The sequence below is a fragment of the Solanum dulcamara genome, chromosome 8 (assembly GCF_947179165.1).
Source record: "Solanum dulcamara chromosome 8, daSolDulc1.2, whole genome shotgun sequence".
Taxonomy (NCBI): Eukaryota; Viridiplantae; Streptophyta; class Magnoliopsida; order Solanales; family Solanaceae; genus Solanum; species Solanum dulcamara.
Genome location: NC_077244.1, coordinates 6,415,236 through 6,487,324, shown reverse-complemented (window position 1 = coordinate 6,487,324; position 72,089 = coordinate 6,415,236). Strand labels below are relative to the sequence as shown.

The following is a 72,089-nucleotide window of genomic DNA, read 5'->3' as shown; positions in this document are numbered from 1 at the left end:
CTCACTAAGAGTCTGGGAAAGGTGCAACACAACTCACTACTCAGCAAGCTTGGAATGGAGAATGTGTTTCAACCATCAGCTTTAGGGGAAGTGTTGAACATATAAGTGATTAACAAGCTAATGATGTAGTTAGTTAGTTACACAATTGTCAAGTAGTTAGTTAGAGGATGCCTAGCTGGCACTAGTCAGAGATGTAAAGGCAGTGGCGGACCTACATGATGTCCAGGGGGTTCATCCGAATCCCCTTTGCCAAAAAATTATACTATTTATACATGATTGAAATATTTTTTTATGTATAAATAGTAGATGTCGAACCCCCTTCAGCTAGTTCGTGTGTCTATTTTTTTAGATTTTGAACCCCCTTATTAAAAATCTTGATTCCGCCACTGTATAAAAGGTGTTAATGAGCTGTATATATAGGTGGTTAGAGGTGTAGCCCATGAGCAAGTTGAGTACAATGTAACAGTGATTCAGTTTCTCAAAATATCTAGCTTTTCTTCTCTCTTTTCCTTTCCTCTTCTTCTTCTCATTCTCATCTATAAATGTTTATCTTCATTAATGGAGTTATCAATTGTCATGTGTTAATACTACATTAAAAATGAAGTTAATTTTTAGTGTTTAAGGACATTGTTGTTTAATATTTAAAATATATGTAACTGTTTGATCAAGCTTTTGGGAATTCAAAAGTAGTTTTTTTTTCTTCAAAAATTACCTAATTTTTTATTTAAAAAATGTGATGTTTGACCAAGTTTTTAGGAGAAAATAAGTGTTTTTGAGTAGTAGAAATTGTTTTTCATAAAAATATTTTTTTTCCACAAAAGTACTTTTTAGAAAAAACATTTTTGAGAAAATACACTTTAAAATGCTTTTTAAAAGATTTGGTCAAACACTAATTGTTGTTCAAAAGTGTTTTTCAAGTTGATTAGTCAAACATAAACTCCTTCTTTGAATCAAGAATATTTTTTAAAATAAGTTAATTTTAAAAGTTTATGCTATTAATTTCTAAATCAAAATTTAAGGAAGGGAAACAAAAAAAAAATAAGTTAGAAGATGTTTGTTGATCTACTTTAACTAACAAGATAGGTGGCCCAAATTTTAGGCGTTATTAGCGGTTCTATTATTTGAGAATAACTATATAATTTGATTTTTAATGTAATTTTAAATATAATGTAAAATAAAATTTGCACTACAATTTACATTATTATAGATTACATAAAATATTTTTCAAAGATATTTACACATGTAAAAATAATTTTAAATATAGTGTAAAAAGTTTTTTCGAAAATATTATAGATAGTTTTAGAGTTTCATTCTTTCTTCTTTCTTTTTTTTGTTCAGTAGAAGTTTTATACATAAAATTGGACTTTTTTAATTTTTCTTTTTTTTGTAATTTTTCTTTGAAAAACAGACCTTTATTTTGATATCCTCACTTTTTTTTCCTTATTGAAATTATTGTTTGAGCCCTGACTTGATATAAAGTCTGATCTTTATTTGGAGAGAGAGAGAGAACATGTGAAAGTCTTATTCTGTCTGGTTTAATTGTTGACCGTAAGGAAAAGTTGAATAATTTGTGTATAATAATTATTTTTTTATCCAAAATCTTTTCATGTTTAAATTCGATTCAGTATCACTTATAAAATCTAGCTACTTTAATTAATTTTATAAGGTATATATTATATTTTTTACTTGTATAGTTATAATACTTTATCTATCAAGAAATGAAAAGAATTCATCCGATGAGAATTGAACCTGAAAAATATTCCCTCCATGTCTGATTGTCTATCACGATTTTTAAAAATAGTTATCTCAAATTATTTGTCATTTTAGAAACTTAAGATAAAATTAATTATTCTTTTTCAATTTCTATTTTAGTAGGCAAGTAATGTCATTTATGTTATCGTTAGATGTACAAATTTCCTTTCGCCCAAGGAATGCCTATCAAAAAAACAAAAATGTTAACTATTTGACTAAGAAGACTGAAGTCTACCTTCGCATTAAGAGTTTTCTCATTTCAAATTATGTAAAGTACCCAAAGGAGTCCATCCTTTTGGCTTGTTTAAGATGATGAGAAAGAAAAATCCATTTTAAGCACTAGTATGTTAGATTCGAAATCCAAAATAAAATTTTTAATTCATTTATTCTTAATCGCCATGAAAAATAATATAAAATAAAAAAAGAAATTATTCCCTTACAGCTTGCGAACAATCACCGAGAAGGAATCAACCAGTTGGCTAAGGACATAGTCGCCGCATCAACTATTTTTCGAAATTAATAATATATAAATTGAGTAAATATTCAATGAGATAAAATTATATATGAAGACATAAAAAGGGTACGATTGTCAAAATCCTTCCTACTTAACATTTTTTTCAGAATCGTATAAAAGATAAACACGACAAATAATTTAAAATGTATGTAGTAATTCTCAACCACTATCATCAAGTCACACACTTGAGTGCAACTTTAAACTATTCATGTTATGTTATCGAGATCATATGAATATTATGACATACTTCAAAATTTAACATCAAATTAAACTATTTAAACGAGAAGATTTTTTTTCTTTTCAATATTGTAGAAAGCATTGTACTTGCTTTTTTGCCTGCAAAATAATACATGGAAGAGAAAAGCAAAGGCAGTGTGTGACACCAGCTAGATGACATTATTAACAGTAAACTAATAGCATCCAACACATTAGGTGGGCCAATTCTTAAGAAAAAAAAATCCGTGATTAACGGGCCACTGACAAATGACAATGTGGGCTTCCATTTTATGAGACCCCGGTACGTCTTCACACGTGCTATTGTATCTCGTGTTTACATCAAACTTATAAAGTTAAACATATAATTATATTTTTAAATTTGTATGGATATTCTTTTTAAACACTCAAATAAAGTCATGTTTCAGTTGAATACCTTAACTTTGAGCTCATTTTATATGAGAGATAAATGATAACTAATTTCGAAATTCATTTTAGATGAGTTTATCACATGTTTGGTTGGAATAACCTAGAATTAGTTATCTAGAGATTGTAGTGTTTGGAATAATAATCTTGAGATAACTTGTTCCACAACCAAACGAGCCAGTAACGTAGTCCATTAGACTCTTTCAATTGAAATATTGAAAAAACTTTGTGTATTTTCATTCATTTATTAGATAGTTAAGTTAATTACATAAAATATGTCATCTAATTTTAGTTATACACATCAATCATAAGTAGAAAATGTCTTGAGTTTTACAGATTATTGACACGAAAACGTATAATTAAAGAAAATGTCATATCCTATATGAATTAATAGGTTACTTTCTATATATAGCAAGTATGAATTAATAGCTTGTAAAAGATGGTAAATAATTAGGTAAAATTAAAATAATTGTGTAAGGATTTTTTTTTACTCTGTAAATATACGTAAAGTAGAATCCAAATCAAGTATAATATCGTTTCAAAATTACTCTAAGAATGTACCGGTCTTCAATATAACGTATTAGTTAGGTAAGAATATGTTATTAAGCGTAAAAATAAAAAAATGTGTGACGTAAAATAATTATGAAAAACTATGACTTTAGTGTTAACTTTACGACCAAATTATTTTTACTTTTCCCCGACCAATGATTAATAGTTGTCCCTTTTTTTCAAATTTAATTACTGTATTAATCCAAATTTAACAGTTTATGTTTGGTGTGGGATTATTAAAATTGTGTAGAAGTTTCTCGGAGAATTTACAAGAAAATCCAATGATTATGATTTATAATAATAATTCTGTTTAATAGTGAAGTAGGCATTTTAGTAGACAGTGATTTAAGGGATCACGTGGTGGAGGTTAGGAGAGTCACAATAGGATGATGTCGATTAAGGTGGTCGTTGAAGGAGGAGTTTCATTTTTGGATTTTGCAAGAGCTTTTGGGTTAGTGATAGCCAATTCGAGTTTCCCTAAGAAGGAGGACCACATGGTAACCTTCCGTATTTCGGTGGCTAAGACTCAGATAGATTTTTTACTCCTTAGGAAGAATGATAAAGATTTGTGCAAAGACTGTAAGGTCATTCCGATCGACAATCTTACGACCCGACATAAGCTTTTTTTGATGGATTTAGGGATCAGAATAACGAGGAAGAAGAGGATCGGGGATGATCGACCTAGGATTAGATGGGGTAGTTTGACCACGGCTAGTGCTCTAGAGATGAGAGAGAAATTGAAGGATATGGGAGTTTGGGATAGTAGTGGAGATGCGACCAGTATGTGGGATAAGACGGATAGTTATATTAGGGTTGTAGCAAGAGAAGTATTGGGAGTCTCGACAGATAGTGATAGTCAGCATCGAGGGGACTGGTGGTGGAATGGAGAAGTGCAAGGGAAGGTGGAAGCAAAGAAGATGGCGTATGCGAAGTTGATAGAAAGCAAGGATGATGTGGAGAAGTGGACTAATAGGGAACTTTATAAGATAGCGAGGAAGGAGGCGAAGTCAGCAGTCTCGACGGCAAAAACGGCAGTGATGTGGATCAAGTGAAGTGCATTAAGGACGAGCATCGAAAAGTATTGGTAGATGAGACTCTCATTAAACAGATATGACAGTCATACTTCCATAAACTCTTGAATGAAGAAGGGGACAGAGACATTGGGTTGGGAGATTTGGATCATACAGGGAGGCGTCCCGATTTTGGGTCTTGCAGGAGTATTAAGGTCGAGGAGGTTAAGGGTGTTGTTCGTAGGATGCGCTGGGGAAGAGCGACCGGACCTGACGAGATTCTTAGGGAATTTTGGAAGAGCGCGAGCTCGGTAGGTTTGGAGTGGCTGACTAGGCTATTTAATGTTATCTTTACGACAACAACGATGCCCAAAGAATGAAGGTCGAGCCTCATGATCCCTCTATATAAAAATAAGGGGGTTATCCAGAGTTGCAACGACTATAGAGGTATCAAGCTACTAAGTCATACTATGAAAGTGTGGGAAAGAGTGGTGGAGATGAGGGTGAGAAGAGGCGTGTCTATCTCAGAGAACCAGTTCGAATTTATGCCGGGACGCTCAACTATGGAAGCCATCCATCTTATGAGGAGGCTGGTGGAGTAGTATAGGGAGAGGAAGAAGGACTTGCATATGGTAGTCATCGACCTAGAAAAGGCTTACGATAAAGTTCCAAGAAAGATACTATGGAGATGTTTGGAGGCTAGAGGTGTACTTGTGGCGTACACTAAGGTGATCAAAGACATGTATGAGGGCGCCAAAACCAGGGTAAGGACAGTACGAAGGGATTCAGAGCACTTTCCAGTTGGGATGAGGTTGCATCAAGGATCAACTCTTAGTCCATTTTTATTTGCTTTGGTTATAAATAGATTGACACGATAAATTCAAGATGAGGTGCCATGGTGTATGCTTTTCGCCGACGACATAGTCCAGATCGATGAGACTCGTAGCGGAGTTAACGCTAAGCTGGAGGATTGGAGACATACCTTGGAGTCTAAAGGGTTTAAGTTGAGTAAGACCAAGACAGAGTATTTATAGTGCAAGTTCAGTGAGACACCTCAAGAGGTTGGCGTGGAAGTTAGGCTTGGTGACCAGGCCATCCAAAAGAAAAGTAGTTTCAAGTATCTTGGGTCTATCATGCAAGGCAATGGGGAAATTGACGATGATGTCACACATCGTATTGGGGAAGGGTGGATGAAATGGAGACTCGCTTTCGGATTTCTATGTGACAAAAAGGTGCCACCACAACTTAAGGACAAATTCTACAAAGTGGTTAGACCAGCTATGCTGTATGGGCAGAGTGTTGGCCAGTTAAGATCTCTCACGTCCAAAAGATGAAAGTTCCTGAGATGAAAATGTTGAGATGGATGCGTGGGCACACCAAGAGAGATAGGATTAGAAATGAGGCTATTCGGGACAATAAGGGAGTGGCCTCGATGGAAGATAAGATGCGGAAAATGCGACTTAGATGGTTTGGGCATGTGAAGAGGAGAGACACAGATGCTCCAATGCGGAGGTGTGAGAGGTTGGTCATGGATGGTTTCAGAAAAGGTAGGGGTAGGCCGAAGAAATATTGGGGAGAGATAATTAGACAGGACATGGCGCAGTTACAGCTTACCGAGGACATGACCTTAGATAGGAAAGTGTGGAGGACCCACATTAGGGTAGAAGACTAGTACATAGTCTCGTTATTCTTCCTTATTAGTAGGCGCATTAGCACATTATGATTTTTTGTGCTCTGATTTCTGTTATTATCTATTACTTTCTGTACTTCTATACTTTGATTACGCTATTTTATCCGTCAAACTTTCGTTATTTGCTTTCTAAATCACTTCGAATTTCTTAGCTTTATCTGACTTCTTTCTATGTTTTTATTGAGCCGAGGGTCTTTCGGAAAACAACCGTCCTACCTTGATAGGTGTAAGATCTGCGTACAATTTACACTCCCCAGACCCCACGTTGTGGGATTTCACTGGGTTGTTTTTGTTGTTATTGTTGTTTAGTTACGTAAACAAGCGTACATTTGAAAGAATAAGACCAATTCTTTTTTCGAAACCTAAAATATCATTTATTTTAGAAAAAAATAATAAAAACATTACTCATTTTGGAACGAAAAATTTTCTCAATTTTCATGATTAAAAACATAATAATGACTAATGAGAAACATCTACGTATCTAGTAGCACATGCATAGAATTAGAGAGTGAAAACGAAACTTAAGGACAAATAGTTTTGCCTCATATAATGATTATAATTATTAAAGCATGCTTTATAGCCACCTAATTTTACCTACTTCTAAACATTTTGATTCTTCATCTTAGTTCAAAATCTATATTTGCCTCCTTTTCTCTTCCTAGTTTTTGAATATAATAAATTTTTAATCTAGTAAATTTTAGATGATTTAATGAGTTATCATATAATTTTTTAATCAACTTCCTTTTGTGTCTACCCTCTCCTTTTTCAGCCTTAGATTTTGTATGACATAAAAGACCCATTAAACAAGTAGATAAAACTACCGATAGTAAAAGTTTTGGGGTTATTTATTATAGCAAAAAATGTTATCTTGAATTTTTTAAATTTTTTTATAAAAAATAGCATGTTCTCTTAGGATAAAAAAAATAAGTTAAAAAATTTTGATTTACGAGCAATTGCACAGTGAGGGGTTTACCCAGTGCGCACAAAGTGCTCACCACAGAGTGCTCACGCGAATGACAGAGGCTGTGGTAAAGATTATAGCGGCTGCGGATTTTTTTAGAATTTTCAAAAAAAATATATAAGTTAAGTGGAATTGACTTGGATTTGGAGTAGAATGAAAGCATTCCTTATGAGCTATGACCTTTACCTAGTATTCTACCTTTTGACTCTCTTTTTTTTTAATTTGATATTCGATACAACAATAATATACACAGTAAAATCTTATTAAATGGGTTGTGTGGAGGGTAGAGTGTACGTAAATCTTACTATTAATCCGAGAAAGTATAAATGTTGTTTTCGAAAGACCCTCGGCTCAAGTGCATCAAACTCAAATAAATAAAAAGAAGAAACAATGAAAAAGCATAGTCTTTAATAAGAAATACAATGTAACGTCTACAAGAAAGAAACAATCCTACCCTAATACGCGTCCTCGTCTCCTTCCTATCTAGAGTCATGTCCTCGGTAATATGAAGTTGCACCAAATCCTGTCTAATCACCTCTCCCCAATATTTCGTTGGCCTATCCCTACCCCTCCAGGCACCCCCTACAAATATACCCCATTCGACTAGTTCATGTGTCTATTTCTTCAAATTATGAATTCCCTTATTGAAAATCTTAATTCCGTCACTGACTCGTCTCATTTTGAGGCTTTGGCCAGTTTGACATTAGGTCAAATCTGTCGTCTGGGCATCGTCCCTTCTCTTGACCACGACTATCAAAACAATTGCCTGTGACAAAGACTTTACAATATACATTTTACACTAAAAAATCATCACCATGAAAATTAATTATATATAAAGCATGGTCAACAAATGATTTTATTAATGTACGTTCATATGTATATGTCTTCAATTCATTCACGTGTACGGAAATGGTTTACTTGGAATTTAGGTTACACCAAATTTAATTGGTACTTATCAACAACAGCGGTATCTCACATGCAACGGTATCATTTTCACACGTACTATCAATGTTACGGACGGAGCTAAAATTTAGCTTACGAATTAAGAAAAATTCAATAATTTTTATTCATGTTTTATATTTATCATAAAAAGATTATTGAATATGTATTCATTATTAATTTAAAACTTAATTACATAAAAGAACTAAAATTCTAAACCCTTTAATTAACTTTAAAACCTAACTCCGCCTCAAATTCCTCGTTTACATAGCTACTTTTATATTTATTATTTATGTATATGTATCACTTTTATCAATAGGAGAGACAAAAAATGAAAAGAGAAGAGGAGAACCATCGAGAGGTGTAGTAGGATAGTTTAGATTCTTTCACTCCTAACTAAAAGTTTCAGAAAGAGCGAACTTAGTTATAGCCACCTTAAATAGGTCAGTTAAACAACTATTTTTGTTGAAAAATTATGATATATAAGTCGAATATTACTTTATATATATCAAATCTTGAATACCTCTTTTATCGCAACCCTATTTCTTGCTTTCATGGAGACTAACTAACCGACCAACGACCCTTCACAATATAATTTTCTAAATTCACACGACTTTTTTTTATATTTTGCCACTTAAAATTTGAGTCTAAGAACTAGAGATCTTAACGGAAAGTGTTTTGCTTTTCATTTGACACGAATCTAAATTAATGAGAAATCATTAATCTTTCAAATATAGAATAATGTTTCACTTAATGATTGGACCAAAGAAAATTAATGGTTGTGAAGAAAGATAAGAGTAACGTTATATGGCAAACCATGTGAAACTAGAAATTGTGTGACATGCCAAATAGGACAAAGTCACAACTCACAACTAACTTTCACTAATATAAATCAATTTATTTCCTTATCCAGTGATAATTTCCCCTCCATGTGCTGAATTTCCTTTGTCCACAGACACTACAATCAAATTTATTTTTCGTCCGCATTAATAAAGAATATTAAAATATTTATTAATATTAATTAATTATCATTGAATTCAATATTATTGTAGGTTTTAGCAGTATTTATAAAGAGTGCTAAATTATAATTATTACTAATAATTGTCTCTAAAAAAGTATATTTAGAGATAATTAAAGTATTATTATTAATTAATTATCGTTAAAAATTATTTTTGGTGTAATGAGATTCTCTTCTTCCCTCAATGAGAATTAATTGATGGACGGATATGAAATAGGAATAAGGTCTGCGTATCAGTGTATGTCTCATATTTAAGCATAAAATCGAAAAACTAATATGAGTACAGAAAAGGTGAGATTTACATGCTGAAAATAATATGTAATATTATGAAATCGAATAATTGAAAAAAAAAAAAACTTCTAAATTTTCAGCTTGTAGAATTGATAGGTCAGGGTGTACACCGTGCATATGTTCATCTTTTTTGTTACAAAAAATCTGCAATATTGACTGACAGATTTTAAAGAGCAAACTTTTCAAAATTGGAATAAATAGAAAGTGACACTACAAGACATATGAGGGCATTGATGGAAGTAATTTTTGGGTTTGAGTTTTGAGTATGAAGAAAATTTTGTTGAGAGCGTTATCCTCGAATTTAGTCGGGAGCGGAGAAACGAAAAAAAAAAGAAAGACTAACTAATTTGACTGACATGGTTGGGTTGTTCTTTTGATTGACTATTGCTTGAGGAAAAAACATAATTGATAGCATTAAATGTACCCAACAAACAAACAAAGCAAATAATTGGTGCTATGGCATTATTACTATAATGAAGTGAATGTGCAAAACCAATTAAAAAATAAAGTTAATGTATATTTTAAAATAAAAAAAGTTTAAATTTATCATTGAACTTTGTGAAATAGTCTGAATATGTCGCATGTTAATAGTTGGGGATAAATAAGCATTTACTGTTATAAAATTTGGTCCAAATATATCCTTTTTCACATGGTAGCAACATCGCCTACTTCAACATTCAAAGCTCTAACAGTAAATGTCTTTACCTCTTAAACTCAAATTTAACTACCCTCAAACTTCAAATAATCTCAAATAGAACTCAATCAATGAACAATAGCACCATCAAATTTAAGTTCCACCTATCTCGAAAATTTAATCAATAACTATCTTTAGCAACAATTAATTAATGACAATTGCCATCATGTTACTTAAGTTGTAAGACCAACGACACTCAACCATACAATAACTAATAGTAAATAAAATACAAAAAGTTTTTGACTATTACACATATGTTAAGCATATATAATATGTATTTTTTTTATAATGGTGATGTTTAAATTGATTTGCACACAATTTAGTTATTTCATTAAACATTTGTTATCTTCCACCATAGCAGGTATCAAATAATTTCACTCTAAAAGTTTAAACAGATAAAAGAAATAAAGTCAATTTTAAACTTAAGCGCCGATGAAAACAACTTTTGTTATAAAGCATGTGAATGATATGTAATTCTCTAATCTCAATTAATTTGAAGTCTTTATGCTATATGTCTAGAAAGACTTTGTGTAGTGCTAATTGCTAATGATGGAATAGTAAAAGCAGGTCATAATTATGATACTAAATTATGAATTAGAAAGAGTAAGCTTAAAGGATCATTTGGTTTAATTTGTCAACAAATTTTAAGTTGACATTATGTCTCTTTGTACCTCAATTTTTGTCCCAAGTACTAATAGCATTCTAATCCCTCCTTAAAAACTATATTTTTAGGAGGGGGTATGTGTTTACTGCTACATCTTGTTCTATCTTTTGTGTATTTACTAAAAAAATCTTGTTTTATTTTAGGTAATAACATAATTTGTTGCTTTTAATTAAAACAGTAACATGATATTCATTTTGCAGATAATCTTAGTTACAGAGGAAATAAAATCTCTTACCCTCTTAGAATCTGAATACAAAAAAATAAACCCTAATTAATATATCCGGATGACTAAATTAATGTATCTAGATTATTGAATTAATGTATTAGTGCACCGAGCTGTCCCTTTTTTTTATGTGTAAAAGTAAAGATCTCTATGTGTAAAAATAAAAATTTCTTGTAAATCGAAAAATTTCTGAATAAGACAATCTTTCGAACTGCTATTAAATCCATAAACATACAAGAGTCAACCCGGAGAATATGCTCTTTTTTCAAGAGTAGAAAAATATGAGTGACACACAAGTAGGCATGCATGAAATTATCATAAACTTTAACCAAGTCATTGGCATACTCATACCAAATTGCCCTTTTTGGTTTGGAGTTGGTTTCATTGAGGACCATTTTAGTACATGCTCCCCAACTACCATGGATCCTTTCCACTCCACACACAAACTTCCACTTTAATGCCACCTCTCTCTCCTTGTTTTTCTTAGGCTTTTCACCTAATGTTCGATATTTATTTTGAAATCAGATTAATATGAATTTGTACAAAAAAATTCCGTTATAGAGGCAACACACTTTCTAGCAAAGACGCCCACTAATTTGAGACTACATACTTAAAATTTAAATTCACCATTCAAGGATTATCTACACTCTTAGAATGCGGAATTGTGATCTTTTTTTGTATTTCAAATTCACTATCCCAATTAATTTATATTTGTGTTGTATCGAGGTTCCAACTATAGGCGGGGAAATGTTATAAGAAGTTTTTTCTATTCCCAAAGTCTTGAGCACAAAACTTTTCATTTAAAATGAAAAAATCTCATTCATCCCACCATAGACATGATAATGGAATTGTTACTATTAAAAACTCCTCTTCTTTAAGCAAACCCATATTATACCCAAGTCTACTTGAGGACCCAACTACCACAACTACCAACTTAACTAACCTTGAAGAACATATTGATAACTTTGGCCCCTCAAAGATTAAAAAAAAACTCATTTTTCCTTAAAGAATTGAAATGTAGGGCTTAACTTTTATAAGCTCGTAGAATTCGAATTTTTTTACACGATCAGGTAATGACATGTACAATAACCATCCATAATTATGGAATATATACCTATTGACATGTACAATAACCATCCATAATTATGGAATATATACCTATTGATGTATATGAGTTAAATCCATAATCATGAAGTGTTGTCCTAAGGTAATTTAACTTAATATATTAATAACCCCACACATGCATGTGTAAAAAGCAACCTTCCATTCAAGGGATGTTGACGAATTACGGATCTAAATCGGAATCTTCACCAACCATATCAAAAAAGGAATTTTCATTCATAATCATTCACTTGTAATAAAATAACAACACAACAACAATAATAAGACTTTCTTCATTTCAAATTCTTTGTTTGACTTTACCTTGACACAAAGTTTAAAAAGGTAAAAGTAATTTTTTAAATCTTGTGATCAAATCAAAGATATGTATCATTATACAACACAAAAACAAAAACAACATATGAAATAGGCCAAATCCATCGCTGGCCCCTTAAAGTTGGCATCAACTTTCACTTAGACACCTAAACCAAGATATGTTCATTTTAGACACCTAATGTAAGGATCTATTGTGTCACTTTGACACTTTTTAAACAGCTGGACCCTTGCTTGTTTTGCACTTACTAGAGGTGTGTAGAAGCTATTTTTTCAGCTGATGTGGCATTAGACTTGGCCTATAACGGTCATATCCCTCTTATTTATATATTTATGCCTCTTCTTCTTAATTTTTGCCCTAATTTCTTAGATTGTTTCTCTGATTTAGGGCAAAAATCAGTTCTCTCTTGTTTTTTGTTTTTCTCTCTTTCGTGTCACTCTTCTCCTACACTTTCATGTCGAGCTTCTCCAACTCTTCCATGGCCTCTTTGGATGAATGTCGATATTGTAAATGTGGTAATGAAACACTATTAAAGACTTCTTGGACTCAACTAAATCCAGGTCGTAGATTTTTTACTTGTAAACTTTCAAAGGTAAAGTAATTCTTTATGTTGATATTTTTACTCATATATTGCAACTTTTATTCAATGTGAATCTTAAAGCTCCATTTATTTCATGTAAGTACAATAAAAGAGGAATAAGTATTTTCTATTAATTGTGGGCTTCTAATTTTTTTCTAATTGATTTTGTAGAAAATGGGCAGTTGTAATTTTTTTTATTGGTATGAAGATCGACACCCTTCTCAAGCAAATAAGGTGATCTGGAGTTTGTTGAAGAAAGTCAACGCTTTTGATGAAAAAATAACAACAACAACAAACCCAATATAGTCCCACCATGTGGGGTCTGGGGAGGGTAGAGTGTACGCAGACCTAACCCCCACCTTAAAAGGTAGGGCGGCTGTTTTCGAAAGACCCTCAGCTTAAGAGAGAAGAACAAGGGAGGAGAAACAAGAAAAATAAGACATAGGTCAGTAGAGCCAAGCATATAGAAAACAATATAAAAATATGAATAATGAGAGCGATAAAGTCAGGGTAGGAAAGATCGGGGATAAAGGAGCATTAACTACTATAGATAAAATAGAATACTCAAAGTAAACTGGGCCAACTAATATAAGCAGTAATCTCATGCAAAAATCATATGTTAATAAACAAATGAGCGCAACTACGACTACTATGGAGAAAAGATAGGCCACCTAGCCCACTATCTTAGTCTGAGTCCTCCACAGCCTCCTATCTAAGGTCATGTCCTCGGTGAGCTGCAACTGTGCCATATCATGTCTAATCACCTCTTTCCAATACTTCTTCGGCCTCCCTTTGCCCCTCCTGAAACCGTCCATAGCCAACCTCTCGCACCTCCGCACTAGACCATTTGTGTCTCTCCTCTTCAAATGCCACTCTCACCTTGTCTCGGATATCTTCATTCCTAATTCTATCCATCCTAGTGTGCCCACACATCCACCGCAGCATTCGCATTTCCGCGACTTTCATCTTCTGAACATGAAGTTTCTTGATTGGCCAACACTCCGCCCCGTACAATAAAGTCGGTCTAACCACCACTTTGTAGAACTTTCCTTTGAGTTTTGGTGGCACTTTCTTGTCACACAGCACTACGGAGGCGAGCCTCCATTTCATCCACCCTGCACCGATATGGTGTGAAACATCGTCGTCGATATCCCCATCTTCCTGTATAATAGACCCAAGGTACTTGAAGCTTCTTTTCTTTTGAATGGCCTGGGTACCAAGCCTCACTTCCCCATCAGCCTCACGCGGCAGGCCACTGAAACTGCACTCCAAGTATTCTGTCTTAGTCCTACTCAATTTAAATCCTTTAGACTCCAACGTCTGTCTCCAGCCCTATAGCTTGTCATTAACTCCGTTGTGAGTCTCGTCAATCAGGACTATGTCATCCGCAAACAACATACACCAAGGCACCTCACCTTGTATTTGTCTTATCAATTGATCCATCACCAGGGCGAATAGAAGCAGGCTAAGAGTCGATCCCTGGTGCAACCCCATCGTAACAGGAAAGTGCTTCGAGTCCCCTCCTATCGTCCTTACCCATCATACATGTCTTTAATCGCTCTAATGTACGCCACAGATATATATTTCGCCTCCAAGCATCTCCATAGGACCTCTCTTGGAACTTTGTCATAGGCCTTTTCTAGGTCAATGAATATCATGTGTAAGTCCCTTTTTCGCTCCCTATACTGCTCCACCAATCTCCTTATAATATGAATGACTTCTGTAGTCGAGCGCCCCGGCATGAATCCAAACTGGTTCTCTAAAATAGACACACTACTCCTCACCCTTATTTCCATCACCCTTTCCCACACTTTCATAGTGTGACTTAGCAGCTTAATACCTCTATAGTTGGTGCAGCTTTGAATGTCTCCCTTGTTCTTGTACACGGGAATGATTGTACTCCACCTCCATTCTTCCGGCATCTTCGATGTCCTGAAAATGGCATTAAACAGCGCAGTCAGCCACTCCAATCCTACCCTACCTGCATTCTTCCAAAATTCTCCAGGGATCTCGTCAGGTCTGATCGTTTTTTCCCTGCTCATCCTACGAACAGCTCCCTTAACCTCCTCAACCTTTATTCTCCTACAATACCCAAAGTCGCGACGCCTATCCAAGTGCTCCAAGTCTCCCAACACAAAGTCTCTGTCCCCTCCTTCATTCAAGAGTTCGTGAAAGTATGACTGCCATCTCTGTCTAATGCGGGATTCCTGTACCAATACTTGACCATCCTCGTCCTTGATATACTTCACTTGATCCAAGTCGCGTGCATTCCTATCTCTCGCCCTGGCAAGCTTAAATAGCTTCTTATCCCCGCATTTGTCCTCTAGTTCTGCATAAAGGCGTTCAAAGGCTGTCGTTTTAGCCGCCAAAACTGCCATCTTCGCCTCCTTATTCGCCATCTTATACTTTTTCCTGTTCGTTCACTTCTCTTCGTTATCCTTGCTATCTACCAACTTTACATATGTCTGCTTCTTTGCTTCTACCTTTCCCTAGACTTCTCCATTCCACCACCAATCCCCTCGGTGCCTACTAGGGCTGTACAGGACAAACCGATAAACCGCATCAAACCGACAAATCGAACCAAACCGGGAAAAAAAACCGACTAGTGGTTTGGTTTGACTTGGTTTGGTGTTTGAAAAAAAACCCGACAATTATAGGGTTGGTTTGGTTTAAACTAAAAAAAGTCAAACCGAACCCAAACCAACCCGATTATAGATATACTACTTTTAAATTATGTTATACATAAAAATATTTATTAAAATGTAATTTATAAATATTTTTTAAAATTTTTTCATAATTTTTGTTTTCTTTCTTACATTTAGATTTGGACTTGAGTAGCCCATCTAAATAATATACAAAAAAAACTTATCTTATAAAGTTATATTATAAAGTTAAAACTTCAAACAGTGTTGTGCCTCCATCTTATATGTTGATATTTTTTACTAGAACTCTTTTTAAGAAGCACTGCTCTGTGCTTTTTATTAGATACTATGAGAAACCCAAAAAAATCCGAAAAAACCCAAAAAACTCGAAAAACCCAAAAAAACCTGAAAAACCCGAGAAAAATTGATATCGAAAAACCTGACTTTTATTGGTTTGGTTTAGTTTATAGATTTAATAACCCGACACAAATGGTTTGGTTTGGTTTGTAAAAAATCTGAACCAACCCGATCTATGTACACCCCTAGTTCCCACCATGGCGGCCTCGTGAGACCCCCAACACCTCTCTAGTTGTTTCCCTAATGCAGCAGGCTGTCCTATCCCAAATACTGCTCGCATCCCCTCTACTATTCCACGCCCCCATAGCCATCAGTTTCTCCCCCATCTTTAGGGCACTAGACGGAGTCAAACGACCCCACCTAATCCTCGGTCGGTCATCCACGACCCTCTTCTTCTTCTTCCTTCTTATCTCCAAGTCCATGACCAATAGTTTATGTTGGGTCGTAAGATTCTCACTTGGTATGACCTTGCAGTCCTTACAGAGGCTTTTATCATCTTTTCTAAGGAGCCAAAAGTCTATTTGCGTCGCCGCCCTCGAGCTACGAAAGGTTACTAAGTGCTCCTTCTTCTTTGGGAAACTCGAGTTGGCCACTCTTAAACCAAAAGCTTTTGCGAAATCCAGGAGTAAGGCTCCTCCACTATTCCTGCACCCGAAGCCAAATCCTCCATGCACCTCATCATAGCCCGTCGAAACAGACCCAATGTGCCCATTGAAATCTCCTCCTATGAATAGATTCTCAGTAGGCGGTATACAGACCACTACTTCGTCCAAGTCCTCCCAAAAGCGCCTTTTTGTCTCCTCGTCCAACCCCACTTGCGACGCATAGGCACTAATAATGTTCAAGGTGAGCCCTCCAACGACTAACTTAATCGTCATCATCCTATCATTGTTGGTGTGATAGCTGTTAGGTTGGTAGTGTTTGGAATATGGAGATTGAAGCCTAATTGTTAAAATGTGTTGTGTTTTTGCCTTAAAGTAACATTATGTTTTGTTCAAAAATCTGCTGTAAAATTGCTTATGTTTTGCAGTATTATTTTGCTGTAGTTGTTGCTGTAAAGTTAATGTAAGGGTCTGATGTTGTTGTTGCTGTGAAGAAATAATCTTCATGTTATTGTTGTTGCTGCAAATTTCTAGCTAGGCCACATTTGTATGTATTTTGATATTGTTGTATACAATTCACAATTCACATCTTGTTAATGTGAATACATATTTCACTTATTAAAAGTTCAAAATCTCTGCACAATGTAACTCAAAAACAGTGGACTGATTAATACTAACAACAAAAATAGAGACTTCACAAATTTAATACCAAAAACATTTAATAATATCACAGTGTAACTACAAAAACATAATCCATAATGAACTCAAAGTTAGCATTATGCTAAATACCACTTCTCAGTGCTCCATCTAGATGCTTCACAGCTATTTTGGTGCCATTTCTCAGTGTTCCTTCATAAACAGAGCCAAATCCTCCTTCCCCGAGCTTTCTACTGAAATCTTCTGTAATTATTTTCAGCTCATTGTAAGAGAATCGAGTTAGGATTCCTGGTAAGATTGGTTCTAGATCCAGAAAATCCTCAGCCTTTATGTACTTATGTGTCTTCTTTTTGAAGATAACAAAGCAAGTAGTTATGCTTAAAATTATTCCGAACAAAACTGCAAGGGTAGATCCTATTATCACTTTGAAAGGTTTTGATCCAGGAATAATTGGAGACTGAGTCAGCACCTTTGAGGTATTCTGCACCTTAAGAAATACTGCCTTGCCTCTTCCTTCTTCGATGTCTGTGAGAGAGAAAACTTCATTCAGTAACAAACAGTTCCCTCTTCGAGCCCCATTCCAATCATATTCAAAAACAGCAGCTTTGCAAGAACAGTTACCCAAACAGACCCTTTTGCAATCTTTCATCTTTATCCCCTCAAGCCAAAATATGCTCGAATTTAGTTCCTGATTAATCTTAAATGAAAAATATGTAGTATTCTTGATCTCTACGAAACTATGATACTGCGAAGATTTGCAGTCAATGGAAGTCAGCAGTGAACATCCAAAATCTGATTTTGATCGGTGAAGAAGGAAAAGAGGGTTTCTTTGAACTGAAGAGACAATGAACTGTGTTGAATATCAAGTTGTTGAATATCAAGTTTTGGGTATTTAATTTTAAAGTTATATGAAATGTAAAGTTGGTAGTGTTGTCAGGATTTAATTGGTCAACTAATTTACGTGGAGAAAAGTGTAATACACGCTCTACACACAAACTTCAAATTGATTAAAAAGTGTCAAAATGACACAATAGACCCTTACATTAGGTGTCTAAAATGAACATATCTTGATTTAGATGTCTAAGTGAAAGCTGATGCCAACTTTAAGGGGCCAACGAAACAGAACTACTTTACCCCGACCTTAGAGAGGGTTATTTTCAATAAACCCCAACTCAAAAGAGAAGTTACTTATAAAAGAGTTGCATTCAGAAAACTTTTGAAATAGGAATATGTATTTAATAATGCATACAAAAGCTACTGAAATCCATGTATGTTCCTGCATAATTAATATGCAACAAAACGGCCCCTCACATGTTCTAATTCTGCAATCCTACCTAGTGCTGAATTTAGAACCCAGTGCAGCCTCTCTATTAGAGCAGAAAATGACGTTTTGTCCAAAAAAAATTTGGAAAAAGGATTTTTTGCAAACACCTAACAACTCTTATTTCAAATTATTATACGTAAACCTCTATAAGGCTATACTAATAATAATATCCAAAAGATATACCTCAATCGATCGACTATCTTAGAATGCTAAGCACACCCACCCAGTGGTCTTCTATAGCCTGCAACATACTTGAGTGATAGGCAAACACAACCGAAAATAAAAGAGAACTCTGTCATAAGTTATGTCTCCACTGCAAGGAAATAATAGTTTGATCAAAACACAGAAGGCATACCATCTACTCAGTCTCTTGCTTACAGCAAGAATGGAGGATTAACATCTAATACAGTTCAAACAACATAAAACAGAACCCAATGAATTCTGAGGACATTCTAGATAAGTCTGAAGTTTTAAGCTGTGCATGATTCTGATGGAAATGATAACCAGAACCGCATGTGATGGATGGTACCTTCTTGGTAACCTAATATCGATATTGAGGTTGACGAAGATACCCATACAGACGGCCCACTGCAGATGAAGGGTACTCAGTAGAGGTACCACCATGGAGGTATTCTGATCGCAAACCAACTGGAGGGGGGTTATACTCGGGCTGGGAGCGCACCGAGTTAACAGGAACATGGTATGACAGGCGCTCACGGTATGGCACATAGGGATCATTAATTCCACCAGCAACCTGGAGTCTAGTTTCCAAATTCAGAGGCTGATGATATTCACGACGCTCTGGGATTCCCTCCCGTCTGTAGTAATCACGTGGCTCTACTACCGCTTGTCTTCTGTAAACATCAGGATGTATCACTGTGTCCCGTCCATAAGGATCTCTTCCCAAAGTCCTATTATATGCATAGGATTGAACAGGAGAAGGAGGTGGTAAAGGTTGAAGCGGGGCTAATGGAGCCAAAGGAGAGGTAATCAAACTCCTTCCATGCAAATGGGGATGTTCACGGTACCCACGATCTTCAACCTGCTCACGGTAAAGACGATCTTCAGCCTGCTCACGGTAGCGACGATCTTCAACCTGCTCACGGTAGCGACGATCTTCAACCTGCTCACGGTAGCGACGATCTTCAACCTGCTCAGATTGTCGAGCACGAACAGGACGTCTTCTTTCATCCAGACCACGCCTCTTAGCTCTGTCTCGTTTCGGTACCACATTGATCTCAGGTCTCAGCCGTGTGTCTTTGGACCTTGACCTTTTGCCTGCAGTACTGAAAAGCTTGCACAGGTCCTTCACCTATCAATTAGAAACAAATACAAAGAACATGTAGGTATTGAGAATCAGAAGAAAACTGAAGAGATGACGCTTACAAATGCTTCGGATATCCATGAATGCAAATGAGATCCCCACGTACCTGTTCAGAGGATAATTGGCAATCAAACTTTCCCCTGGTGTAATAGTTTTTCTTTATCGCTTGCCTGAAAGTCTCCTCTGCTAGTGGTAAGCATTCCTCAAGAACAGTAAAACGAACCTGAAATCAATTTTCAATAAAAATTAACACTATGTTCAAATCCAAAAATAATCTCCCAACCGTTAAATCATCACATGAAGAGAAGCACCAGTAGAATTCTATTCAAAAAACAACTATGTGAGAAAGTCTTTCAAACAAACCAAGATCATAGGTTTCATACACAGGAAATCATAGACATTTACATACTTCCTCCTAAGTCAGTCACAATACCACACCCAAGGGCCACCAGCCACAAGCAGATATCTGACAAACAACCACACAAGGATGCCAGAGAAGTCACAGAAATGTTCTCCTATAATTTGCCCACAAATGGACAAATTATGAAGCAACAAGCTTTAGCTCAATAACAGTAAAAGTAACTTCAAAAGTCCCTTTTTGATGCCCTCAGAACATGATAAAATTTAGAACCTATTGAACGCTCCACATCTGTCTGATGAATTGCAACATCAATTTGAAAATGACACTGAAGATTTGCCTTTTGGGGTGGGTCAGGGGTGTGGGGGGGCTAAAGAAAAGAGGAGATCGGCCTTATGTGAACCACCAACTTATCTTGGCATGTCATTAGGATTTCCAAGAAAGAAAAACTATATTTAGGGGTATAAGATACTCAGAGACCGTAAAATCATGTAATGGTGAGTAAATATTCAATTCGGTACAATTTGTAACATTCTCATCCACTCCAGACAATGATATCTACAACCACTAGATCTTAAACTCAAGACCTTAAATCTGTGCTAGGTAATAAAGATTCTATACATGAAAAAGTCTTCTAGATCTCTAACATGCAACAACAAAAAGAAAACAAAAAGCTTAGTGATACCTCTCATTTGCATCTGGTTTATAAGAAAATAACTAAATTGAATTTAGACCATACCAACACACCTCAAACATTCTCCCATAGCAATAAATTTTGCTATTGCCTCAGGTAACAAGAGTAGACCATTTTGATTTTTAAATTGCTTAGCTGACCATGCCAAATTCCATGAGATTATAAGCTCTCATTGGAGACTATCAGGATAGGTATGCAGAGAGTTGGGATGAAGTTGAAGATCATGAAAAATGCAATGAAGGAGCTGAATAAGGAGTTCTCTGGTAGTGACAGAAGGACCTGGCTACCATTTCCCCTAAAACTTTAGTTTAGTGAAACAGATTGAGTAATATAAAACTTTTCAACTAAGTTTATTGCCTATTACTATCCTCTTCATCTTGGCGCCTCACTAATGTGCCTTGCCTCTCCCTCTTGCTCCGAGATTTAAGTGTGCATGACCGATCCCCTTATAGTGCTATATATATATATATATATATATAACAAAACTAATCACATCAAGTAACCATTTTAAATTTACAATTCAAATGAAAAGTCACAATTTTAAGCTTATACTAGATTTATGACTAGCTTTCTTACACTAAATTTCTAGTTCTCCGTCCTAGGGAATAGCGCATTCCTTCATAACTTACCTCAACAATTGATATATCTTTGTCATCTCTAGTCCCACTCTCACTTAGAGCTCCTTGATGTCTACACTAAAGTGGTGCCTTCGTGGAAACGGAGCGCCCAAATCCCATTGCACCTAGTTTCAAGGTTTAATACAAGGAGCATGTATCCTCCGATGAAAATGAATACCAAACCAAACCGAGATTTCAAGTTTTCAATTTAACTTTTGTAAATTTGATACTTAAGTTTTATTTTGATACTATATATTACCAGACAAAATGAAATACCAAGTTTATAAATTACATAAAATAATTTAATTATATCATCCTCATATACATAATTACTTGGTATGTTGCTCAAACTCTCCAAATGTGTTGCAAACCCGTGTTGGATCCTCCAAACATATGCAACTTTGGAGGATCCACACACACATCGGCATTTTTGAAGAGCATGAGCAACATAAATTACTTGTATATGTATAATATATAAAAATTAATAATTATATTATATAATAACTACATTACTTTAAGAATTATAATTGTTTAAATTTACATACAATCAACAATAACATATTCAGTGTAATTCCGCAATTGATCACAAGTGGAGTATGAGAGGATCAAATATATGCGGACCTTAACCATACCTTTGGTAGTAGAGACTATTTTCGATAGACCTTCAACACATAATTATATATAGGGGTGGCAAATGGGGTGGATTATGGATTGAGTTAAAATGGATTGGGTCACAATCCACCCATATAAAATATGGGTAAATATAGATTTAGTCAAATATGGTTTGGATAAAATGGTTGTAACTCACTTTAATCTCCTAAAACCATAAAATATTAAATCAAAGCTAAATTATTAATACCTCAACTCCTACCACCCCACCACCCCTATATTATTATTTCTTTTTTTTAAATAATATTTCATATAAAAGAAGAAATTTAATTTTTTTTACTCTGTACCTCCCACCCCCCCCACCTATACCCCCCTCCCAAAAAAAATTCAAAAACAAAACATTTTTTTTTGAGAAAACAAAAAAAAAATTCCCACCCCACCCCACCCCACCCCAATACCTCCCCCCACCAAAAAATAAAGTCAACATAAAAATATTTTTTTTTGAAAAACAAAAAAAATAATTTGCCTCCCTACCCATTTAAGAAAATATGAGTGATCCACTTAATTTAATATAGGCTAAATGGACACATTTCACTTGTATGGGCCGAAATTGACACCCCTAATCATATATAATAATTCAATTATAAAATTATATCATTTAAGAGGTCATTTGCATGAAAGGAGTTTGATTACATCTCCTTTGGTACCATTTGCATGAATTTATACATAATTATATATAATCTTTAAAAACAATGCTTTTTTTCTCAAAAAAAGTGTTTTTTCCCTCCTAATTGCTAGGCCAAAAAAGCTCAAAGCAAGGCTAGCATTCAACGGCATGACAAATTTTGTGTCGCGCTTTAGGACTCAAGCGCTCCTTTGACAACCCTGATTGTCTCCTTTGGTACCAATTGCACGAATTTATACATAATTATATATAATCTTTAAAAAACGGAAAAAAAGTGTTTTTTCCCTCCCAACTGCTAGGCCAAATAGGCTCAAAGCGAGGCAAGCACTCAATGGCATGACAAGTTTTGTGTCTCGCTTTAGGACTCGAGCGCGCCTTTGACAACACTAATTGCCAAATTAATTGGTCAAACACAAATTGTTAGTCCCCAGAAGTACTTTTTCGAAAAGTACTTTCAACAAAAACACACTTATCTAAAAGCAAATTTTGAATGCTTGGTCAAACAGGCTATAACTGAACCAAATAGGAAAAAACAAAACAAACTAGATTTGTTTTGACTTGATATTGTTCTTTAGATAACCAAAACTCAAAAAAAATGAACTAAATACCAAATTGACCCAAACTGTTGGCAAACACACTTACCTGAAACTTCAAGCTTAAATGTGCTCAATCAAACATTTATAAACTCGCAATTCCCCACAAAGGGTACTTCTCTCATACATCAACTAGAAACATTATCCCTAGCCAACAAACACGCTTACCTGAAACTTCAAGCCTAAATGTGCTCAATCAAACATTTATAAACTCGCAATTCCCCACAAAGGGTACTTCTCTCATACGTCAACTAGAAACATTGTCCCTAGCCAACAAATATTTTGAAAGGAGAAAGGCAATTGAAGGTTAAGAGGGCATTGATAGCACAACAAGCTAACCTGAGATGGAAATTGAGACTTGAACGCCTTGGGTTGAATGTTACAACCACCACGTCCTGCAGCTTTGTAGATCCCATACATCAACTTCAAATCAATGTCATAAAGAAAAAGCCGCATCCCCTTGTAAATTTTTTCCACCGTCTCTTTCTTGTTTGCCGGCAATCCTAGAACCTTGTAACGATAGCAATCCTTCTTAGTCTCAGAGTTGCACATAAAGATCATACCCATGCTATTAGCCTTCTTCTTCACAGATGAATTCTTTCTTGATGGCCCGGGCTTGTCTTTGCCTTCAAAATTGGTATCCTTAAAGGCCATCCTATCCTCGGAAGCAACTTTCTTAGAGCTTTGCTCAACAACTTTTGAGTCCAATTTTCTAGAGTCTTCCCCACCCTTGCCAATAGAGGCTACTTTCTTCTGAACTTGCTTATTTTCACCTTTCTCTTGGGGGGGTCCATTTGCCTTTCTCTTCCTATTATTCCTTTTCCTCGATCTCTTAGTTTTTTGTTTCAAACTTCCTTCCACTTCCTCCTTATTCTTTGCATTTGTTTCATCTTCATTTTTTTCAATACCATCTTCTTGGTCATCTTTGTTTATTCCAACAGAACCTCCTACCTTCTTATCATCTAGGCTTTGTTTACCACCTTCCTGTTCAATGGCAGTTTCTTGGTAATTACCTTCATCATTACCAATAGCATCTTCTGCTTTCTTATCAGCAGTACATGCTTCATCCTCTCCAACCACTTCATTTTCTTTATAATTTTTATCTTCATTCGCAGCAAGTTCTCCCTCTAAAGTTTCAGGTTCTGCTCCATCATGTTCTTCTGATGATCCATCATGTTCTTCCTCTAAGGTTTCAACTTCCACTCCATCATTTTCTTCCTCTAAAGTTTCAGCTTCTGCTCCATCATTTTCATGTTCAGCTACAACAGTGATAATTGTTTGCTCAGTAACTGCTGTTTCAACAAAACCTCCAGTTTCTATGATGTTTTCCATCTCACTGGGGTCTTTTGTCAAAGCAGCTTCAGAAGCAACATCAGCACTTCCAGATGTTTTAGTTGAAGCATTGGCTTTGCCTTTTGCACGCACCATCACGAACCTAAGTATCTCCGAATCAAAGGGTGTCAAAATGGTAAGTAAAACTCCCTAATATATAATCAGAAAACAAGCCTTGGTACGAAGCCACTATTGCACGGCATACACAACAGAAATGAGGTCACAAAATCAACATAACAAAGCTCGCAAAATCCTATATATCATACATTAGAAATGAATGAGTGAAGCAGCTAGGAAACACCCAATGAAATTAGTTAAACTCATTAAAGAATGAATCCACTTCCTCTATCCATAAAAAATATTAAATCAGACATTAAAAAACAACAACAAAATACTCTCCATAGCAAAATTCAATTAGAAAAAAGCAAGTTTCACCTCTAACCCTACCCCGCATACGTACATAAAGAGCAAACAACTGCAAGATAAATCAACATCTATAATTTCAATCCCGAACAAATCCAGACCCCCTTAACGAATATACAATGATAATCTTAAGAAAAAATCAACAAGATCGCAGAAACCAATGCTCGATTTATCAACATATACACCTAAAAAATACAAAATTCGACTGAATTATAAATAAACTGAGATTCGTACAACCTAAAAAGCGGATAAAAAGCATGCGATTCATCAAGATCGTTATCATCGAAATTTTAAAAAAAAACACCTACATATCAAAAATCAAAAATGTAATCGGAAAACTATTCCGGCATCTATGAAATCTATGAAAACACGGAAGGAAAACTCACCTGTAGACAGAGCCGATTGAACGGAGAACCAAAATTCCTCAACTAGGGTTTGAAGTGAAACCACCTTTTTATGTTTTATGATAAATTTTCTCTGTATTTATTTAGGGTTTTTATATAAAAGAGGGCGGTGATAAATATGATGATTAAATATCTGAACCGTCAATTTGTCAAATTGCAAATCTGAACCGTCAATTAGTCAAATGAAAATCTTCCAAAAAAATTATTAATCAATTTAAATTTAAATTTAGATAGTAGGAAAAGACAAAGACAAAAAAAATTGTATGCTTTTCCATTTTTAGTGTTTAAAAAACTTGGCACTTTTAAAAATTAAAATTTATTAGGTATTGAAATATTGAATGCTTTAATACTCATTTTCTCTAAAAGAGTTTTTTTTTTTCTCTTTTTTTTTCTTTTTACCAAAAATCATTCGCACAGGAGTGTTCACCTCCCTGTGACGGGGGGTTTGGCAAGACCCCTACCATATCCATTTCACTTTAAATCAAAAAAATACATAAGTTGGAGGTCTTAGAATACAACAAATATCCTGATAAAGTTTATGATCAAAAAAGGATCTTAAGACAATAACCTCTCATGTGATGCATCTAAATAGAACACCTAGAATGTAGCACACAGAAACAAGAGAAGAAACGAATTATGGAGGATCGTAATACCAGTAGGCCTTCTTTGGTCTTATCCTAAAGGAAGGCAATTGAAGCTTATTCATTCTTAAAGGGCCCCTGACCTCAGCCGGAAGTTTAGACTCCTGGAAGTAAATGATTGGTTCCTGTATAGTAGTAGTGTGCTTAGCAAGAGCATCTGCAACTTCATTTCCTTCCCTATAACAATGATTTACTATTATGTTTCTCTGAACAATTCTATTCTTGATGTCTTCAATGATGTTGTGGATTCTCCAAGGTGGTTTACAACTCCCATTAATCATTCGAACCACAATTTGAGAATCCAATTCCACCTCCAAAGCTTCAAATTGTTGATTGAGACACCAAGAGATACTAATCAAAGTTGCTTGAGCTTCACTATAATTGTTTGTGTAGAATTGAGTAGGGTGCGAGAAAGCCATAATCATGTCCCCAATTATATTTCTAACAATTCCTCCGACTCCGGCCTTATTTTGGTTTCTCATGTAACTCCCATCGGTATTGAGCTTTCAGTTATTGCCATTAGGTTTATTCCAGTGTATCATCCTGCTTGTGATGTTTGCTTTGAAGTTTTCAGCCATAAGACATACTTTGCTCCAGTTTCAGGTATAATCTATGAATTTAAACTTCTTTTCAATAGCTACTTTAACCTGAAAAAGAATTTGAAAAACATAAAACTATAGTTCATCAAACAACCCAAATATCATAAATAAAAATATCTCTGCTATTAATCAAAATTTAAAAGTGGAGTTATATCTTCTTCGTGAAAAGATGAAAACCTAATTTTCTGGTAAAGGAAGCAACTCTTATATATTATGTTTGTGGCTAACACTCTCACAGTTGCATGTTGAATTGTAGATGGAAGTATACTAAGAAAAATTGGGAACTCAATTGGTAAACTCTTAAAGATTGATGTTTATTCTAGCTTAACGTTAAGGAGAAAATATGTTAAATTGTATGTTCAGATTTCATTAGAGGATCCATGTAATACCTTAGAAGTTGAAAAGTCAGAAAGACGGAAAAAAGTTGCAGAAATGTTGTTGGGGCAGGCTTTTACAAGCCGATCTATGGGCCGTAGAAAGACCTAGAATCCGTAGGAGAGAAATCGTAGGAAGCCCAGGCACTTGAAAAAAATTTGAGTGTTGGGTTAGATTACGAGTGGAATCTATGGTCCATAGATAGGGTTTGTAAGTGAGGGTCTTGAAGTTGGCAATTTAGTAGCTTAAGTTATGTTCGACGAGAGAGTCCTACGAATCGTAGGAAGTGTTACGGGTTGTAAGATAGTTCATAGGTAAAGATTCAGAGATTTAGAAAGTTGGGTTTTTAAAGTTGTACAGGACAAATGGGTTGACTACCCGTAGGGTCCTCTATGATCCGTAGAATTGGGTCGTAGGGTGATTCCAGTAGCTTCAATTTTGAGACATGGTTTCTACGAGTGCTTCTGGTGGACCGTAGAGCGACCTACGATCCGTAGGTGAGATCCATAGTGTCACTCAGAAAGTTAATTCCCAAGGTTATTTTGGACATTTTTCATCTATTTAACACCTAAACTATGTCGTTTTGGTCTATTGTGGACGACCTATATCTACCCAAACCCTTCAAATTTCCATCATTTTCTCCCATTCTCCTAAATTTCTCTAAGGTAGTAAAGGTTTTCTCTCAAAGAGTCATCTTCTTTTCCAAGCTAGGGTTCCTAGAAGTCAAGTCTACTCTCAAGCTTCAAGGCTAGATTTCAGTGAGGTATGTGGAAATTTTATCCATGAATCCTCAACCATCCATGAAATCCCAAAGACTTCCCTATATTTCCATAAATTCAAATTCAATTTTCTAGGATTTTGATGATCTTGCATTAAGTTCATTCAATTATGATTTTATTCAATCTCAATGATCTTATTATGCATGAATTGATCTTAATTACATGTTTTTGATGAATTTCACATGAACCCATGCATTATGCCTAATTTATGATTATGAACTACGTTTGAAGAGTTATGCATGCACTATGAATTTATGAACTATGATTTTAAAGATACTTTAGATGAAGTATCGACATGAATTTTATGAATTTAAGGTTTGCTTCAAATGGAAGTAATCTCATCATGAATGTTTTTCATGATTTAGTCACTTTGACTTAAGTATGATTTTCTATGAAAAGTTTATCTTGATCTAGATGCTTTTAACTAAGTATCTCTTATGACTTTGATTGGGTTGACGTTCTTGATATGCTTTAAGGAGTTATTCTTATGATTTTCAAAGTATGCTATGATGAAGTTATGATATGATTACGATTATTCCGTTGAGAGTTTACCTACCCCCGAGTGGACTAGAAGCAATCACGTAGGTTCCATAACTACGTGTCCCAGTATGATGTCCCTAGTTGGACAATCAAAGCTTAAGATAGTGGATCCACAAATAGCCCATGTTAATGGTCCTTACCTAGCAAGTAGGACAACATCTTTTCGGTGTGGGGAAAACACTGAACTTCATGTTATAGTTCACATGGTTTATGTCGGTTAATGGTATCTATCGCTATGACTCATGATTCTCATTATGCTAAGTTCTCATTCTGACTCTCTTATGAGTTTCTTATGAATATTGCATTGACCATGTTTTACGCTTCTAAAGATGTTTTTAAAGAATTTCATTAAGTTTTAGTTTGGTTATTGCATTATCTTATTTTATGTCATGCATGGCACATTCTTCATATTCAGTACATCCTATAGTACTGACTCATACTCTTTTTCCTATATTGTTTTATAATATAGGTTCGGCGCTCCCACTCATTCTCATGGCTAGTACAGGTTCCGATCGACATTGCTTTATTTGGTGAGTCGTCATGCTTCGAGGATGCACCCACCTTATAATGTCGTTTATTTCATTGCTTTTACTCTCAGATTATTTTGGGTGAGCTAGGATTTGTCATATGCCCCCGTCTATGTTAGTTGAGTCTATGTCAGACCTAGCATGTTTTTCCCGCATTGCCGGGTGTTATGCTTAGATTCTCGTTATATTGAGATTTTCTATTTTTAGACTTATCTTATGCATTTCACTTATGATGATTTTATGTTGTCCTAAGTCATGCTATATTATGCTAAGAGGCTTGTCTAGGATCTCTCGAAATTCTATTCGTTGTATCACGTCTAAGGTCTAGCTTGGATCGTGAGAAGCCAGTAATTACTTGCATCAAAATAGGTAATCACAAAAAAAAAACATCAATTATGAATGAGAGAATTTTCTTTGCAAGAACTGCGGAAGAAAGGGGATAATAACAGTAAGACCCATACAAAATCTACAAAGTAAGAGCTGCAAGTATGGAGAACAGTTCAGTACTTAAGAGAGGAAACACTTAACATGAAAACAAATATTATGACAAAACCTATTCTTCCTATCGATAGTTGAGGCAACTCAAGGATCTAGTAAGTTCTTAAGCTCCGAAAGATTATCTTTTCACATTAATAACACTCTACAAAAGAAATATTATCCTTTTTAATCTCCAAAATTCTTTCTTAAATGAATTTAATGTCATTACACTTGTTAAAAATAAGAATGAGTTGATACAATTAGTCTCTGAAAATTCCCAAATGAATCTAGTTATTAAAAGTCAATCATATGTGTTGGACCCATTGATTTCGATAGTGAACCCAACATTTTTTACACCATGCAAGTATTGTGGAACCTTACTCAACACTTTAATCAATACCCAAACATGAACAACATGCTCCAACTACCTTTCTTTATGCATAAGGAGGCAATACTGAACAACCTCTTGTTATATTTGTTTTTGACAATCACTATGAACATATGATTTTTACCCTTCTCGAGTTTTAATAAATGAAACCTTTGATAAACAGAAAATGATATTTTTGCACTGTTATTGTTTGTTATGGGTATCTTGGTAACTTCATTTGAAAGTATACATTATTATTTTTATTTGTCTTTTAGACGTCACCTATTTTTAACGTGTCCTTCATTTAAGTATACATCATTCACTTTTTTGTGATCTTTTGCAAGAAAAATTTATCGTGTGTTCATTTCTCACTCTCTCTACATTTTTTGGCTTTTTTGAGAGGCGTGTTTCCTTCTTCCTCTTTTCACGTTGTTTATTGTTTTCTTTTTCTTGATTTTTATGTTATTAATTTTTGATATTTTTCTTGAGATTTCATTGGCAATTTTTCAGTGTTCTTGATATAGAGAAACAGTAAATTGAATAACGCTTATGTGTTTATTCATTCATGCATATACTAATTAGCAATAATAAAAACTTGTTAAATAGTAGATTTCACTATTTGAACGTAGATACTATTAAATTTATATCTTAGGAAATCTCAGATGTTTTGTGATTTGAGATTTTCCTATCATGTGTAATACCCGAACCGTTGTTGATTAGGTGGGATAAAAAATTATGTGAACTAAATTGACTGGATCTGTACCATCCCGCCATAGTGGAACTATTCCAGCCACAGCGGTGTCACCATGGTGGCATAGGTCTCGCCATAGCGGAACAATCGGGGGCAGAATTAAAAGACGTGAATTCTTATTTTCTTTTTTTTTTCCTTAAGTGCTAAAATAGGCGAGGGTCACCCAAAAATCCTCAGAAAAACTGCTCTAGGCCTAGGGCAAAGGGAGGAAGAGCGCAAGGAAGGCTGCGAACCACACATTTCAGGCCTGTCTCCATTGTTTCTCCGTCCGAAAGTCAAGAACTGTTCGATAAATCTTTCGATAGTTGCTTTCCACCCAGGTAGGCCAGGTTTTCCTAAATTGAGCAGTTGTAAATTTGTTCCCACATATTCTGTATCGTAGTTGACAGGATATTCCATGTTTAGGCCTTCGGACACGGAGTTTGGATGGCTAGAAGTCGTTATTTACTGTGTAGGTCAGAAATATATATGTATATAGGTCTTGATTAGCTCGTGACTATTGGTAGTGGTCTAATATTTGAATGTCGACCCTGTTAATAACATTTTAGAGTGCCAATGACTCTTTAAGGTTAACTGTAGACACTTGTTGGGTTAAATATGAGTTCCTAGAGCTTGAGAGGGATGAAAGGGGAAGGCTTGATATTAGTTATTGACGCCTATCAAGGTTAAACTTGTATGGGTAATTGTAGGGATGTTTTAGTTCCCTTCTGTGATAGATGTGCATGTTAAATTGCAATTGATAGTATTGCTTGCATGCATGAGACTAGGAAAAATATGTAATGGACTCAATGATATGACTACTGTGATCAATTGATTATAATGAACTTGTTACTTGATTGTGCAAGTATGTGAACTATTCGTTGTGTACTATGACTGTGATTGTGTTATATGGGATCGGGTGTCATATTCCGACACATATATATTGAATCAAATGTTACGTTCTGACACATATATTAGATCGGGTGTCACATTCCGACACATATATTGAATCGTGTATCACGTTCTGACACAAACTAATAATTTGGGTATGAATTCCATGAGAGAATCATTATTTGACAATACACTTGTGATTAAATGTAATTTCATGGGTAAGGACTGTGGTATTTGAAATTGGCACAACTGTAATTGACCAGACCCATTATGTGTAATAGTTAAGATGAGCGGACTAGAAGTCGAATGTATCTGTGTTATTACATTGCAGTAGAATTGACCTTGTGAAACTGTAAGTTACTCCTGAATTAGAAATAGTAATGTGTTCCTACATATACCTGTTTTTATCATATTGTGGTGATTAGATGTGCTCAGGATTCTAGGTGTGAGAAGTATACAAGTGAGGACCAAAAGGATTGTTGTGGGAACGAAGTAACTAGGCCAGACCTTGGGAATAGAGTTCACTTTGGGATGGTTAAGAAGCTTGTTATGGTATACTATGAGGTCACGGACCGTATGGGGGTAGTAGAAACGTGTATAAAGTATAGTAAGCGGTCTAGACAGATTTAGGGTGAAGTATAGTCAGAAACTCCTTCATATGTGATAGACAAGCTAGGCTCTGATCTGCATTAGAGTTGGCAAGGATCAAAGAGAAGGGATGAGTTTTAGGCTTGATTGACATTAATGAGGTAAGGTGGGGATGGTAGAATTTCGTACATAAATGTTGGGCAGTGTAATTCCTTAAGTGCATGGTTACTCTTGTTAATTTTTGTATATTATGCAGTGGGTATCGGTTTGACCGATGATTCATACCAGTACATATTGTTTGTACTGATACTACTCTTGCTATGCCACTCGACATAGCCTGGTTACAGGGTCAGTGATGTTCCATAGGTGAAGACGAAGATGATTTTCCAACAACTTCTACTTTTCCTTCCTATTGGTGGGATCTGTGTCATTACCTTATTTATACATTGTATCTTTAGAAGCTCTTGTATCTGTTTAGACTAGTATCTTTGGGGGTGTTAGAATTTTTTCTTGTAATCGACCTTGGAGTTTTAGTTGAATGAAGTTGATGTTTTCACTCCCGTTGGTCATATTTTGGTATTTTGTTAAACTTCCACATATTATTTGATTTGGGGATTGAGAATTCTTCTACAGGTGTCTGCACGATCAGTGGATTGGATCGTGACACAAGCTCCTTTTACCGTCATAGCGTGATAATTGTTTCTTAATTTATTTTTTTAGAAATTTCGAATGAGCCTCAATATTACAATTGATCATATGTGTCCGGTGATCAACAAAAAAATATTTTCATTTTCTTTAAATTATCTCACAGAAAGCATTAATGGAAAATTAACTATTTATTCATTTTTAAAATTTTTGTTAGTGAATCCATAATGGCGTGAGCTATTTTTCTTTCTTTGACTTTTAAAGATGCACAATATTGCGGAACTTTGAGTGAACGACGGATGACACTTTTACAATATTTTTATTTCTAATTACCAAGTGTTCCTCAGTTATGGTAATTTTGATCAAATTGCTTTTAATTTTTTAGGGATTACGAATTTACATCTTTTCACTATTTATAATTTGTGGATATTGTGAAATTTTGAGTTTACAGATTTTTGAGAGTGAAAGACGATCATAAAAGATAATTTTTGATTTTTGTTTTTGTTTTAATCATCTAACGTTATATGTTTAGATATAATGTTAGATGAATGTACTTTATTTTTCATGCACATTGTATATAGCAAAAAATGTGTGTAATTTAAGAATAAATTAAATGTTAACATTATAAAATTTAGACTTTAATAAATAGCTTTGTAAACACTTGAAATAGATGCCTATCAATAAAAAATACAATTTGAACAGATGGCAGAATATTCATATCTTGGTGTCGAAAATAGTGAGAAAAATTGAAGCGACCAATTGTATACAGTAAACTGACACTCTACAATAACAACAATTCAGTGAAATCCCACAATGTGGGTTCTGGGGAGGGTAAAGTGTACACAGACCTTACTCCTACCAAGGTTCCTACCAAGGTAGGACGGCTGTTTCTGAGAGACCCTCGGCTCAATAGAAGCATAAAAGGAGGTCAGATAAGGCTAAGAAGTTCAAAGCGATATGGAAAAGCAAATAACGAAAGATACACAGATAAAATAGAGTAATCAAAGTACAGAAAGTAATAGATAATAACAGAAATCAGAGCACAAGAAATTATAGTGCGCTAATGCGCCTACTAATACGAAAGAATAATGAGACTATGTGCTAGCCTTCTACCCTAATATGAGTCCTTCACACCCTCTTATCTAAGGTCATGTCCTCGGTAAGCTGTAACTGCGCCATGTCCTGTCTAATCAACTCTCCCCAATATTTCTTCGGCCTTCCCCTACCTCTTCTGAAACCATCCATGGCCAATCTCTCACACCTCCGCACTGGGGCATCTGTATCTCTCCTCTTCACATGTCCAAACCATCTCAGTTGCATTTTCCGCATCTTGTATTCCACTGAGGCCACTCCTACCTTGTCCTAAATAGCCTCATTTCTAATCTTGTCGCTCCTGGTATGCTCACACATCCATCTCAACATTCTCATCTCGATAACTTTCATCTTTTGAACGTGAGAGACCTTAACTAGCCAACACTCCGCCCCATATAAGATAGCCGGTCTAACCACCACTTTGTAGATTTGCCCTTAAGTTGTGGTGGAACCTTCTTGTCACATAGCACACCGAAAGCGAGCCTCAATTTCATCCACCCTGCCCCAATACGATGTGTGACATCATCATCAATCTCCCCGCTGCCTTGCATGATAGATCCAAGGTACTTGAAACTACTTTTCTTTTGGATGGACTGGTCACCAAGCCTAACTACCGCGCCATCCTCCTGAGGTATCTCACTGGACTTCACTCTAAGTACTCTGTCTTGGTCCTACTCAGCTTAAACCCTTTAGACTCCAAGGTATGTCTCCAATTATCCAGCTTAACGTTAACTCTTCTATGAGTCTCACCGATCAGGACTATGTCTTTCGCGAAAAGCATACACCATGGCACCTCACCTTGAATTTATCGCGTCAATCCATCCATCACCAAGGCAAATAGAAATGGACTAAGAGCTGATCCTTGATGCAACCCCATCACAACTGAGAAGTACTCTGAGTCCCCTTCTACTGTCCTTACCCTGGTTTTGCACCCTCATACATGCCCTTGATCACCCTAATGTACGCCACAGGTACACCTTTAGCCTCCAAACATCTCCATAGTATCTCTCGTGGAACTTTATCGTAAGCCTTTTCTAGGTCGATGAATACCATATACAAGTCCCTCTTTCTATCCCTATACTGCTTCACCAGTCTCCTCATAAGATGGATGACTTCTGTAGTTGAGAGTCTCGGCATAAATCCGAACTGGTTCTCTGAAATAGACACGCCTCTCCTCACCCTCATCTCCACCACTCTTTCCACACTTTCATAGTATGGCTTAGAAGCTTGATAACTCTATAGTTGTTGCAACTCTAGATATCCCCCTTGTTTTTGTATAGAGTGGTCATTATGTTCGACCTCCATTCTTCGGGCATCATTACCATCTTAAAGATGACATTAAATAGCCTAATCAGCCACTCCAAACCTACCGAGCTTGCGCTCTTCCAAAATTCTCCAGGAATCTCGTCAGGTCTGGTCGTTCTTCCCCAACGCATCCTATGCACAACACCCTTAACCTTTTCGACCGTAATACTACTGCAACATCCAAAATCGTGACGCCTTCTAGTATATTCCAAATCTCTCAATACTATCTCTCTGTCCCCTTCTTCATTCAAGAGTTTATGAAAGTATGACTACCATCTCTCTTTAATGAGGGTCTCCTCTACCAATACTTTTCCATGCTCTTTTTTAATTCACTTCACTTGGTCCACATCGCGTGTCCTTCTCTTCTGCGTCCTGATTAGCCTGAAAAATTTCCTATCCCCGCCTTTCTCTTTTAGTTCAGCATAAAGGCATTCAAAAGCTGCCTTTTTGCCGTCGAAATCGCCCACTTCGCCTCCTTTCTCTCTATCTTATAAAGCTCCCTATTTGTCCACTTCTCCACCTCATCCTTGCTTTTTATCAACTTCACATATGCCATCTTCTTTGCTTTTACCTTCCCCTGCACTTCTCCATTACACCACCAGTCCCCTCGATGCCGACCACGACTATCTGTCGAGAATTCCAACACTTTCCTTGTTACAATCCTAATACAACTAGCCATATTTTCCCACATAGTGTTCGCATCCCCACTACTATCCCAGGCCCCCATATCTTTCAATTTCTCTCCCATCTTCATGGCACTAGCCATGGTCAAACTCCCCCATCTGATCCTAGATTGGTCATCCTTGACCCTCTTCTTCCTCGTCATCTTGATCTCTAAATTCATCACTAAGAGCTTATGTTGGGTCGTAAGGTTTTCGATTAGAATGACCTTACAGTCTTTGCACAGAACTTTATTATCCTTCCTAAGGAGTAAAAAAATCTCTAAGTCTTAGCCACCAAACTACGGAAGGTTACCAGGTGGTCCTCTTTCTTGAGAAAACTCGAATTGGCTATCACCAACCCAAAAGCTCTTGCGAAATCTAAAAGTGAAACTCCTCCTCCATTTCTGTCCCCGAAGCCAAAGCCTCCAAGCACATCATCATACCTTATCGAAATAGACTCAATGTGCCCTTTGAAATCCTCTCCCACGAAAAGCTTCTCAGTAGGCAGTATGCCTCCCACTAACTCGTCCAAATCCTCCCAAAAATGCCTCTTATCCTCCTCGCCTAAGCCCGTTTGCGGCGCATAAGCACTAATAATGTTCAATGTAATCCCTTCAACGACCACCTTAATCGACATCATCCTATCAATGACTCCCCTAACCTCCACCACCTGATCCCTTAAATGACTTTCTACTAAAATGCCTATAGAGAACCAAAGCTTATATCCATCTACCTCCTTAGTTTTAGAACCTACCCATTTGGTCTCTTGGACACAAGCTATATTAATCTTCTTCTTCTTTAGAATCTTAACTAGCTCTATGGATTTTTCCGTTAATGTCTCAATGTTCCAAGAACTACTCTCAATCTAAACGCTCATTTAACCCACTTACCCCTCCTTACCCTCGTCTCTGTCCCCGTCCCTGTCCTTGAGCGAGAACATGACCCTAGTCTACCATCACTATCCAAAGCCACGAAAATGCGTATGAACTAATAAATTATTCAAAGGTCTAAAGTCAACAAAATGTAACTACAATTGTATGAGCAAAGAATAGATATGGAAAGATATGAAAATCGGAGGTACCAACTCCAGTTGAAATGAACTTGGTTGCCGTCGGAAAACACTGTTCACATCGGAGTTACTATTCACATCAGCTTGCCAAGATGTTATTCACAACGACCTTTGGGTTGTGTGGGTAGAAGATCTTGGATTGAACGAATCTTTGGGCCAATGGAACGAGAAGAACAGTGAGAGTGGAATAAATTTAGCTAATCAGAGTAGGAAAATAGAAAACAACGAGATGAACCGCAGAATTTTATAGAAGAAAAAATGGAAAGACAGATCGGAGCTCCGATGAAGACAATTATTTAATATCCCCTCTGTAATGCACCAAATATAAGACAAAATTATTTAAATGGTTGCTTACACTAATTGCAAAAGAGGCTTGAACAAGGAGGAGCATGAAAACAAAGACACAGGGATAAACACCAAAAGAAATAGAAACAGAGGAAAAATGGAAGATATCACCTGGACAAAGCTCTAAACTGCTGCAAAATTGTCGCTAATACCCGCAAGAATTGCGTTTCCTCTTCGAATTCACTGTGAACTAAAAAACAGTGAATGAAGAAACTGACCTGAATTCGGATCAAGCGAAGCTAAGGTCTGGTCGAGGAAGCTTGACTGTTATCGGGTCGGATCAACTGAATATTTTCGCCGGAGAAAGGGAGAACTAGCCGTTGATAGAAATAGAGGGGAAAAAAAAGAAAAAAGTAGGAAGAACAATAACCAAAAAAACTCTATCAGTGCCTCAACTCTCTAGAAACAATAACCAAACCTCAATCAGTTTCTCTCTTGAAATATTATCCATGGTAAGGAAATCTATTTTCCAGCAAAAGAAAATTGCCTCAACAAAATTTTCGGATCTTTGGAATTAGCAGAAAATTTTCAGCGGCATTGTCGAATTCCTTTTCTATATTGACACTCTAAAGTTCTATAATCAAATAGATTGAACATAAACTATCTGACGGCATAAAAGTTTAAGAATGACTCAAAAATTATACAAATATTATTATACTATGAAAATTTACAATCTCAAATTCTTAATATGATTTTATTAAATCATATAAAAAATAACCCTTCTACTTAAATTTGAGAGCACTTTAATCCCTCCTTCTTTACTTATTTTGTAAACTTAAAGAACGATTGTTCAAAAAATATTGATTGACATTTGAATGTATATTCTAGATTGTGATTGAAAAGAAAATGTACAGTCATAATGTCAATCAACCTTTTAATATACAAAACATTATGAATGTATATTTTTTAGGAGGACGTCATGATGTTTAGTATATATATTCAAGTGTTTGCTTATTCAAATTATACATCCACCAAATCAGAAAAAGCTATCTACCTAAGATTTTATATAGTTAATTTCTTACATATGTAAAACGTATAATTGTTGTACATTTTGTTTATTTTTCAATTTTGATCTAACCTAACCTAATAAGAGTTGAAAGAATTACTTCATAAATATAAAATGTAATCTATTTTATTCTTAGATGAGATGAACTTGTAAGACCCCGAAAGTTGAAACGCCAAAAAAAACTGATGCAGGAAAAAGTTACAGAAAACTGCTGGTGCAGGCTTGTATGAGTCAACTTACGGGTCGTAAGAAGTTCTACGGACCGTAGGAAGACACTCGTAGGTCAGCCTGACCTTGGAAAAAATTGGGTCCTAGGAAAAGATAGTAGGAACGGTTCTGAGAAAGAAAAAATCTTCCAAGTATGAACCCACCCTACGAGGGGTTCCTAGGGGCCGTAGGAGTTCTTACAATCCATAGGAAGGACACATAGGTAAGGTTCAGAAACTCAGAGTTTCAGATTTTGAAAAGTTGCCAGGACGAGGGGCCTTTACAACCCGTAGGAAGTTTGACGGCCCATATACTACACTCGTAGGAAGGGTCTTGAAGTTTCAAAATTTGGCTAAGTGTTGGGCTAATTGACAAAGCATACCTATGACTTGTAGAAGTGTCGACGATCTATATACTTAGTCCATAGGGCCAAAGGTACAATTCTAGTAGCTTGAATTTTGTGCACCCATTCAACGATTTGCCTCTACGAACCGTCAATCGACCTAACCCCTAGGTCCTACACGTAGGTCCCTCCGACAGATTTTTAAGTGGGGTTATTTGGACCTTTCCCAACCTATGTACACTTAAACTAGGTCGTTTTTGACCAACAACTACCCATAAAATTATTTTTGACCTTCAAATATACCCTATTCCTTCCTAATCTCTCAAATTTCCTCAACTCTTCTTCTCCAAATTACATCTCAAGTTCAAGGAAGAAAAATCTAAGGTTTCAATTTTTAAGTTCTTCAAGCTTCACTATTGTGAGGCTTTGATTATCCATGGATCCTTTTCATCCATGGAGTCCCAATGTTTCTCCCTAATTCTATATCAATTACAATTCAATTAGTCTAGAGTTTTTATCAAATTTCATTGGGTCATTTCAATTATGGTTTTAATTAATTCCAATAGTTTATTCATGCATAATTTGAGTTAAATTGCATGTTTTCAATAAGCTTTTCAATGACCCATGCATTATGCCATGAATTTTAAGTTTCAAGTTATGAATTTATGATCAAGGATTTATGTATGACTTATGAAAATTATGTATTATGATTCAAGTATGTTTTATGTATAAAACCATGAATTGTGTAAGGTTTTCTCACAATATGCAAGTTATGATGATTTGAATGCTTAGAAAGGTAAGTGTCCCTAATTTCAAGTTATGATCATGATTTTCAAGGAGTTATTCTTATGTTATATTTTTATGATGTTGTATTGGTTGATTTACCTTTTCTAATGATTATGTTTTATGTATTCTGTTGGGATCAACTTAGTACCGAGAGAACTTTATGGTGGGGATCAACAAGAGAACCCTAGTAGCAATCATTATATCCTAAATTACATGCCACCGTAGGTTTGCCTTTATGGCTTAGCTAGTGGATCCACATATAGTTCAAGTTTATGTTATGATATAGAGTCTATCTTGGAAAGTAGCCTCTCTCTTCTCGGTGTGGGAGTTACATTAAGCTCACATATTCTGTCATGTCGGTTAAGGTTAATATCTCACATATGTATATATTATGTTCTATAAGCTTTTATGATATTTTAGGATGCATCGACCATATGCTATGTTTTAAAGTTTTTTCGGGTTTTACTCATATTTTTAAGGTATTGGTCATGCATCACATATTTATATTGACTATGTCCGATTATTAATGGTAAACATGTTGAGAGCTTGTGTCATTGACTTTAAGGGTAATTGGTGTAATCATTTACCATTGATCGAGTTTGCATATAACAATAGTTACCATTCTAGCATTCAAATGATTCCATTTAAGGCCTTATATGGAAGGAGGTGTAGATCTCTTATTGGTTGGTTTGAAGTTAGTGAAGTTGACTTGATAAGACCCTAGTTGTTGCATGAGACTATGAAAAAGGTTAGACTCATTAGAGAGAGATTGAAGACCGCTCAAAATCGATAAAAGTCTTATTCAGATGTGAGGAGAAGGGAACTTGATTTTGAGGTAAATGATTATGTTTACTTTTGTGATGTGTTTTGGAAAGAAGGGGAAGCTTAGTCCTCGATATGTAGGCCCATATCAGATCTTAAGGAGGATTGGTAAGGTCATAGCATCGGTGCATTCGATATTTCATGTGTCATTATTGAAAAAGTGTGTGGGTGATCCTAGCTCTATTACGCGTTTGGACAACATTGGTGTGAAAACGAGTTTGTCTTATGAGGAAGTTCTAGTTGATATTCTAGACAAGCAAGTTAGAAGGCTAAGAAACAAGGAAGTTGTATCCATAAAGGTGTTGTGAAGGAACTAAGAAGTTGAGGGTGCTGCATATGAGAGACCGATGCTGATATGATGACACAATTTCTTCATCTCTTGATTTCTGTTCCTAGTTGAGGTATTAAGTTTCTTCATGATTCACTCTATCAAATTCATGCGTTTCAGTCATTCTCATATTTTCATATGCATGCATGTTCATGAAATGAGTTTTAAAGTCATGTTTTAGCCTGAGATTGAATATTCCATGTTTTCTTTCATTTTTTTATGTGTTTTGCATTCATGTTGGGTTGCTATATCTCTTTTCCTATTCTATTCATGCTAGCTTGAGTACCAATCGAGGAGGAATATTCCAAAGGAGATATTGTAAGACTCCAGAACTTGGAAGGCCAAACAAAAGAAAATGATGCAGGAAAAAGTTGCAGAAATCTACTTGTGCAAGTCCCTCTGAGTCAACCTACGAGCCGTAAGAATTTCCGAGAGCCATAGGAAGGTACTCGTAGGTCAGCCTGAAACTTAGGAAAAATTTGGTTCTAAGATGAGGCAAGATTGACGGGCCATAGACGTTTAGATGAGCTGTAGGAAAGGCTTGTAGGAATGGTTCTGAGAAAGGAAAAATCTTCTAAGTATGAACCCACTCTATGAAGGGTTCCTACGAGCCGTAGGATTTCCTACGATCTATAAGAAAGACCCATAGTTGAGGTTCATAAATTCTGAGTTTTAGGTATTTAAAAGTTGCCAGGATGAGAGTATTTTACAACTCGTAGGAAGATTGACAACCCATAGACTACACTCGTAAAGGGGGTCCTGAAGTTTGATTATTTGGCTAAGTGTTGAGGTGATTGACGAAGCATACCTACGATCCATTGAAGTGTCAACGACCCGTAGACTTAGTTTGTATGATCAAAGGTGCAATTCCAGTAGCTTGAATTTTGTGCACCCATTCGACGATTTTCCCTATGATCCGTAGGTCCCCGCCCGTAGGTCCCTCTGACAGATTTTTAAGTGGAGTTATTTTGAATCTTTCCCAACCTATGTACACTTAAAGTACGTCATTTTGGACCAATAACTACCCCTATAATCATTTTTGACCTTCAAATATACCCTAATCCCTCCTAATTTCTCATTATCTTAAATTTCCTCAACTCTTCTTCTCCAAATTCCCTCTCAAGTTCAAGGAAGAAAAAGCTAAGGTTTCAATTTTCAAATTCTTCAAGCTTCACTATTGTAAAGCTTTGATTACCAAGGTATGTGGGAATTCATCCATAGATCCTTTCCATCCATGGAGTCTCAAGGTTTTCTCTCTAATTCTATATCAATTACAATTCAATTAGTCTAGGGTTTTTATAAAATTTCATTGGGTCAATTCAATTATGGTTTTACTTAATTCCAATAGTCTATTCATGCATAATTTGAGTTAAATTGCATGTTTTTAATAAGCTTTTGAATGTCCCATGCATTATGCCATGAATTTCAAGTTTCAAGTTATGAATTATGATCAAGGATTTATGTACGACTTATGAAAGTTATGTATTATGATTCAAGTATGTTTTATGTATAAAACCATGAATTGTGAAAGGTTTTCTCACAGTATGCAAGTTATGATGATTTTGATGCTTAGAAAGGTAAGTGTCCCTAAGTTCAAGTTATGATCATGATTTTCAAGGAGCTATTCTTATGTTATATTTTTATGATATTAGATTGGTTGATTTACTTTTCCTAATGACTATATTTTATTTATTCCATTGGGATCAACTTAGTACCGAGAAAAATTTATGGTGGGGATCCTCGAGGAAACCCTAATAGCAACCATTAGTTCCTAAACTACATACCACTGTAGTTTTTTTTTATGGCTAAGCTAGTGGATTCACATATAGTTCATGTTCATGTTATGATATAGAGTCTACCTTGACAAGTAGCCTCTCTCTTCTCGGTGTGGGAGTTACATTGAATTTCATGTTATAGCTCACATGGTCTTACATGTAGATTAAGGTTAATATCTCACATATGTATATGTTATGTTCTATAATCTTTTATGATGTTTTAGGATGCATCGACCATATGCTATGTTTTAAAGTGTTTTCAAATTTTACTCATATTTTCAAGATATTGGTAATGCATCACATGTTATATTGACTATGTCTGATTATTATTATTCATGCTACATCTCACATACTTAGTGCATTTCATGTAGTAACATATACTTTTTTTCTACATTGTATCATAATGTAAAGTGCGACGAGCATCACGTAACTCCAATTGTGGCTAGAGTTTGATCACTATTCTCCTATTGTTGGTGAGTCCTCATGAATTGAGGACGAGGCATTTATTTTTTCATTGTTTCTTATGACTTTTAATCTTTGATATTTTGGGTGACATAGGAGCTTGTCTTATGCCCCAGTCTAGACTAGTAGAGGCACGTTAGATTGTTATGGAGTCTATGTTGTCATGTTCTTTCGGAGTTTGATTTCTCATTTATCGAGACATTTATGTTTTGACCTTGATTTCACACTTATGATTTAGTTTTATTGTTCTTAATTATCTTATGTATGCTCATGTATGATATGTTAAGAGGTTTGGATAGACTTCATCGGGATTTTAATCACCGTGTCGCACCTAGGGCATAGCTTGGGTCATTATAGAACTATAGTTTACTAAAAGTCTGTTATAAAGGTTGCAAGAACTCAGGTGCATATGTCGCTTCAGAAGATATTGAACTGAATTACGATTTTAGCATGAAGATTTCAAAGTGACAAGGTCAATCTCTGAAATACTATATAGGTATACAAGAGAGACTTATTTGTCCGAAGATACTTTTTTAATCATTTGCAAAAAAAAATATTATCTAAAAATAAATTAATATAATTGATATTTATTCAGAAAAAAATTCAGCTTTTGATACTTGAAAAATTAAAAATAAATTATTTAATTATGACGATGAATTTAGACAGTAATGTACATGAAAATGCTTTTATAGTAAGTAGACATAATAAAATAGGAGGCAAATAGAGGATGATGTAGTATGTATCATGAAGTACAAGAATTACGACGAGCTCTAATATGATCCGATTTATAAGTAAGCATCTCTTGTAAAATATGAGCAAACTCAAACTCTTCTAGAGTCCAAACCTTTATTTCTCCTACCCGTTGTCCCTCTGTTTGGCTCTTTCTCTAAGGGGTTGTTGTGTAACAAGCGCATAATGTCCACTGAAATGCCCATGGATTTTATAATCAATTTGATGATATAATGCTTTCCTATTTTAACGGGTTGGTCAAAAAGATTCCCCGTCCTTCCATCAAACATTCTGCTTTTTTCTGGATATTCGGGTTCAAATACCTATGAATTCGTTGTTTTTTTACTGGCTTCATATAATTCAAAAAACACCAGTCTTCTCGAAGCTTCTTATTCATATCTCTCATCAAAAGGTGCTATTCGATAATGTTTGTCTAGCAGACTCCCTGCTGACCTTAGTGAACATTTAAACACAAATCTTTTTTTAAAATTCAAAAATGCTCATGTACGTGTAAATTCAAAAAAAGAATATTATAAAAAGTGAAAGACTAACAGAAGTTCAAGCTACATAATGGCATAATGTGATCCTACTGAAATTTCTATATTTTTTGTTGTTATTGTGGAATAAATGAATGACCTTCCCAAACACCTTATGTTATCATTAGTGATTTTTTAATGATCAGGACATGATAAGATATAAATCTTAGCAATTACAGTAATAGTGAGACTTTTAATTGATGTGAGTCTTATTGCAATGTTGTAAATTGATGTACGTAAAATATTAGACCCCACGAAAAAATATGATAAGATTTGAGTTGAAAAGTCTATAAATTTCTCTAAGCTCTGCTAAAAAAACATTTTATAATCACTGCACGTCTCTTCAACTTTCTCTCTTTAAAATTTTACCTCGAAATTTTATAGCATAAGAACGACTAATTCACTCGATTTTGAGAACTAAAATTTACAATTTATTTCTTATTCAACGAATGTCTATCATTTTTTCAGGAAAACCTGTAGAATTATATACGATTTGTAAAGTGGCTCGTAAATCTCAAGCTAAGAATTCCTATCTTTGAAGTTCATTCCACGGACACACTTCTACAGTCCGTAAAAGCTTCTACAGACCGTTAAAGTGTCCTAGATTTGAGACTTTTGCAAATTTCCAGATTTGAATTCTTACTCAGCTTTACATGACTTTATCTGGACTTAGGAATTTCTAGGGCGTTACACCATGTGATCAGTGTTCTTACCCTTAGCAAGGTACAGAGCATCCTCCAAGATGGGGTACAGTATGGACTCCGTTTAGCTCAAATGAAGTATTTTGGTTATTAGTATCTCCCATAGTCCAGTCTCAATTATTATAGTTTCCCTATTTTCAGTTATTTCTGTCAGTATTTATTCGCTGGCATGTTGAATTACTTGATTATTGTATCAGTTCATGTATTTTAGTTCCATATTTAGTTCAGTATCTAAGATTTAACATATTCAATTTACTAGATTGTGATGCATTTTTCACATACTCAGTACATTCACAATAGTAATCACATATTGTTTTTGTGCTTTATCATTTTATAATATCAGTTCAGACGTTCAATATTCAACTCACATTTAGTACGGTTCTATATTAGCTCAGCAACGGAGTTTGGTGAACCCTCATCTTTCGAGGACAACCCCTATATTTATTTCAGTTATTTAGTCTTTTAGTTTTCAGATAGTTAGAGTTAGCTAGTGGCTCATCCCAATAACTTAGCTTAGTAGAGACTTTCAAAAAGTAAGATAGTAATCTCAGCTTTATGATTGTTCCGATGAACTCACTATTGAAGTATTAATATTTTATGATTTAGACTTCTTACATACCTTAGTTTAGATTCTGCATCAGTTATCTTCAATTGTTATTTACGTATATTTTAGTCTCATGCCAGACCATGGGTTAGTTTGGGGTCACTTATGGCTTTAAGCACTGTATTATAATTAGGAAAAAGTCTCAGGTAATGACAAATTTGGTATTAGAGCATCAGGTTAAATGTCATTGGGTGTCTGAAATATGCGTTAAGTAGAGTCTTATTAATGGGAGTGAAACGTGCCACATTTATGAATGAGACGCTATGAAACATTTTAGGAAATACTTCCCTTCTTTTATGCTCTACGTTGTGCGATAAGGTTTAGCTCTATTTAGCCTTTTTCTATCCTAATACATGCTCTATGCTTTTATAGAATTATGCCTACTATAAGAGATTGTGTTAGGAGGTGCATCGATGAAAACCAGCAAGCACCACCAGCTTCACCAGCCCTTTGAATAAACATGTGTCTCGTGATGAGTTTATAACTGCTTTTTAAGTACTAGCTCAAGCTATGAACACTCTAGTCAACCAACAAGTTGTTGTTTCGATCAACTCGAATGGGAATACGACAGTGGCAAGAGTCTGTAATTTCACTCAAATGAATCCTCATGAGTTTCATGATTCTAAGATAGAGGAGGATCCACAAGAATTCATTATTCGCATTCAAAAGATCATACAAATCATGAGGGTCAGTCCAGTCGAAAGTTCAAACTTAGTCGCTTACCAGTTGAAAGAATAACTCAAATTTGGTACAAGCAGTGGAAGGATGATATGGGTGTTTATGCAGAACCCATGGACAAGGATGAGTTTGTGATTGCATTCCTAGACAGATTCTTTCCACTTGAGTTAAGATAAATAAAGGTTCGGGAATTTATTAATATAAAGAAGGGAGATATGACTGTGAAAGAGTATTCTTTTAAGTTTTCGTAGCTCTCTAGGTATGCTTCAGCTATAGTGGTCGATTCTAGGGCCCGTATGAGTAAGTTTATTTCTGGTGTTTCAAAGATAATGGTGAAAAAGTGTATGATTGTTATGTTGATCAAAGAGATAGACATCTCCAAATTGATGACTCATACTCAACATATTGAGGAAGAGAAGGTTAAGGAAAATGAGAAGGAGAGTAAGAAGGCTAGAACAGATAGTATGGACTACTCTAGGCAGAAATCGAGCAGTGACAAGCTCTCAATTTTGTTAGAAGTTTTTAGGTCCAATCCCATCCTCTTCTAGTGCCCAATACCCATATTTAGACAAAAGAACAAGGATATGACACTAGGCTCTAAGTCTTATGGCAGTATTACTAGTGATCATACTTTTCTGATTTGTAAGACGTGTGGTAAGAACCACCCATAGGAGTGTATGACTAATAGTGATGGATGTTTTAGATGTTGCAATCCAAGTCATGGATTGAGGGAGTGCCGAGTGACCTCACTTAGGGCCAAAAATTTTCGCCGACAGAGTCAGACCAACTTAAGCAACTCTAGCAAATTGCCCGACTCAACCGGTTGCTTCATCTAATGCTAGTGGTGGTCAATGTCAGAATATGTTTTATACTTTGCAGATTCTTCAGGATCAGAAAGATTTTTCTGATGTAGTCACATGTATGTTACGTGTCTTTCAGCTTGATGATTATGCATTATTAGATTTTGGAGCCAAACTTTTTTTCATGACTTCTTGTATTACAATAAATTTTGATATCAGTCCTGAAATCTTATTAAAACTCTTCTCAGTCTCTAATTCTGTTGGTTAGTCGGTCTTAGCTAAATTGGTATACAAAAATTGCCTAGTTTCAACTTTTTAGAAACTCACCACAGTTGATCCAGTAAAGTTAGACATGTTTTATTTTGATATTATTCTTGAATGGAACTGATTATACTCTTGTTATGCCTCATTCGATTGTGGAACTAGAGTCGTTAAATTCCAATTTCCCAATGAACCAGTCATAAAGTTATGAATAAATCAATTATTCTACTTAGAAAGTCTACAAGATAGCGTGTTTCTTTCTCTCGTTATTCACTTGATGAGTATGTGCTACTCACTCATTCAGGAGAGCCTTAATGTTATGAGGATACCATGAAAGATGATCATAAAAATTAATGAACTGAAGCCATGCAAGAGAGATAAAATTTCTTCATGAGAACCACACTTATGAGTTGGTGAAATTTCCCAAGAGTATGAGATCTTTGAAAAAAAATGAGTGTTCAAAGTTGTTGAGGAACGTTGTTGAGGAACACAACTGGAAACCTAGTATAAAGCTAGATTAGTGGTTAAGGGATTTGATCAATTGACTTTGACGAAATATTTTCTTCTGTAGTGAAAATATTCTTTATTCATACAATTCTTAATTTGACTGTTGGTCTTAATTTAGAAATTGAGCAGATGAATATGAAGATAATTTTTTTCATGGTGATCTAGAAAAAGAGATTTATATAAAACAACCTAAGGACTTCAAATTAAATGGTAAAAACAATTGTGTGCAAACTCAAAAAGAGTCTCTGTGACCCAAAGCAAGCTCCTAGACAGTGGTACAAAAAATTTGAATCTGTTAAGGGGGAGCAAGGCTACAAGAAAACTTCCTTAAAGCATTGTATGTTTGTATAAAAACAATTAACGATGATCTTATCAACCTCTTATTATATGTGGATGATATATTGATAGTGAACAAGAATAATTCTAAGATTGACGAGTTAAAGAAATAATTGTGTAATCTTTTGTTATGAAAATCTTGGATCGTGCTAAGTAAATTTTGAGCATGAAGATTACTCGTCTCAAAGATGAAAGGGAAATTTATTTATTACAAAAAGGTACATTAAACGTGTATTGAAGCACTTCAACATGAAGAATGTTAAGCCTGTTAACACACCGCTTACTGATCATATGAAGTTGAGCAATGTTTCCTACAATTAGGGAGGAAAAAGAGAGCATGGTCAAAGTTTCATATCCCTCTGTCGTTGAAAGTTTAATGTGTGCAATAGTATACATTAGACCTAATATTGCCCACATATTTGGTGTTGTCAGCAGATTTTTTGATAATTCCAAAAAAAGGCATTAGAAAGTTATGAAGTTGATCCTCAGGTATCTAAGAGGAAGATCAAATGAATACATATATTTTGGAGGATCAAATCCAATCTTGAAGGGTTACATAGATGCTGATATGGCAAGTGACCTTGATAACAGAAAATTCACTAATATTTATTTACTTTTCCAGGGTGAGCTATATCATGGAATACAAGTTGCTAAAATGTGTTGCACTATCTTCAATTGAAGCAAAGTATATTACGGCTACTGAAGCTGACAAAAAAATAATATAGCTCAAACGATTTCTTTAAGAACTTGGATTGCTACAGAGGGAGTATGTTGTCTAGTATGACAATCTGTGCAATAGACTTGAGCAAGAGTTTCATGTACTAAGCAAGGACAAAACACATTGATGTAAGATATCATTGAATTTATGAGCAAGTAGAGATTAAATCATTTCATCTCTAAAAGATTTACACAAGTGAAAATCCTGATGATATGTTGATCGAGACAATATCAAAAGACAAATTTTATTTGTATAGAGAAAACTTTTTGGCATAAGCTCTCTCTGAGAAGACAGAGATTCCCCCCTTCAGGTGCATAGAGCTGAAAGGAAAAATTTGTGGGATCCATCCATGTAACAAAGGTTTTCATTTTCTGCAAGATTGCAACAAATGTCAAAAAATATCTTGTATTAAATGTCAAAAAAGGCATCGATTTGATAAATGTGCCACTTTGAATTGTTGTTCTTCATTAAAGTCATTAGTGACACCAAAAGGGACAATTGTTTTCTTATAAGTAGAGCACTTCTGTTTATGTCACAATCCAACCCCCGGGCCATGTGGGAACCTACTCTAACACCTAAGTAGGAGAACCATCAATCTCATAAACAGAAATAACATGCGAAATTTTAACAAAATACAAATAATATGGTAAAAGAGTTATGAAATCACTTTATATTAACTTGAAAACTCTAAGGTTATTATAAGAAATAATCTAACTCCTCCAAGGATACTAGTCTAAACAAGTACAAGAGCTTCTAGATGTATAGAGTATAACTAAAGTAATGATACATCTCCAACCATTAGGAAGGAAGAGTAGAAGCCGTTGGAGAATCGTCTTTGTCTTCACCTAAGAAACATCAATGACCCTGCAACTAAACTATGCCAAGTGGCATAGAAAGAGTAGTATCAGTACAAACAACACATATTGATAGGCATCATCGACCAACCCGATATCCACCGCATAATATAAAGAAATCGACAATAACAAAATGCTCTTGAGGAAATACACCGCCAAATATTTATGCACAAACTCTTATCATTCATATTAAGATCATTAAAGTCGTTCAAGCCTAACTCTCATTCCATATAGTTGATACGCTGCCAACTCTAATACAGATCAAGGTCTAGCTCTTCTATCACATAGAGGAGTTTCTGAACTACCTGCCACTACTAACTCTATCTACTATTTTTAGCTTTCACACCAATATCTGGTCGTAGAATAATTAACATCTCACTTTAATCGTACTGGCCCACTATGGCAGAACCTATCCCGCTCTGGTGGCCTCGCCACAGTGGGATTCCTCTCCCAGGGCAGCCTGTCCAAAGACAGAATCTCTGAATTCTTTCTAATTCCCCCATTTAATACATGTACCACTAGGACATAATCAATATCTATCTCTACATCACTTATCCCACTAAACAACATATCAACGACTCTCCACTTATTTACCCATGACCTCATATCTATGATACAAACACATCTACCATCTGTAACATAATCCGAACAGGCATATACATAAACACATTATCAATTTACCATTTCAGGAGTAATACACAGTTTCACAGGGTAAATCTCAAATACAACAGTCAATATGGTAACACATGGACCTTCCATCCTTTCATATCAATTATTACAAAGGATAGACATGCTCAATTATATTTAGATCAGTTTCTCTATCATCACCCATATAGTCAAGATCAATTCAAAGATGATAGCCACACAATGGTTCTCTTATGGAACTTATACTCAAACTATATATGTATCGAAATGTGACACTTGATCCAATATATGTATCGAAATGTGACATTCTATCCTATATATGTGTCAGAACGTGACGTCCGATCCAATATATATGTCAGAACGTGACATTCGATCCAATATCATAATCACAACCACAATCACAGTCCACAACGAATAGTTCCCATACTTGCACATCATGTAACAGGTTCATTGTATGTAATTGTTCACAAATAGTCATTTCATTAGTTTCATTCTATCTTTCCCTTCATTAATAATATTTTATCAAGTCTTCTTTATTCAAGGCATTACTTTTAGTATAACAAGTTCAAGATTATAGATTTTATGGTCTTGAAATTGTAGACCAATTACAACAACATATCAATCACTCAACCATAATAATTAAATGTATGGTAAACATCACAATATTACTCAAGCACTATTAAGAGTGTCTCTCTATGATGTAGACTAAACGATAACCTACAACCATTGATAATCAAATAGGTTCATGGCAAGAGATCTATCAACACTAATTCATTCACGTTTACCCTTTACTTCATGATTCACATTACTCAAGTAATTCACATGAAATAATCAGCATAAACACACATAGTTATTTGTATAAACACATCCCTCTCTATATATCAATAACCCATAATCCCAAAGTCTTAAGATTCCATTATAACCCAGCTATTGTCTACACTTAATCTCACAACAATCATTGGCCTTCTAAACAACTTCACCAAGATTAACATTTAAAAATTGGACCTTTATCACTAATCACATAATAATTATGACCCATAACATACATTCTCACTCTAGACAACAATTTACAATCATTTAACCATCCAGACTCTGTATCTGAAGGCCTAGGTATGAAATCTCCCGTCAATCTACATTATATTAAGTAATTGGAATGAATTTATAACAACTCAATTGAGAAAACCTAGTCTACCTGGCACCAAGCAATTGTGCAAGGATTATAGCATGATCCCTGACTTTTGAAAGGAGAAACTATGGTGACGGGCCTGAAATTCGTGGGTTGTAGCCTTCCTTATGCTAGAAATCTCTTATTCCCTTCTCTCCAAGACTAGAACAACTTCTTGAGGATTTATAGGGTATCCTCATCTATTTTGGAACTTAGGGGAAGAATGATATAATAAAAATACGCCCTTTTTAACTTCTGGCCCTTCGGATCCAACTTTGGCGGTCAAATTCCGCTCTGGCGGCTCAGCCAGGACAATGCTCACTAAAATGGGCATAACTTTTTATTTCAAAACTCTAAATGAGGCAAACTTTGTGGAGTTGGAAAGAAGACTCATAGACATTTAATTTTATAGGTCATGAATCACCTAATTCATTATAGGGTGAGAGATATGGTCATTTGAAGTTGAACCTAGTTTAAACTCAAGTCCAAAACTAAATCAAAAAAATACTTTCAACTTAACTTTGAGATAGAGACATTGTACTACCTTAATTCACAAATAATGCACTCTCATACCAAGAAATTGATCATAGTCTTATGAAGAATGAGATTCGTATATATTTACTGCATATATTTTTAGTAATGACGGGTTAGGTCGTTACAGTTCATTTGTAAATGTACCACAAAGAAGAAGAAAAAAGTTAGAGAGGGATTGAAATATTTTATAGACTGTAAAAAAAATAGTCTGTGAAAGAAAAATAGAATGTAAGCGATATTAGTGAGGTTGAAAATCAAAAGATAATTATTTCTTTTGAGTGTGTTGTGGTCGCTTTAAGCATATATTGTCACAACACAGTATAAAATTTCTTGCTATAATGATATCAGTTGCTCCTCTTGACCCATGATTATTTCTCTTATTCAAAAGGTTTTTCCATGTAAAATTATTGGTGTTATTATCTTTCTATTTTATCCCCATTATTTTGACTATAAATATTTTGGTATTATTCCTCTTTTTCCCAAAATTAATGACTCAATTTTTCTTCTCGCCTTTTTTCTTTTTCTTGTAGTGTCATTCTTTGAATTAGGCTCGAGCGTCATGCGCCTGAGATACGCTAAGGCTAGTTATTTACTTACTTCTGCATGGTATCGTTTTTAGGTTCAAAATGCTTGATTTGCGTGGCTTTAATTGTACACAAATAAAACAATTTAATAAATTAAAGATACATATATCCGTAATGAATAAACATACAAATTACATTTAAAAAGAGAGAGAGAGAAGTTTCATTGTACAAATACAAGTACTAAAAAAAGGAAATTTTTTGACAAGAAAAGGAATTTACATATGATGGTGTACATAGATAAAAGCAACATTAATTGGTACAAATATACAAATATCCGTTAAATAAAAAATAAAGAAAAAGAAGAAGAAGAAACAACAAATATTTCATTGATAATAATAACTACATATTAATAAACTTGTTCAAATTAAGGTTGGTTGACATAATCCTTTTGATCTTCTCCAATTAATGCTGTGTGTTCTTGAGTAAGCTTGATACTTTTCACCCCAAACAATGATTCCCCAATTATGAATTATCTCATCATTTGCAAAGTTTGGAGCATAACATTTGAATTTCAAATGTATTGCTGGGATTTGTCAACATATATGTCCCATTTTTATGATTTGATGTGCACGTCATGTTCAATTGATTCCCAAGTTGGATGGTCTGCCAACAAGAAATTAAGTTGCATAAAAAAGCAACATGTATATATAATATCATAGCCAAGCATTAAAAGTCTCGTTGAGCAGAAAATTAGATAATTCATAATGTGAAAACCTTTTTTTATTATGATTTAACCATTTAATTGATTTGAATAAATTTAAATATTTAAATCTTGAACAATGTTCTAATATTTTTATGCGGCTATTCAAATATTTATGCAAAAATGACATTCTGGACACTGCTCTTAGCCGCTAACGGCTATCACTATACAACTAACATTGTTAGTCATTACAATTATTGAGTACCATCAACCATCAATATCAATAGTCATTACAATTATTGAGTATCATCAACCATCAATATCAATAGTCAATGTCCCACCCAATACTAATTACTATCGCACCAACTACTTCTGTCATCACCATAATCACTATTGTCAACCATTATTGTTACTACTGTCATCGTCAATTATCACCATCAGCCACTACAATCAACCGCCTCTACCATCGCAATCATCACCAACTATTATCATCGATCATCATGACTACCACCATCCCGCAACAACCACCAACACTACCGTTATCAGTCATCACTCCAATATTGTACAACCACCTCCCCTACTTCTGCCAATACCATCCGCCAATCATCACCTTACAACCTAATAACTTGTGGATATAATACTTACATTATTTTATTTGAACTTTATATTCATTAATTTATTGATCAAAATAAATTTCAAAAATTTAAATATTGAGAAAACAAATAACTGTAATCATTAGTGTTCAAATATAAATACAAAGTCTTAATATGTATATTCAGATCGAGACATTTTAATTTTAATCGATTTCATAAAATATTAAAAAAATACAAGACAAAGGGCAAGAATAGAAAACAATTCTAAGATAACAAAGTGGAAGAAAGATTTTACCGCACAACGTGCTTCGGTGCAACTCCATAGAGGGGTTGGGACACAACTTAAGTAATGACACCATGAGCAATGTGCATTACCATCCCATCCATTTGTTAATAGAGCTAGCCCAAGGATAAACCTACAAATAAAACTAACCATTACCACCACAATTTTTAAGCCAAGAAAAAAATATTGTCCAAATTAATCTTTATACTATCAGGTCACTCAAAAGATATCTACACATAATTTTTCATAAAAGTAACTTGATACCAACAATGATTGTGGTGGAATGAATAGAATCCCTCAATCCTTAATCAGTGATCCCGATGTCTTATTAGGGAGCTCCTCCCCCTCAAACAGGCCTCATACAACCGAATTCAGATTAATCGGAACCGCAATGCAGGTATCAGACATCAGCGAACCCCCCCCCCCCCCCCCAAAAAAAAAAAAAAAAAAGCAATTTGATAGTACAAAAAAATATTATAATGTCAATGTATATTAGTTAAATTCAAGAAATAGTACTTACCCAGTTAAGAGAAGTGCTAATGAGAACATCAATAGTATGTATTGATAAATCTTGTACTTGGACTTTTTTGATGCCACAAAATAGCCAGGAGGTGCTTTGTTTAGATTAACCCAACCAAATTGTGGACGAAGCAAAAGGACACAACCAAGAAGAAATCCAGTTAAAAATCCTCCAAGATGTGCAAAATTGTCCACATGAGGAAGAATTCCAACAGCTAGATTTATTGCAATTATGAGAAGCAATGTAAGTAGTGTTGCCAACTGTTTGATGAAAAAAAAATACAAATTAATTAGTCCATGATTCACTACTAAAATATCACATTTTCCGTTAGAAAATTGTTCAGTGGTTATTCCCACACATATTTTGATTGAATTAGTAAGAAAAACAGAAATATTTAGTGGTTATTCCCAGTATTTCAATGAGAATCTGTTTTCCACTATGTATTTTCTCAGTGAGCTGGTTTGATTGGAATATGATGCAAAAATATCATATTTTAATAAAAATTTTCATTGATTTGTCGTGGGAAAAATCTTTGTTTCTAGTAGTGATGGTATATTAGAGTTTACATGTTATATATTTTGATCATTATGCCCTTATCAACTGCAAATTGTCTTGTATTTGTTCTTGACTTTAATCAAGTCCCAAAGTGGATTGGGTGAATTTCACATATTAAAATCTTTTGAGAAAAATGTTCAAATATACCTCTTTACTGGGGCCAAGCGTAAACATGAGACCTTTTTGTCAATGACAAGGGTATAAACGACCCCACAGTATAATAATTTACATTATTAGGTTATGTAAATAATAATTAACGTAATCGAATTAAAAATTGAGGTTAATTATCTGAAAAGTAAGAAAAATTACGTACGTACTATATTTATACAAAAGGTTAAGATAGTGAAAAATATTCTTTATACTATCAATCTATATAAATTAAATCCCATCATACAAAGAGTTTAAACCATACCTTGTTTTCATATAATGTCCAATTTGTGATGAGTTCAGAAAGCATAGCTCCAAGTAAACCAAACAATGCCCCAGAAGCACCAACTGAGATTTTTTTCCTCACAAATAGAGCTGATAACAGACTCCCTCCAACCCCAGCCAAAACATAAAGTGGACCAATTCTCACTACAAAAAAAACAAACATATTTAGTAGTTAGAAACAATGTTTCACAAGCAAGATACTACCATTATTTATACAATGAGCTTAAGTTATATGCACTGACATCAAATAATATTTGGGAAAATGGAAAAATATACTCAACTTTATAATATAGAATAAATATATTTCTCGTTAAAACACTTGTGCATATTTATCCTTGTCGTCTAACAAATTATGCACATTTACTTTTTTCATTAACAGACCAATATTTACTAAATTAAAACAAAATAATCCTAAAACTAATTATTAATTTATAAAATGCCACTTGGCTTTAATTACCTCACCTATATTTTTTTGTAATAAAAAAAATTCAATCCCTCTTCTAGCTTTAAACCACTAACTTAAACCAATAAATATACATAAAATGTAGGTCTACCAACAGCGAGAAGTAACTTTTACATTATTATTTTTTTACATTAGTACTCCTTTTGTTCGATTTATGTGAAGGTGTTCGGAGTATGAGGGTCAAAATATTTAATTATGAATTCAAATATAGACTAAAGACTCTTCAATTATTTTAAAGTTAAATTTTGCATATTTGAAAACTACACGAAAAGTACTACAAGTCAACATAAATTTGTAAAATATTTTAAAGAAGATTGAGAAAATTATAATCAAAGAAAAAATTATTTAACTGCCAAGATGATAACACCTTCACATAAATTGAAACAAAAAAAAAAGAATAATAATAATAATATTTATGACTTATTCAACTCACCACATAAAACTAGGGCAATCATTTACTTACAAAATCCAAACTCTTGCTCAAGTCGAATGCCCACAAATAATAAGCTCAACATATTTGCAGCAACATGAAATACACCAGCATGTAACCACATGCAAGAAAATAGCCTCCATAATTGATGCCCTTCAACCACTTTATTCACATCAAGAGCACCCAATTTTTGTAACCTATGAGAAAATTTTCAACAAAAAATAATAATTAATCTCAAAACGAATTCCGATTAGGATATAAAATGTAGAATGAGTACTTACGTTGTTGTGGAGGGACCAAGTAAAGGGTTTTCATGAACGTCTTGAAATGCATAACGACCAAAGAAATCGGTTCCAAAACAATTGTTCCCATTACGAGGACAATCGTTAACGTACATAACAAATATAAAAAGTACAACGTTTACTATAATAATAATAGGGACTAGCCATGGGAGCCATTTTGTATAAGGTTGATAATTTGGTGGTGGGATCGGAGGACGAGAATGTAGTCGTTGGTCACGTTCCTCCGGGCCACTATAACGAGGTTGTACTTTGATCTCGAGGTCTGACTCCGACGAAGAATGTCCCGACGGAGTCTTCCTTCCCATGTTAATGTTTTCCTTCCTTAGATCGGAAGAACAAAGAAAGGAAGAAAACACAAAAAACGAAGAAATGAAGGGTTATCGAATTTTTACGTGAAAAAGTCCATTGGTTGATGCCGCACTAATTGAGGGAGAAAAAAGAAGAATACAAAAGAGAAATGAGAAATGCTTGAGTTTAATTACTATACTTCTTATTAGTTAATTTATCCGCTCATATCGTAATATAATTTAATACAAATAATAAGTAGCAATGATTTTTTTTAAAAAAAAATTAATCATAAAAAATTTTACAATAAAAGATGGTGATATTTCTTGTTCATAAAAATATCCAATGAGTCTTACTATTCATGAAATTAATTACACATGATTAATTACACTGATCTACCCGTTTAGTTGAATAAAATCCTACATGAACACTCCTTTTGTTTAAAATTTATAGATATTCCATCAAGTATTAATTATATAGACCATTAGAGTGCTGAAACAACCAAAACAACAAGTGTTATTTCTTAATTAGAAAAATAACTTATCTTTTTGAGGCCAAAAATATTAGCAGTATTTCTTTATAAATTATGAGGCCAAAAAGATTCTTCCATCACACACTTTTGAAATTAATTATCAAAAGATTAATATAATCTCTAGATAGCCATTAAAATTGCATCCTAACGTCTAGGGAAAGTTTTTATCAAGTTTGCATCGTACAATGATAAAATACTTTTCTTTCAGTTTGATCATAATATAAGAAATTTTTCCATTAGTCAATGGAATTTTTTTGATAACTGTAATTTTTATTACTAGATTGTCAACACATACAACTTTGAAGCTCAGGACATGGACATAGTCCCCAGTCTCAGAGCTCATCAACTTGACATCAAACCTGTACTAGCTAAATTAAGGATAGAAATTTAAGCTATTCATATATCCTACCAGTCTGGGAATCATATTTCCTCTACAATGGATTTCCTGGATGAGTTGCCTGATCATCACCTTAGTACTTCTCCTCTTTTGTTGAAATACTTTGTTGTTCCTTTCTTGCCAAATGTAGTATATAGTTGTTGCTAGTGTCACTTTGTATATTTCAGTATGTATTGCTTTCTTTGTTGCATGAGTAATAACCCAGTTCACCTTTTCATCCCACTCCTTGCTAGGCCTTGTGATGGATAGCCATTGCAATAGTTTCTGTCAAATCTCATTACTCACAGCACATCTGAAGAATAAATGTTTATGAGTTTCAAGTTTTGTGTTACATAGTGAGTATATTGAATCAGTTTGTATCCCCAATTTGTCTGGTCTGTCCTTCGTGTATAGTCTTCTTTGTATAGCCAGGTACATGATGAATATCCATTTAGGATTTTCATGGTTATTGCATATCAACCTCCTCCATGGTACCTTAGTATATGCTCCTCTCAACTGCCTGTACATAACCTTGATGCTAAATGTTGATGATTCCATGATCTCTGTCACTTACACTTCTGCTTCTGTTAACCATTGTCCTGCTTGAAGAATTTTCCTCACAATCTAAGAGGCTTGGTTGACTGATTCCTCCCATGGTGTTTTTTCCTTCAGGTAGTAAGTATGAACCCATATAATTCATAGTTTGTCCTTTTTCTTTGCCAGATTCCATAGATGCTTGAGTATGGATGCCTTGTTCCACACATATATTTTTGTTATGTTAAGCCCTCCTACAACCTTTGGATAGCATAGTGTTTTCCATGCTATAAGAACTTTTCCTTTAGTCTAAGCATCACTGGTCCATAAAAATCGTTTGCAAATTACTTCCACTTGCTATAACACTTTCTTTGGTAGGAGGAGTATTTGAGACCAAAAGGTTTGAATAGAGGTGAGAACACTTTGTACCAACTAAAGCCTCCCTGCATATGAAAGAAATTTTACTGTCCATGTACTTATTCTTCCCAGCAGCTTGTCTAGTAGTGGTTGGCACTGATATATTGTCAGCTTCTTAGAACTCAGAGGGACTCCTAGATATTTGAAAGGTAATGACCACTTTGTGAAACTTGTGTGCTATAAAATCTGACTTTGAATTACTTTTGGCACTCCTCCAAAGTACACACTGCTCTTGGCTTGATTGGCTATAAGTCCTAATACTCTAGAGAACTCTTGAAAGCACTCATATAGCTTAGTAGTGGATGGAATGTCTCTTCTGCTAAATAGGAGCAGATCATCAACAAAGCTTAGCTATATGGTCTGTTGTTTTTGGCACTTGGGGTGAAACTTAAACTCCTTGTTTGATCTTAATGTTTTCAGCAGTCTAGTTAGGTACTCCATAGCCAAGATAAATAGATAGGAAGATAGTGTACCCCCTTGTCTTACCCCTTTCTTTGCCTGAAATAGAGGGATGGGCTTCCATTAGTCATAATAGAATAAGAGATTGTCTCAACACATCTCATAATCCATGTAACAAACATAGCAGGCAGATGTAAACCATATAATACTTCCTCTAGAAAATGCTACTCCAAAGAGTTATAAGCTTTTTGCATATGTATTTTAAACATACATCTTGGTGATATCCCTTTCCACCCATATCCTTTAACTAATTCATGACTTAATATCACATTATCAATTAACATTCTTCTAGGTACAAACGCAGCCTGACTAGGATCAACAAAATAATCCATTATATTCTGCAACCTAGATGTAAGCATTTTAGAAATTATCTTAAGCACTTTGGAAATTATCTTATAGATGGTGGTGTAGCAAAAAATAGGCCTATACTCTCTAATAGAACTGGGTATTGCACTTTTGGAATAAGAGTAACAGAAGTCCTATTAATGGGGGAATACATCTTATTTGTGTGGAAAAATTGTAATACAACACTAGATACCTCATCTCATATGATTGGCCAAGCTTTTTGAAGAAGCATGCATTGAAACCATCTCCTTCTGGTGCCTTGTTATCATCAATCCCTTTTAGTGTTGTTCAAACATCCTCACTATTAAAAGGTTTGATGAGTGTTAGTTGTTGAGTTCTTTTGAGCAATTATCCATCTTTGAGAATTGCTGGTTGGATGGTAGGTATATAGGGACATGACTCTCCTAGAAGTTTTTGATAAAACCCCATAGCTTCCCCTGATGATTGCATCTGATTTTTTAAGAATTGTACCATTATTTTTGGTAATCATAGTGATTTGATTATGACATTTCCTTCCCTTCATACTGGCAAAAACGTATGTTGTGTTTGAATCTCCTAACTTGAGCCATTGCATTCTGAATTTTTGTTGTATATTGATTTTTCAATCAGACTTCACTTAACCAACTGTGCCCTGGCCTCTTTTTTTTGTTTCTAGCATATTCTGTGGAATAGGTGTTCTCCTTATTTGACTTTGTATTGTTTCAAGTTCTCTCCTAAAATGCTAAACCTTATCTGTTACTCCTTTATAATTCTTCTGATTGAGCTTTTGCATTTTTCTCCTTACATACTTCAGGTTGTGCCATACTCCTTTCATTCTTCTCCCTTGTGTCTGCCAACTATCTTGTATCTTGCTCCTAAACTCTGGATGCTAGGATAGATAATTATAAAATCTAAATGGCTTCTTCTTGCTATCCTTTGTTCCTCCACTACTATGCTTAGAGGTGAATGATCTGAGAAGAGAGGGTCCATCACCATCACTTGCATTGGTGAAATTTGAACTATCTATTATGCATTAACCAGTGCTCTGTCAATCCTACTATACACATGCCCATTTGTACATGTAAATTGCCTCCCAATTGTAGGTAATTCAGACAGGTTACACTCATTCAAGCAATTTCTAAAATCCCTTGTTCTTGCCCTTTGCACTTGACTGCCTACAAGCCTATCTTCTGGTCTTAAAATTGAGTTAAAGTCCCCCATAATCAACCATGGCTCTGTAGTCTGATTATTTATGTTTTGTATTGCCTTCCATAGTGTCATTCGAGTAGCTATTGTGTGCAATCTATACACTGTAGTGAAGAGGAATTGGATATCGTTATTCTTAAAGTGCACCTTGTCATGTATATGCTGTGCTAATGACTCCAACTTAGTCAAATTTGCTACACCTTGGGTCCTATATCATCCAAATTTGCCTCTTACAGTATTTATAGCATTAGTACATCATTCCCATCCTGGCACTATTTTATTTATAATACTACTAACTTTATCATCTCTAACTCTATGTTCACATATAGCTATAAGTGTCACTTTGTTCTTCCTGATGAACAACCTCAGCTCCTTATGCTTCACCTCTTGGTTGAACCCTCTCACATTCTATGTTACTAATATATTTGATAAGGGGGTTCAGGTGGTACTTCATTGTGCCTTTCCTCTGGTCCTCCACTTTGTTGGCCAATGTCGTATGTACTATCAGTTTGGACTACTACATTGTTAGAGTTAATACTCTGACCTTGCATTACTCCTTTCTTGACTGATCTATGCCTCACAGTGTGCCATTTCTCTTGCCCTTGCTCAGTATTACTCTTTATGTTTTCCTTTTCTCCATTTGGAATTATTGCTTGTGAACCTTTATCTTTTTCCTTATTTCTCCCTTTCTATAGTGCAGGTCTCCATTCTCTCCTTTGTCCCTGTCCCTGCCCTTTTTTTATAGGTGGTACGTCTGGTTTGGCTACACAGGTATGTTCCACTTGTAAACATTTTTGGCAGAAAATAGGCTTCCATTCATACCATATTTGTTGTTCAAAGACTCTACCCTTAGGATCTTGGATCTTAATCATCTTGGATAGTGTTCTGGTCACATCCATTTCAACAAGTATTCTTACAAAATATATTCTACTCGTTTGTGTTATAAATTCATCTGCACACAGTGGTTGACCTAAACTACTACCAATCTTGCTCAATAAAACATAATTCCAACAATTAAGAGGCAAGTTTGGTAGTTTGATCCACAATGGTATTGTAGTTAGGATTTTCTCCTTGAAGTTAAACTCCGGCACCCATGGTTTCATAATAACAGTTTTTCTCAATAAGCAATGAGGTCCTGAGCATAATACCTTATCTCGTTCTTCCTTATTAGCAAATCTTACGACAAAGTATCCATCGGCATGATACAAAACCACTGGTTTGATGGAGAACGAACCCTGACTTAGAATAAATCTTTTCATAGCTCCAATTGAAGGTATTGTATCAACCACATTGACTACTACTGAGGGTTTCCATTTCACATCATCTGCATCTACATCCTCTTGCAAAATCTCCACTACTTTCTCCCCCTCAACAATCATTGGAGCTATATAGGCCAGATTCATACCTCGAGCAGCCAGTCGATTAGTTGCAAAAAAATTCACCCAAGGCTTCTCAAATATTAGCTCAGTTAGATTAAGTATCCTTTAAGTATTTCCTGCAGATCTGGCTGCTGCTATTGTTCTATTGGTCTCCAGCAAGGATTGTTGAGTTTTACCCCCAACTTCTTTATATTGTGATGGTTCTAGCCATTGCTCACTCCTAATCATCTTTCCCGTGTCCAGTAATGAGCTCCTCTCTCGAATGCTTATAACCCCCTCTAGTTTTGTTAGTATTGGCTCAATCATCTGCGTCACTACCTGTGTTGGTGCTCTGGTTGAGCTTGTAGCAATTCCATGGAGTATTTCCTCTGCGTGATGTTTTTGCATGGCTTTGCGTGGCCGGCCTCTCCCCATTTTCGGCAAGGTGTAAGTTAGTGCACACTAACATGCGCCAGAGTTCAGAGAGAGAGAAAGAATAAGCTTCTATTATTGAATATTTCTTATATTTAGTCAATAAAATTGCATCCAAACATTTAGGAGAATATTTTTTTTGATTTCTCATTCGGTGTCTGGGTCCCGTGGAGCTTCGATTACATTTGGATCGCGCACTACAAGACCCATTAGGGGATGACGCTCCCAACATATTTTTTTTCTATATCCCAAATTCAAACCGAGTGAATATTAATTAAACTCGATCTATTTTTTTCTTTTAACTAAAAGAAATTTTATTTACCAAGAAAACTTTACAAAGCAGAGTCCAAAAATAAAATAACAAATTTGGATTCAACATCTCAAACTTGACAACCTCAATCCTCTATACTCACTGTCTATACATCAAGTACATTAATCAAAGGACAAAAAATTAATAGTTCCTCTAACATGACGATTTTATATTGAAAACACTCATTGATTCCTCTCTTGCCACATATAGCAAACACAATTGCCATAGAAATAAAGATTTTTTCCATCTTGAATCATTAAAAAATTTATTCTATAGAACATGATTTTCTCACTTATTTTTGATATAACTAGTTTACTAGAAAAATGCACGATGAAAATATAATTTTTCCCTGTATTAGTGAAAAACTTTCTAATTTGGATTTCTTATCCAAGAAAGCATTACTTCTCAAGGTTTAGACTAGACGAATAATTTTCTTTACACTTTATTGTTTGTAGAACTTCAAAAAATCATAAATAGCTCATTTTTAGTCAGTTTAACATGACTAACATGTCAACGCAAAGCTTATAGTGAGTATATTCTGAAAATATATATCATACACTGTAATTCTAAATAAATGTAACTAATTTTTAGAATTCAAATTATAGAATATAGAAAACTGTCATAATTTTTAACATAACTTCAAAAATTCATATTTCAGTCGTTTTAAATTTGTTTTAGTTGAATAATATATTAATGAAAAGTCCTAAACGTATAAATTTTGAAAATATGGTTCATGACCAAAATTCAAAATAAATTATTCCCATAAATCAAATTACAAATCACAGTTTTTTTCTAGAAAATTATCACAATTTTAGACTAACTTTAAAATTCATATGTGGACTTGTTTTTTATCCGTTTTATATGAATCATGTATCAACGGAAAGCCTAAAACAAATAGATTAGGAAAATATTAGTTTCACACCAAAATTCAAAACTAATAATTCCCAGAAATCAAATTACAATTTCACACTATATTAGATAGCTATGATAATTTCAAAAATCACATTTCACTTGTTTTTAATCTATTTTATGTGAATAACATATCAACATAAATCGTAAAATGAGTATATTCTGAATATATAAATTTCATGATAGAATTCTACACGAATAATTCTTAAAAACCAAATTACATATCACAATTTTTTTTAAAAGGTAACAATTTATGAATAATAGACAACCCGATTCTGATACCAATGCAATAAATTCATAACAGGAACAAGAATCATGTACATGTGTAACGACCTAGCCCGTTGTTACTAAAAATATCTACAGTAAAGATATACGAATCTCATTCGTTATAAGACTAAGATCAATTCATTGGTATGCAAGTGCAGTAGTTGTGAATTAAGGTCGTACAATATCCCTATCTCCAAGTTAAGTTGAAAGTGTCTTTCCGATTTAGTTTTGGACTTGAGTTCAAACTAGGGTCAACTTCAAACGACCATATCACTCAGCCTATAATGAATAAGGTGGCCATGACCTGTCAAATTAAAGGTCTATGAGTCTTCTTTCCAACACCACCAAATTTGCCTCATTCGGATTTCAGAGTAAAAAGTTAATGCCCATTTTACTGAGCATTGTCCGTGCTGGGCCGCTAAGCGGGATTTAAGCCGCTGTGGCAGAATTTGATAGGACGGAATGGAAAATAGGCGTCTTTTTATTATCTCATTCTTTCCCTAAGTGCTAAAATAGATGAGAGTTACCCTAGAAACCCCCAAGAATCTATTCTAGGCTTGGAGAAAAGGGGAGAAGAGATTCCTAATGCAAGGAAGGCTATAACCCATGGATTTCAGGACCTTCTCCATTGATTCTCCTTCTGAAAGTCAAGGATCATGTTATAATCCTTCTACAATTGATTGGCGCTGGTAGGTTAGGTTTTCTCAACTGAGTAGTTGTAAATTTGTTTTCATTGCTTAATATAATGTAGATTGACGGGAGATTTCATGCTTAGGACTTCGGGCATGGAGTTTGGATATTAAATGGTTGCCAATTATTGTTTAGAGTGAGAATGTATGATGTGGATCATGATTATTATGTAACTAGAGATAAAGATCCAGTCTTTGAATGTTAACCTTGGTGAAAACTGTTTAGAAGGTCAAAGACCCTTACGGGATTAAATGTAAACAATTGTTGGGTTATTAAGAGATCTTGAGACTTAAGGTTATGGCTATTGATGTATATAGAGGGGATGTGTTTATGCAAATAATTGTGTGTGCTTATGCTTGCTATTCCCTGTGAAATACTTAAGCGATGCGTATCATGAAATAAAGGGCGAATGTGAACTAGTGTTGATAAATCTCATGCCATGAACCTATTTGATTACATGTGGCTGTAGGTTATGGTTTAATCCATATTATAAAAAGACTCTTAATAGTGCATGAAGTTTTTATTCATTTAATTATCGTGGTTGTGTAATTGATATGTGGTGTGTTTGGTCTACAATCTCAAGATCGTGAAATCCATAATCGTGAATTTGCTCTACCTAAAGTGATGCCTTGAATAAGAAAGGCTTGATGAAATATTGTTAATGAAGGAAAAAGTAAAATGAAACTAATGAAATGACTAATTATGAACAATTGCATGCAATGAGCCTGTTACTTGATTATGCAAATATGTGAACTATTCGTTGTGAACTGTGATTGTGTTTGTGATTGTGATATTGGATCGAGTGTCACGTTCTGACACATATATTGAATCGGGTGTCACACCGACACACTAGCTGTTTGTGTATGGGTTCTATGGGAGAACCATTGTGTGACTATCATCTGTGAATTGATCTTGACTATATGTGTGATGATAGAGAAACTAACTGGATTATAATTAAGCAAAGGTCCAAGTATTATCATGTTGACTGTTGTATTTGAGATTTACACTGTGAAACTGTATATTTCTCTTAAAATGGTAAATTGTAATGTGCTACTATATATACGCATGTTCAAATTGTGTTATGGTTGCTAGATGCATCCGTATCGTAGGTATGAGGCCGTGGTAAATAAATGAAGAGCAATTGATGTGTAGTTGAGTAAGATTAGTGACTTAGAGTCAGATATTGATAGTGTCCTATTGGTACATGTGAAAAAAAGGGATTGGGGGAGAAGTCAGAGTTACTGTTTCCGGCCAATCGCCACAGCGGGCCAGTACAAACTAGAGAGGAGCTTAGGTCCCTTAAATGTTTACCTCTTCCAAGTGAGATGTTAATTATTCTAGGGCCAGGTATCGGTGTGAAAGCTAAATGTAGTAGATTTGTTAGATAAAGTTAGTAGTGGCTCGTAGTTTGGAAACTCCTCTATGTGATAGAAGGGTTATGTCTTGATTTGTATTAGAGTTGGCAGCGAACCAACTAGAAGGAATGTGAGTTAGGCTTGAACGAATTTAATGAGGTTATCGGGAATGGTAAGAGTTGTGCATAAAGATTTGGCGGTGTATTTCCTTAAGAGCATATTTTCTTCTTATTGTTTATATTATGCGATGGGTATCGAGTTGACCGATGATGCCTATCAGTGCATGTTGTTTGTACTGATACTACTCTTGCTATGCCACTTGGCATATTCTGATTGCAGGGTCAGTGATGTTTCTTAGGTGAAGACGAAGATGATTCTCCAACAGCTTCTACTCTTCCTTCCTTATAATGGGAGTTGTATCTTGTTTTTATTTATACTCTAAATCTTTAGAAGCTCTTGTACCTGTTTAGACTAGTATCCTTGGGGGGTGTTAAAATTATTTCTTGTAATCAACCTTGGAGTTAAAATTTAATTTACGGCGTCTTCACTACTTTTTTGGCTATTAATGGCTTTTTGTCAAACTTCCGCATGTTATTTTTGTGAGGGTTCTCCTATCTAGATGTTAGAATAGGTGCCCGCACGACTCGGTGGGTTGGGTTGTGACACATGTTAATAACAACGAATAAATAAGGCTCGCCATAGACACTCACCTTTTTTAAGTGAGCCGTGTCGTATCTTGCTGGTAATAGATTTCTTCTTGAATCTTGCTTGCTTTAGGCAGGTAAATGTTAAGAGGCTCTTTAAGACCGTCATTAGGTATACATAGGTATACATAGAACTTTCTTGCAATACATAGTGATTGGCTTCGAATCACATGGAGCCCATATAGATGTCCACTCCTATTTTCTCTAAAGTTCTTCCTGTGAAGAACACAATTAGTCTACAAGGACCTACATAACATTTAATGATAAATTGCTCCAAGTTAGAACTTTGAATCACTACAAAATAAAATTCTAATTCACAAACTAGATCTCACCAGAGGTTTCGGATTCGAGCTTTGAGTATAAAAAAAATCTTTAGTACGGAACGTTTCTCCCCAAATAGTGCCTACACGACGTAAATCTAAATTAACTGCGCTCCAATACGAATACCGACACCAAATGGAAAACAAAAATAAGTCCATAACTATATCTACCTTTGCTTTAATGTGTGTGAGAAAAACAAATAACACATACATATATAAACAATGAAAATAATTTTTTAATTAAGGTATGTGATCATCACGTCTTCCCCAAGTTTTAAATACTCCACAACGCTTAAGGGGTGGATTAATGATGCAACTGAGGCTGATCTTTCGGCTGTTGAACTAACAAGAAAGAGAAACTAAGTTTGGTTCAATAATTAGTTAGCCGTTAATTCATTGGTTGCCAATTAGGTTGGTTCATTATACTGCTTCACAAATCCATAAATTAGAGCAAGTTAACCTTAATTATTAAAAATTAAAGGTAAAATACATATTACCTTAAAATACACATGTTAATAATTCATCCATTTATTAATTTAGCTCATTTGATCAGCCCAAATACAGTCAAACTCGTTCTTTAATTGCTAGTAAAAATAGAGGGTACGTCTCACCTATTTTTTTCAGCAAAGATTGGTAAACAGATTAATCTTATTATAGAACAAAAAATGGAGGTTGGAAAATAAAAAAAAAATAGTAGATCACTGCATGTGCATGTCCAAATAAGGACTAATTAATTAGCATATATTTTTGAGTCATTTATTTTAGTTTTTGTGAAAACCCTACAATTTGTGTGTTTTAGGGTCTAGGAAACATTTTGATCAACTGCATTTAAGAATGTGATCTAATGATAAATGAGCTCGGTAAGAATTAAAGAATATTATAAAGAAATTTGCTAGTATGGTAATTTTTTTTCCATCCAATGTCTAAACCTAAGCGAGCTTTAATACTTGTATTAATGAAAAATATCAGATAAATCAATAAAGTAGTCGAGCCTCGAGATGCATATAAAGTAATTGCCTGAATAATAAAAAGATTTCACATATACAAAAATGTTAACCTTTTTTAAATGAATGCCCATGTAATTAATGATATATAATGGAAAAGTAAAAAATATCAATGATCGATAGAAATAGGATTAAAATTAAAAACTTTTCAAATATTAAAAAAAAATAGTTCTTTTTTAAATGAATAATTAAGAGGATTATTTATATAATTAAACCAAGTGGATAGATGAAAAAGAGTTTAAATTAAACAAACTACTAACTCAAGTATTTAGTATTGATGTTATATATCAATGTGTCCGTAAACTTGACATTATTTGACAATTCGAAATTCGAATAAACTCTATGGATATTTATAGGGTTGGGCGTTTGGTATTCGGTTCGGTATTTTCAAAGTTCGAATTTGGTAATTCGGTAATCGGTAATTCAAAATATATATCAAATACCGAACTTTCAAACTTCGGTTCGATAATTCGGTAATCGGTAAATCAAACTTCGATTCGGTACGGTATTCGGTAATACCATATTTTTTTAATAGTTAATGTACAATAAAAATTTATCCGCATTTAATATTTACATTTACCTAAAGAATACATAGCTTAACTTATATTTTTATTACTACACCATAATTAAGTAATATATGCATTTTAACTTACCGAATACCGAAACCGAAATTGCTCTGAAGCCACATTCTACGGAGGAGAAATGATACATCGTAAACAAAGAGAAAATAATTTATGAATAGATACAGAATAAAAAAAATATTACCATGTAATAAAAATGATGAAAAAGAGTGAAAACAAAAATCTCTAATATATCACACATAATTTTTATACATATGTTTTTCTTTGAATTATCCAAAAACTCTACATCACTGCACTAATTATTAATTAGTTCCTGCAAAGATATGAAAGAGTTGGAATCTTTCGTTTTCAATATAACTACCAAACAGTTTATGTATATAACTGACGTGGTGAATCATGCAAAGTGAAATTACATGAATTTGAAATTAGAATTTATAATTTTTACATGTACATGAATTTAAATTTTAGCAGTTATCCATAATGTACGTGTTTGAAAGTGTGTATATAGTATGTTGTAAACATGGGAAAGTTGAAATAAAAATGGTAAGGGAAATAAAAAATGGGATAGTTTCCTCTTACTAAACTCTTCTCTTTTTGGTAATTTTTCTTCTTTTTTTTTTCCATTTTTTGTTGTAATAAATAAATAATAATAATTAAAAAAAATCGGTATTCGGTATTTCCCGAATACCGAAACCGAAATACCGAAATCAAAATACCGAATTTTATATTTTAGTACCGAATACCGAACCGAATTATCAAATATCGAAATAGTCGGTTCGATTCGATAATTCAATTTTCGATATTTTATGCCCAGCCCTAGATATTTGATTTACACTTTTAAATCATGTATTGGACTTTGAATATTAATTTTAAAATATATAAATTTTGTATTGAATATCAGATTTGATACAACAAATATTTTAATATTCAAAATATTCGAAATTTTTATACCTTATATACATCCTACAAATATTAAATATGTTCAATATTAATAAGTCCAGTTTCCACAAGTTTAATTTTATGGCTAAAAGCTCAAAAGTAAAATCGAAAATATAAAAAAAGGACAGTTCGGTGCATTAAAACTTCTGCTATGCTCGGAGTCTAAGAAAGGGTCTGACCACAAAAATCTATTGTACGGAGTCTTATCTTGCATCAAAATATAAAATATTTAAAATGAAATTGTCTTTTTTTTAACTCACCTACGTGTCAAAATAAAACAATTCCATTACACGACAAGGAACAGATTTGATGTTGTAACCGTCACTTTATTACTACTAACGTTTTTTGTTTTGTAAGGTTAACCACGATTACCGAGGTTAACGCCGTTATTTATCTACGGTTCTCCGTTAGTCACTGAACTTATCTACGTTATTTTTTTTAATAAAAGAATATAGGCAGGTAATGGTGGAGCCAAAAGAAATTAAAATGCCACGTCGGATTATTATAAAATCCTACGTGGCATATGATCCAAACCGTCACCACTTATTTGTAATCTCTCAAGTTCTGTATTATCGTGGGGAATTATTTCATAGAAATAATTATTTGCCCAAATGACTGCATTGCCCTCATAAAATAAGTTATGAATTTTTGCCACTGAACTCTCAATAATCATAGTAATTCATTTCATAATTACATATTTATGCATATTTAATAAATTTATATATATATATATATATATATATATATATATAATTGAGGTCGTTCAAATTCATAACTTATACTCTATCTTCGCCCTTATACATGTATTAGATTGATCGCAAAAATATATATTTTATATAAAGATATTCTAAAATAACTTTTAAAGTACGAGATTATAAAGAAATAATACATACTCTTTACTATAATAACAATAACACAAGTGTAGTATGAGGGGTAATGTATATATAGATATTAACTCACGTAAATAAATTATTTTTAATAGATTCAAGTAAAAACACTATAAAGATAAACACTACAACAAAAACAACTGTTAGCGGCAATAAATATGCACATTAGTAAAGAGTGTTAAAAATTTTACCGGCATTAATTAATTGCCATAATATTCAATATCACTATAGGCTTTAGCGATTTTTACAAAGAGTGTTAATTGCTTTTAAAAAGATATTTTTAATGACAATTAAGCTATTATCGTTAATTAATTGATGCTAAAGATCATTTTTGATATAGTGAAACATGCAGGTTGACCAAATTTATTCATCAACCTGATCTATATATAAATTATATATATATTAGGGATACAACTGGGTGAGTTGGCTGCGTATAATAGACCTTTGTGGTCGGACCCTTTTGCGAACCCTGTGCATAGCGAGAGTTTTAGTGCATTGGACTGCTCTTTCTTAGGGATACAACTGGGTGAGTTGGCTTAAATTTGGGTGGATCAAGATAACAAACGATTAAAATTTAATTCAGTCTAAATTTGTTTGGGTTGGAATGAGTCAGGTCAAAATAGGTTAACTAATGGATTATAGAATGGGTCAAGAGCCAATCCAAGCCAATTTTTATTAAGTTTAATTATTTTATTTATTCTTTAAAAAAATTTTAGTGTCTAATAAAATTATTTTTTTCTTTATTATAACTATATATATAACATAATAAATTTTTAAATTTTTTTTTAAAAAATATTTTGACAAGATTTTTCATGAGTCAATTTGAATTAATTACATATTAATTCAATTTTTAATGGGTTGAGCTAAATATGAACTGTTTAACCCACCGTAAACAGATTGCGTTTGATTTTGTCACTTCTAATATATATTATACTTGAATATACAAAATTTATATATTTTTGGATATTGAACTGTAATTATCCCAAATTAATAGGAGAAAAAATGAAGACTTTTTTTCCCCCTTTTCTCTTCCATTTTTGTCGGATTGTACAAGAAAGGGATAATTTTGAAGACACAAAAAAAGAAAAAAAAACTTGAAAAAAAAATTCCATTACCCAACGTTTTTACTTGATAGTGTTTAAACCAACCAAAACCAACTGATCCGTTTGACCTTCCACGTGTCAACATCAAGTTGTATATGGGCCTACCATTTGGCAAAGAACCGGTCTTTGAGTAGTTTTTTCACCAGTGACCTGCTATTGCCAGTGAACCGACCGGTATTTTACCGACAGTTCCGGTCACGGATGTCAAAGTGTATAAAGAACTGGGGTTTAAGGTAATGTTTGGAGGTGGTTTTCAGAGGGTTTTTGCGTCATGGAACAAAGTCATTGC

At 34.4% G+C, this 72,089-nt stretch overlaps 3 protein-coding genes across 6 annotated transcripts in view; 1 reads left to right on the top strand and 2 right to left on the bottom strand.

Annotated features, from left to right (window-relative positions):
* Positions 1-18,833: 18,833 nt before the first annotated feature.
* Positions 18,834-25,661, bottom strand: LOC129899332 (uncharacterized). The gene is made up of 4 exons (XM_055974267.1): positions 25,560-25,661; positions 23,758-24,853; positions 19,969-20,085; positions 18,834-19,850 (listed from the first exon to the last, which is right to left on the bottom strand). The coding sequence occupies exons 2-4, from the start codon at positions 24,844-24,846 to the stop codon at positions 19,080-19,082; spliced, it is 1,977 nt and encodes a 658-aa protein (XP_055830242.1). The 5' UTR covers positions 24,847-24,853; positions 25,560-25,661; the 3' UTR covers positions 18,834-19,079.
* A 27,141-nt stretch (positions 25,662-52,802) lies between these two features.
* On the bottom strand, positions 52,803-57,236 carry LOC129900684 (RHOMBOID-like protein 1). The gene is made up of 6 exons (XM_055975698.1): positions 56,788-57,236; positions 56,540-56,703; positions 55,594-55,757; positions 54,627-54,886; positions 54,119-54,239; positions 52,803-53,193 (listed from the first exon to the last, which is right to left on the bottom strand). The coding sequence occupies exons 1-6, from the start codon at positions 57,111-57,113 to the stop codon at positions 53,068-53,070; spliced, it is 1,161 nt and encodes a 386-aa protein (XP_055831673.1). The 5' UTR covers positions 57,114-57,236; the 3' UTR covers positions 52,803-53,067.
* A 14,814-nt stretch (positions 57,237-72,050) lies between these two features.
* Positions 72,051-72,089, top strand: part of LOC129899304 (telomere repeat-binding protein 5-like) — a 7,195-nt gene continuing 7,156 nt past the window's right edge. For 2 of the 4 annotated variants that reach the window (XM_055974224.1, XM_055974223.1), the window contains exon 1: positions 72,058-72,089. This exon is cut by the window's right edge and continues 122 nt beyond it. The gene's annotated coding sequence lies outside the window, so the exon portion shown is untranslated. The other 2 variants (XM_055974220.1, XM_055974218.1) reach the window with 2 other exon arrangements.

Excerpts from the sequence above, each read along its gene's own strand:
- LOC129899332 (XM_055974267.1), bottom strand. The coding sequence starts at position 24,846 with ATGGTGCGTGCAAAAGGCAAAGCCAATGCTTCAACTAAAACATCTGGA. Across the intron at positions 20,086-23,757 it reads AGTCTCAATTTCCATCTCAG|GTTCGTTTTACTGTTCTTGA; the intron begins GTTAGCTTGTTG and ends AATTGATTTCAG. Across the intron at positions 19,851-19,968 it reads GCCAATTATCCTCTGAACAG|GTGAAGGACCTGTGCAAGCT; the intron begins GTACGTGGGGAT and ends TCTAATTGATAG.
- LOC129900684 (XM_055975698.1), bottom strand. The coding sequence starts at position 57,113 with ATGGGAAGGAAGACTCCGTCGGGACATTCTTCGTCGGAGTCAGACCTC. Across the intron at positions 54,887-55,593 it reads GGACATTATATGAAAACAAG|TTGGCAACACTACTTACATT; the intron begins GTATGGTTTAAA and ends TTCATCAAACAG. Across the intron at positions 54,240-54,626 it reads TTAGCACTTCTCTTAACTGG|GTTTATCCTTGGGCTAGCTC; the intron begins GTAAGTACTATT and ends TTTTATTTGTAG.